General features: G+C 35.3%; 2 protein-coding genes, 2 long non-coding RNA genes and 1 other non-coding gene across 6 annotated transcripts; 3 read left to right on the forward strand and 2 right to left on the reverse strand.

Moving 5' to 3' along the window:
- The first annotated feature begins 2,283 nt into the window (after positions 1–2,283).
- LOC111910042 (acylamino-acid-releasing enzyme) lies at positions 2,284–9,384 on the forward strand. 2 transcript variants are annotated; one of them, XM_023905834.3, is made up of 17 exons: positions 2,284–2,462; positions 3,142–3,317; positions 3,755–4,064; positions 4,312–4,536; positions 5,505–5,795; positions 5,999–6,134; positions 6,362–6,513; positions 6,656–6,738; positions 6,989–7,110; positions 7,360–7,438; positions 7,610–7,784; positions 7,884–7,944; positions 8,041–8,163; positions 8,276–8,473; positions 8,637–8,705; positions 8,833–8,909; positions 9,203–9,384. In XM_023905834.3, exons 1-17 carry the CDS (start codon positions 2,323–2,325, stop codon positions 9,267–9,269), a joined length of 2,484 nt encoding a protein of 827 aa, XP_023761602.1. In that variant the 5' UTR covers positions 2,284–2,322; the 3' UTR covers positions 9,270–9,384. The 2 variants fall into 2 exon arrangements, with proteins under 2 accessions (XP_023761602.1, XP_042758573.1); XM_042902639.2 differs by having other exon boundaries at positions 2,328–2,462; positions 3,165–3,317.
- A 3,917-nt stretch (positions 9,385–13,301) lies between these two features.
- LOC111910041 (uncharacterized) lies at positions 13,302–15,544 on the reverse strand. Its single transcript, XR_002856434.3, has 3 exons — positions 14,868–15,544; positions 14,179–14,267; positions 13,302–13,517 (listed from the first exon to the last, which is right to left on the reverse strand). It is a non-coding gene; the product is annotated as an uncharacterized LOC111910041 (long non-coding RNA).
- Positions 15,543–16,664, forward strand: LOC128126446 (uncharacterized). Its single transcript, XR_008224417.1, has 2 exons — positions 15,543–15,678; positions 16,441–16,664. It is a non-coding gene; the product is annotated as an uncharacterized LOC128126446 (long non-coding RNA).
- A 1,085-nt stretch (positions 16,665–17,749) lies between these two features.
- Positions 17,750–17,822, reverse strand: TRNAK-UUU (transfer RNA lysine (anticodon UUU)). Its single transcript has one exon. It is a non-coding gene; the product is annotated as a tRNA-Lys (tRNA).
- Positions 17,823–17,911: 89 nt separating this feature from the next.
- Positions 17,912–20,839, forward strand: LOC111910039 (pentatricopeptide repeat-containing protein At3g23020). Its single transcript, XM_023905833.3, has one exon. The coding sequence runs from the start codon at positions 17,993–17,995 to the stop codon at positions 20,594–20,596; it is 2,604 nt and encodes an 867-aa protein (XP_023761601.2). The 5' UTR covers positions 17,912–17,992; the 3' UTR covers positions 20,597–20,839.
- The last annotated feature ends 51,250 nt before the right edge of the window (positions 20,840–72,089 follow it).

Consider the following 72,089-nt stretch of genomic DNA (forward strand, 5'->3'; position numbering starts at 1 on the left):
TTCCAGTATGTTTCTTGCATTGATCCATTCCTTCATCGTTTTTAATGACCATCCTTATCAACCCTTCCCTATTCCTTTGCTTCGTCAGTTACTTTCTTATGGAATTGGAATCTGATTGGTCAAAGCATAACTATTTTGTATGCTTCTGATTATGCAGAAAACCTTCTTTACCCAAGTCATTATTTCACATTTCCACATACTGTTCCAGAATAAATTTCCATCTGTCGCATTAAGAACACATCAGAATCCCATTAAGAACACATCAAAATAAATCTCATTAGCTTTCAATGTGTATCAAACACTAATCCTAGCTACAGTAAATAATTTCAAAAGTATTTAACCGAAACTACAATAAAGAAGTTCATTTCTAGCCCAAGCTATAGTGAATCTGCATTAAACAGTAACCATAGCTACAATATAAATTTCAGAAAAGTAATTCCTAAATTAGAATAAATTGTTTAACAACTTCCTAAAGCCTATTACAAGAGATGATTTAGAATCTACATTATGTAGAATCTAAATTTGAATATAATATTATCAAACTAAAACATAAATAGATGAATTCAATTATGTCAGGATAGAATAACAAATTCTAAAAATGTATTTTAGTTTTGACTTATCAGAGTAAGCAGCAACATCTGGTTAATCGATAAAATAACATCTTAAATCAAATTTATGAAGTAACACCTAACTTTACAAATCATAATACCTAGAATATTAAGTTACTAAAGACTATTTTACTAATATTTTTACTGGATCATCTAACTTATCAAACAAAGTAACGTTTGAGTCAAATTAAAAAGTACCATTTTACTTATCAAACTAGAATACTTATAATATCAAATTATCAAACAACATTTCACTAAATATTTACTAGATAATCAAAATACTTAAACAAAATAACATATAAAATCAATTTAGGAAGCAAGTTATGTTTGCATAACATTCTATCATTTTCAATAAAAATTTTATTGCAGAAAATATGAAATCAATACAGAGTGCATTATGTCGAACACATAGCGGGCGATCACTAAATTTACCAAACACCTAACTGACACTAGAAGTATGAAACTAATAAGATAAACCAAACAAACTAAGATATTAAATCAAATTATAATTCAAATTCCAAGAACATCTCTATAGATTTTGTGAATAACTTCATTTATGCATAATAACATAGCTTGGATTGTAGATTTATTAACATTGAAATTGTTAACAGCCAAAAATGAGTCAATTGAATCATTTATTACCTGATGAGAAGAATCCTTCCTCAAATATGAATCATGAGAAGAAGTAGCAGTTGAAGGATTGGCAGAAACATGATTCAAGATTAATAAAAATGTTTAAAATCAAAATGACAGTGAATCAAAATCGATTTTTAGGGTTTTATTGGGGGTTTTGGAAGATCGGTGCAAAGTAGAATCAGAATGAGAAGAAATCTCATAGAAGACACAAACTTAGCGAAATTAACTCTTTTTGAGAAACATTGAGTTGATTTGGAGAATGGCTAAAAATGTGGATACGATCTAGGGTTTTGATTTGACCGACCAGGGTTTTCCAAATTAGAATATGTAGAACAAGAATTATTCAGCAGATTAATTACACAATCTGAACTCTAAAGGTTTGAATTAATACTTGTTTTGCGAAGTGAAGTAGTGTATAATCATAATATGCTTCTGTAGAATGAGGCATTTCCTTGATTGTTTCAATGTGTTTATCATGGTGAAGTGCAAACCATATTAAAATCAAAAACAAATTGTTGAATTTAGAACGAGATGAAAGATTTATGAATCAGTTTCTAGGGTTTTGAATGCACAAATCTGAATCGAGATTAAATTTGAGTTCTTCTGTGAAGAGGGTTTTTTTTTGGAGGAAGCAAGATGTAATATGAAGAGATATTGAATGACGGTGGATTATTTTGACGGATAAAAGGTATATTGTCAAAACTACCCCTCTGTGTCCTTCCTCTAATCCTGAAGTTTGATCAAATTGCAAAATCGCCACCGCCTCTATTGTTTTAATTTGAGTTAATTCTACCCATAGATTATTATAGATTAGTGGTTCAGATTCTGTCCCCACGTCTCACAAAATATCATTGTCTCACATGAACTCAACCCTATATATATATATATATATATATATATATATATATATATATATATATATATATATATATATATATAAAATAAATTGTAACAATTATTTATTTATTTATTATTATTAGTGGGACACGATTAAATTATAAATATCTACACAGGATAAAAAAAAAAAAGTTTACGAGCTAGTGCGCTTGGGAATTTCAAGAATCCAATCTGGCGAGAGATGCTGCTGCATTATATAACCAACACTCCGATTTCAGTTCCGCATTCTTATTCTGCATTCAGCTCTCATCAATCTCCATTCCATTTCCGCAAAACTCTTCCTCAATCATCTCATCATCCTTCTCCATTAGGACAATTACAGTAAGTAATCTCTCCCTCTATGCAATTGATTTTAGATTTCTGTATGTGTTTCCCCACGTTATTTTTTCCCTTGTGACGGGTTTCACTTGTGTATGACTTGATAAACCAATTCTTTCAATCTTGGTGGTTTTGTGGTTCGATTGAACTTGAATCTTACTAGTCTTCACTTAATCACTTCTTCGATTGAATCAAAGAATCAATTTTGACTTTAGAATATACATAACAAGTAATACAAATAGATGACCACTGGAACTTAAAACTACGTTCTTCTGTATTGGTTTTGACTGGATAACTGTGTTCTTGCTTTCAGTTTGTTTCCGTTTAGTTTTGTTTTTGCTTAATTGATAGGTTGATTGATATCGTGGCATTTGTGCCTATCTCTGCAATTTGTTTTCGCTTAATCTATTTAAATAGTGTTTATACACATGATTAAAGGAAAAGCTCTACGTTTCTTTGACTCTCAATTACATAAGAAACCATAGGAAGTGGTATGGAAAATTTTGGGGAACTTGAGTCACTGATAATGATTGTCTAGAGATCAAGGAACCTATTAATCAATAAAATATTGCATCAGATTGTTGAGGATTATGGTTAAATGCAAGAAATAGCAGCTTATTTTCATTTGTTTGTTTATTATAACATCCTAATATCATTTACTATAATATCATTGATATTATAGTAAACGTCTACACGTCTGCTCAGGAATGGATGCCATTGGAGTTAGCCTCAAAAAGGAAGTTGCTGTTGGTGTAGATGCTTCCATTGAGGAAGAATATGTTTCTCTATCTAAATTGTATAAAGAGTTCACAAACATGTCAACCATTGATAAAGCATGGACCTACAAGTCCCCTAATGGTATGCTTCATATTTTCTTTGTGCTAAGGTGTTTTAAAGAACCAGTTTCTGTATACGCTATCTATTTTAGACAGAAGGGTAAAATGGTCATTTACTCTCATTCAAACAGTTCATTCAATCAAGAAAAGGAACAACATTTATTCATGTAACACTTACTTCCAACCGAAATCATTTATCCATTATGCTTTTTATCACTACAAGACTTGATAGATAAAAAAAAAATAATAATAATAATGTCAAAAGATTCTTCACTTCTTGTAACTTCAAAGTTTTACTTTTTTCTTATTAAAACATTAGGACACTGTACTTTGAAAATTATACTCATTATAGAAATGAGGTAAAAAGTACATTGCTATTTCTTGCATTTAGCCTTTCTTTTTTTATTGTATTTTATAAAAGATGGTTGTGTAACGTGTGCCTAAAAAAACACTTTGCAGGAAAAGGATCTCATGCTACATTTTCAATTGGTCAACCGAATCTTTTTGCAAACAAGAAGAAGAAACTTATGTTATCAAGTTTCATCTCTGAAGATTCTAATGGCACTTTACATGTTCAATGGTCACCATTTCCAATTGAAATCACAGGTGCATCTGTAATGGTTCCCTCTCCATCAGGGAAAAAGCTTCTTGTGATACGAAACCCTGAAAATGATTCACCCTCTCAGTTTGAAATTTGGGGCCCACTGCAATTAGAGAAGGAGATTCGTGTTCCTCAATCTGTTCATGGTTCTGTGTATGTGGATGGATGGTAAGTTATCAATTTTTAAACTGGTTATGTGATAATGAATCATATCATTAATGTATAATCAGTTGTAATAAGGGTATATTAGTTTTTTTTTTTGTCATTATTGTTGGGTGTTTGAGATATTTAACAAAGGTTTAAATGCAATAAATAGTAACATAGTTTCATTGTAGTAGGATGCTATAATACACATATAAAATTATAAATGAAAGTAAGTTGCTATTTCTTGAATTATATCTTGTGATTGGATCAGGTTTGAGGGGATTTCATGGAGCTCAGATGAAAGTCTCATTGCTTATGTTGCAGAGGAACCGAGTCTCTGCAAACCAACATTTAATGATATGGGTTACAAAAAAGATGTGGGTCCCACAGATAAGGATTGTAATAGCTGGAAAGGTCAAGGGGATTGGGAAGAGGATTGGGGAGAAACCTATGCAGGAAAAAAGCAACCTGCTCTATTTGTCCTTAATATTGACAGGTTAGAAGACAATTACCTAATTTTGTCATGATAATAAATTATAATTCTTGAAATAAAATATTATCTTGTCCCCACATTCCGGGATGAGGGTATCTTTGTAGAAAGGGTTAAATGCAATAAACAACAGCTTACTTTTGTTGATTTGTTTAGGGGTTTTGACATGAAAGTCCTTAAGTTTATCAAAATTTGTCGGTTTTATCCCTATGACGATTTTTTGTAATAGCAGGTTTCCAGGGACAAAACGGACAAAATTTGACAAACTTAAGGACTTTCATGTCAAATTTGAAAAACATACTTAGGGTAAAAACATAAAACTTTTGTACACTTAAGGTTTTCTTTTTTTGAAAATTTGTAAACTTAAGGGCAAAAATGAAAAAAAACATAGCAAACTTTGGGCATTAACGAACGAAAAATCGTCACATGGACAAAACTGACAAAATTGGACAAACTTAAGGACTTTCATGTCAAAAGTCCATTTGTTTATTACAACATCATACTTTCATTTCTTCTTATGAGAGCATTATACATTGAAAAATTGGCTAATAATACGAATTTCATCCTAATACAAAGCAATTTTCACTGCTATAATTGGGTACATTTTAAAACTATTGTCTTAATTAGGAAAATATTTGGAAGTACAATGTTATAATTGGATAGCTTTTTCAAAGTACAACGCCTTAAAATAAGAAAAAGATTAAAAGTATAATGTTGTAGTTGAACAAAATGAAAGTAGGGTGCTTCAATACACAGACAAACGAAAGTATGTTGCTATTTATTGCATTCAAGCCTTGTTATTAGCTCCATGTGGGCATTAGGCTCTTAAGCTAGCCACCTAGTGGGCCTATGTGTACCTTCTTTACATATCACATGATTCTCTGACACTGTGGCCCATCTTAGGAGAATAACCCTTTTACAGATATAAAAGGTTATCTGCTCTTTTGTACTTAGAGTTGCTTTGATATTTGTAGTGGAGATGTTCGTGCTGTAGATGGGATTGGGAGGTCATTGAGTGTGGGACAAGTTGTATGGGCTCCAACAACAAAAGGGTCCGGGTCCGGGTCCCATCAATATCTAGTTTTTGTCGGGTGGCCCTCTGACACTCGAAAGCTTGGAATGATATACTGCTTCAATAGGCCATGTGCATTGTATGCAGTAAAGGCTCCCTTATTTGGAACAGAAATCAAAGAAAATGCTATAAATGATGTTTCCGTCATCAATCTTAGTCAAAGCACAAGCAGTGCTTTCCTCCCACGGTTCACGTAAGTATGCACACAGGAACCGTTCATCAATCCAGACCAGTCTGGACTGTCACTGATGACAGTCCAGACCGGTCCGGACTGTCATCAGTCCGGACCGGTCCCAACGGTCAGAGTCTCTGATCGTTGGGACTGGTCTGGTTTAGTTTGTGGACACCACTAATTTACATAATTGGACCAATAACTTTATGTTTTTCACTTTTCAGTCCAGACGGAAAGTTTCTTGTGTTTTTATCTGCTAAAAGTGCTGTAGACACTGGAGCACATAATGCTACAAACTCTCTTCATAAAATTGAATGGAACAGTGAAGGAGAACCAAGTCCAGCCAAGATCCTTGATGTGGTGAGTTTGATATACAATGAATTTCTAAACTCTTGATTTTTTACAGGGTTAAATGCAAGAAATAGCAACATGGTTTTCATTTCTTTGTGTATTATAGCATCACACTTTTGTTTCTTTCTATTACAACATTGTACTTTTTAGTCATCATTAGGAAATTTTACATAATTATAGCAGTTGTAAGATTTGATATCATAAATGTGAAACTTACACACGATTAATTTCTCTAGGTTCCTGTGGTGATGTGTCATGAAGATGGTTGTTTCCCTGGGATCTACTCTCATAATGCTCTGAGTAAACCATGGCTTTCAGATGGATCCACAATGATTATATCCTCCATTTGGGGAAGCAAGGAAGTAATAATTTCTGTGAATGTGTTAAGGTAATAATTAATATCATCACATTGTTTCTTAGATAGTGGACCAAGTTATCTAGGGTTATTTTCAATGATGAGGGCATTTACGTCTTTTACATCTTTTATGGTGGAACTTTTCTAATTGGTAAATTCACTTGTTTATTTGCAGTGGGAAAGTTTCAAGAATCACTCCCAGCGATTCAAATCAATCATGGAGTTTACTTTCACTTGATGGAAACAACATCCTTGCTGGTAATTCATGAAGTTTATCAATGATAATTTTTTTTTTTTTCACTTTAGGACATTATACATTGAAATATTCATCCAAGTATATCAGTGAAAATTGCTTTGTATTCACATAACTTTGCTATAATTTGCCTTAACTTTATAGAAAAATTTCAGTAAAAAATGGAGAAAGTGTTTTCAATAAGTTACGAGTTTTATAATTAGAAATCTTCACTAAACTAATATATATTCGGTTTCTTGTTCCCTACTTCTGAAGTATGTAGCAGCCTAATAGACATCCCTCAGATCAAATATGGTAGTCTAGCTAAGGACGAATCAAAAGACGCCACCTGGCATTGGCAGGATGTTTCAACCCCAACATCTGAAAGTCATGAGAAAGTATGTTTGTTGTACTTCCTATTTCTTGCACCGAGACTAAGACTAATGTCAATAGGACAAAAGTTGTACTTTTTGTCCCACATCAAAAAGATGGAACATGGACTTGCTCTTAAATCTCTCATCTGTGCAAAAGACAAAAATGCCCTCCTCATCCTCATCATTAAAAATAGCCCTAGAAAGGGGAGAAGTAGATGTGTTTCTTTCTTCTACAAGCTGTTTAAGAAAGGTACTTTGATATGATGTGAACAGGTCAAATCTTTACTTTCATCTCTTCAATTTGACATACTGAAGATTCCTGTCAAGAATGTCCAAGAAAATCTCACAAAAGGTATCCTACTAAATCTTTCAATATATCAATTGCTAAAGTAAAAAAGTGTTTTTTTTTTTTTTTTTTTTTTTTTTTTTTTTGGATTCTTGAAGGTGTTTTGTATCTTTTACATTCTTGTTGAAGAATCTGCATAGATTCTAATTATTTTGTAACTTGATCCAATTTTATTAGGTGCCAATAAACCTTTTGAAGCAATATTTGTATCCTCAAAATCAAAGCATGAGGCTTGTGACCCAATGATTGTAATCCTTCATGGGGGCCCACACACTTCTTTGTTGTCAAGCTTCTCAAAGTCCTCTGGTTTTCTTGCTTCATTAGGATACAGTTTGTTGATTGTAAATTACAGGCAAGTCTTAATTTCTATATATATATATTTTCATTGATGAGGATGAGAAGGGCATTTTCGTCTTTTGGAAGCATTCCCTTAATAGCAATGTTCTTACAGAGGTTCACTTGGATTTGGTGAAGAAGCACTACAATCACTTCCAGGGAAAGCCGGATTGCAGGTACCCTTTCTTTACAACAATATCTGGAAAATAAAAATAAAAAAATAAAAAAAAATAAATTTCACATTAACTTGTTCTGCTTGTAATTGTATGAAGGATGTAAACGATGTCCTCACAGCAATAGATCATGCCATTGACATGGGGCTTGCAGACCCCTCGAAAATAACCGTGGTCGGTGGGTCCCACGGTGGTTTCTTAACATCTCACTTGATTGGTCAGGTATTATAAAAAACTTCATTTCCTTTTTTTTACTACTAATATTTATATATATATTTTTTTTTGTAGTAGACAGTGTTGAGTTTATTATTTATTTGTGCTTTGAATTGTTCAGGCACCCGATAGATTTGTTGCAGCTGCTGTGAGGAACCCTGTGTGTAATCTTGCTTTAATGGTGGGCACAACAGATATTCCTGAATGGTGTTTTGTGGAGTCGTTTGGAAGCAAAGGGCTTTCTACCTATACAGAAGCCCCATCACCTCAACTCCTCAAATTATTTCATGATAAATCCCCTATTTCACATCTTCCAAAGGTACGACTATTTTTTTATGATGAGGGCATTTACGTCTTTTTACACATGACTACAAGTGATGTGACAAAAAATTGCAAATTATGTCCCATTCACATCCGTAACAGTTTTGTTTTCCTGTCATGTCATGTCATGTCAGGTTTTACTGATAATTTGATATTTGTAGGTGAAAACTCCAACACTTTTCCTATTAGGTGCTAAAGATCTTCGTGTCCCCGTTTCAAATGGATTGCAAGTGAGTATTTGAATTTTATTCATTTATTATACACACACACACACACACACACACATATATATATATATATATATATATCATATTGTATGCCCATACTAACGTAAAAAAAATTATATTTTATGCAAAGTTTGCAAGGGCATTGAAGGAAAAAGGAGTTGAAGTGAAAGTAATTGTTTTTCCTGAAGATACACATGCTATTAGCCGGTAAATATTTCCTGACCCCTAAACCCTAAACCCTAACCTATTGCATTTTACATCAGACTGGACAAACTTTCTAAGGCTATTTTCAATGATGAGGATGAGGGACAGTCATGTCTTTTGTACACACGAGATTAATAGTGATTCCCTATCCCACCATGTTCCATATTTTTGGTGGGACAAAAAGTTGCAATTTTTGTCTCATTGACATCTGTCCTCGTGGACAGTACAATGCATGTCAAACACAATATAAGGTTGTTATGATCTGTCTGGTTTGATTTGTGTTTTGTGTGTTGCAGACCACAATCGGATTTCGAAAGCTTTGTTAATATTGGAGTTTGGTTCAAGAAGTATTGCAAGAAATAAGGTGGGGTTTCATTGGAGAACAATTGCTATGTAATGATATATTTTTGTTTTGAAAAAAAAACCATTTTAAAAATAATTTAAAGGCAAATTTGATGAAAATGATACTCATTGGAAAGTTGGGTGTTTTTTTTTGTTACACTTTTTTTATATACAGCATTAGAAATCATCACCTGTTAAGTTTGTCTAGTTTTATGCATTAGCAATGTTTTTTAGTGCATAATGATCGGTTAACACATCCAAAGCAAATACTTATTTTACTTTCATAATATAACAAGATTGGAAACTATATAACAATTGTTAATAAGACATCAAAATTTAGGCTTGTAAGGAGAATTTTTTTTTTCCTTTCAATTATTTGGTGATACAGGTTGGCAATAATCCAAGAGAGATGTTTGGTTATAACTTATTAATTTCCTCAAAAATTTAATCATAAACTTTCAAGATGGAAAGTCGAAGCGTTATATATTGGTGGGTTTCTTAGTATGTAATTTTTTACGTTTTTGGTTGTCATTGGCAATTTTGAAGGTGCTGAAAAGTGCATGTTATTGATACTTTATTTGCTTCTAATAGGGATCTACTTTTTAGTTTTTAAATGGTGTTTGACGTTTCTTATGAACAATAACGTTTTTTCGGTGAAAATCATCAAATCTATCTATGGTTATGTGGTGGGTATAAATATAATCTAAGGATGACTGAAACAGATATGATGTCTTTAAGCCAATTACTTGATGGGGCTATTCTCAATGATACAACTGACAAATAAGTTTGGGATCTTAATATCTCGGAGATTTTTTAGTTGTTTTCTTTCATCGATTTATAAACAATCCAACTTTAGGCTATACGGGTAACTTCACTTGGTGCAACAATTTTGTCCCTTTAAAGTTTATCATTTTAGTTTGGAGAACTGATTTGGATTGATTACCATTCTACTATTTGTCCAATTTAGCATTAAGTTAATGAAGCACCTTTTCATCCATTGTTCCATATCTAAGGAGATATGGGATAAAATACTTTGATGGTGGGACGTCACACTGATATCGTCATATATAGTCATATTTTATACAATATCTTAGTATTTTTAGCTACATTTAATCTTAATTGAAGATATTTGATGCTTATAATGTTTAAATTCTATTTTGCAACAACAAAGACATGTTCGAGATAAAATCATCAAAGACGTTGTGCTGGAAGTGGGATTGCTGAAAAGAGTCAACAAAAGTCGAATTATGGAGTAATCTGAAACTGGTACCGCAACGTGGTGAAGAGTCCTGAACCGATAAACTCATCCAGATGATGTATAAGTCGGATACATTGGAGGGCACATGAAGGAACCGATATTGCGACGTGGTCATAGCTTCACAACGATGTGGTGACACGATTTATGGAAACTAAAAAATATACGACATTCTTTGATTATCTTACTTATGCAACAAGTATCATTCAACTATTGACGACCAAAGAACCCTCTTAGAGTCTTTGGAGATCAAAGATCGATTGTGGAGCAAGATTCGAAGAGATCGAGAGCATGTACACGATCAATCATTCGGTTTGCTTTGTTCTAATCATGTTTAACAAAGTCTACTATGTTTGTTTTTTTTTTTTTTTTTTTTTTTTTTTTTTTTTTTTTTTTTTTGCTTTAGTTATGGAGTAAAAACCATTACTTTCGTTTAAAGTAGAGGAACCTTGAACTTATGCATTGATTTTGAGGATTTCAGATTTAATCTAGTGATTTATTTATTATGTTTGCTTGATAAAGATCTTTATGTGTTAAAGTTTCAATATTTTTATTGTTGAGTATTGTTAGGATTAAATGTTCAATCTATCTTGATGTGCTTGAATCATATGATTTTATGAACTATAGAATTATTTGACTAGAGTTTTGACAAAAAACCTATGGTTAAATAGAAAAGTTGGTAACTTTAATGTGTGAGATTATATGTGATGATCATTCATGTATAGATAATTGGAATTCATTATAATTGATATCAATTTAAAATTCAAGTCTTTCATAATTCGATATGAATACTGATTTGTAAGAATATTAGTTCAATTGATCACTGCAATTGATAATATTATTAAATCAAAGGATTAATAATTAGATCACAATACTAGTCATATTAGGAATAGGTAAACGATGAAATTGAATCTATTGCACTATCAACGAATCAACCATAAGGAATATGTGAATCGAATCTAAACGGAAGTACCCTTTAAATTTTGTCTTAAAATCGTTATCTGCTTCGTTTTTAGTTTAAATAATTGTTTGCTTTCTAGTTATTTAAAAGTTGATGATAAGAAGTTTTCTGAACTTTAAAATTAGACACCCCCTCAATCCTTTATAATTTTTTTAGTTTAATTAGTAGTAGATATTGTAATCTTAAATCATACACTGTAGCACCTGGTTCCTGGTACATAAATCTTATTTGAGTATCCTCTTTTTTTTTAGCCTTGGACTCGGCGAGTCATAGGTCCGACTTGCCGAGTAGATACGGGACCCGAGACACGTTTAAGTTGGCGACTCGGCGAGTCCATATCCTGGACTCGGCGAGTCACCGCTGTTGGATGAAACCCTAAGTTTCAGGGGTTTGCACCCTATTTAAACATCATATCCGCCCCAGGCCAGCCCCCATTCACCCTCAGAGCTCCCAACCCTCGTTCTAATCTTGTTCATTGAAAGTTTGAAGCAATTGTTGTGTGTTCTTGAAGGTTTTGAGGCAAAAGGGGAGTAGATCAAGAGGAAGGGAATCCAAGCATCTTTGTGCTCTCTCAGCAGTTCCTTTGAGGTATAACCCGTTTTCCCCCTGTTTCTATGCTTATTACTTCATTTAAGTCATTCTTGAGCCAATCCCCAAGCTTGTATGTGCAATATAAGTCGTAATAGGTTGATTGGCCTTTAGATCTAGGCGAGATTGAGCTCCAGGAGCTCAGATCTGTTACCTTTATGGACCCATGTTGCTTGTTCACCCTAGATCTACCCTTTTGAGGCATTTTGAGCCCTAAATCCCTCATTGGTGAGTATCTACACGTAAAGTTGGAAACTTTACGTGTCATTCATGCTCTAGGAACCCAGATCTGTAAATGGCATGGACTGGAATCGAGCAAAATCGCATATTCAGTGATTGCATGGCGACGACTCGGCGAGTCTGCTCGCGAGTCTTCGAGTTGTCCCCTTTTTGTAGAGTCGAGTGTGAGTAGTGGGTCACGGGGTGTGACTCAGTGAGTTGGAAGCTGAACTCATCCATGGAGGAACTCGGCGAGTCAATGCCCTGACTCGGCGAGTTCAAGGCAATCTCCTTAGATCAAGAACAGACTCGGCGAGTTGTTCATACAACTCGGCGAGTCGCAGCACAAGTGTTCATCGGATGAAGATGAATTCGACGAGTTGTTCATACAACTCAGCGAGTGGGATGAAGGACTTGAATATCAGTTTAGAAGGAGAACTCGTCGAGTCATCGCCTAACTCGACGAGTAGAAACGGGATTCAGGTCAATCGTCTGGGTAGGGACTCGGCGAGTTGGAGAGCCAACTCGGCGAGTCGAGTCAACTGAAAGTTGACTCTGACTTTGACTTATGACATGGTCAGGGGTAAAATGGTCATTTTACCCAGAGGTCAGTTAGCAGTGATTGATTGAGTATGTTGTGGAAATTGCAGCCAGAGGATTTCCGGAGCAGCAGCAGCAGCAGTAGACAGTCAGTTCCCGATCAGATCAGCAGCTACTTCGAGGTGAGTTACCTTCCAGTAGCGGTGGGTCTACGGCCACAATGCCGGCCCACCAGTAGGAGTCGTATGTTAGATGATTGTCTTTGTGATATCATCTAGGTTTACTACTACCTGATATGCTATATGCTAGCATGATATGTTATATGTGATAGAAGTAGAGATCGGTTGTTAGGACCGAAGGGTAGTTCAGACACCCCAGAAATGTCTGATAGTACGTGATGATATGTTTGCATGTTGGCTTGTTATGTTATATGCGTTAGAGGTAGTAGGAGGGGAGCAGTCCCTGAGTTTGGTTTGTAACATCCCAAAAATACAGGCCAAAATTTTCATTTTTAAATACGTCATTATAAAACCAATAGTGTAATAAAACATCCGTAATATCATGTCATGTCAAAACCAAAGTAGAAATAATCAAACGTGTTATCATAAAATAATATCAGAGTGTAATCCCAAAGATCTCATGTGCGGAAAACCATAGTGTGATGCGTTGCGATCAAGCCGGCTCCTTTCCTTTAAACACGAAGTACCTGAAACCAAAACTGAAAACCGTAAGCACGAAGCTTAGTGAGTTCCCCCATCATACTACATACCATACAATCACATATCATACATACTTCCGGGCAATTCTGGGGTGCCCGACCTACCCATGTCAAGCCATTCTGGGGTGCTGACCTACCTGTGTCAAGCCATTCTGGGGTGCTGACCTACCCATGTCAAGCCATTCTGGGGTGCTGACCTACCCATGTCAAGCCATTCTGGGGTGCTGACATACCCGTCGGTCCTAACAACCGACCCTCGGGGACTATTCCACCCCCTACTGCTACTATCACATATATCATAACATAAACATACTATTAGACATATCTGGGGTGCCTGAACTACCCTTCGGTCCTAACAACCGAACACGGGGACTGGTCCCCTCATACTACCTCTATCGCATATAACATTAACAAGCCAGCATGCAAACATATCATCACATACTGTCAGACGTATCTAGGGTGTCTGACTACCCTTCGATCCTAACAACCGAACACAACTACTATCACATACAACATTTCATGCTAGCATATAACATATCGGGTAGTAGCAAACCTATATGATATCACCAAGACAATCATCTATCATACGTCTCCTACTGGTGGGCCGACATTGTGGCCTTAGACCCACCGCTACTGGAAGGTAACTCACCTCACACTGCTGAAGTTCCGAAGACATAATCACACATTTGCTGAAGTCCCGCAGACTCGACCCCAGCTGCTGGCTGACAGATTCCCGAACTGTCAACACCAAAATAACACCCAATTAATAATTGGGTCCCAATACATAACCATAAGTACATTCTTTGGGTAATTACTACATTACCCCTAGTTTGGCTTATTCAAGCCCAAGGCCCAATCCAAATATTAGCCAATTTATCACAATGTTGGGATTTTAGGTCCATTAGGGCTTTATTGGGCCTATCAAGCCCACTAAAATATTATTATTAAATAATTCATTGACCATAACATACTTCTAAACCCCATCATAAACATTGTCATGCACAAAGCTCGTGTGACTATTAGTTAAATTAATGGTTATGTAATTTTCTCAACTCTATAAAAATATAGTTAAACCCAAAAGTATTTCAAATTAGCTTTCATGACATAAATTTGGTTGACCTTTAAAGATTCACTAAGCTCCATTTATTTTCTTCAAAATATCATTTAATCGTAGAACACGAATAAGTTTCATCAACCCATAGATTATGATCCAGATTAAATTAAGTCCAACTAATTCTTATAAGGAAGCCCAATTCATTTAAATCAGTTAGTTGCATAAGCCCATACTAGTTTACCCTAATGGATAGTAGCTCCAAAAGGGAAGTAGCTGATGAATACCTCCTACATAGATACAAGAAGGACCCCTATTCATTCGGCAATCGAAGCCCTTCTTCAATCCCGACAATTTAAGCTTCTTCGGTGACAACCCCTCTAGCGCCGTCTAATATGACGACCGCAGAATGAGAGAACCGACCTACTAGAGTTGCTTTCTCAGTTCTCTCTCCCCACTCTCCTCTCTAGCTGAAAAGGTGCTTAAACCTCGCCATTGGAGTTGCTTACAAATTGGACTGTTAACAGATCGCTAGTCACAATCGGTTATCGCATTTACTCTCCACAGATTCGCTTGAGCCTCCCTTCGACTGGAACAAAATCTCATCAAGAAACTTAGTGTGAACGCCTAGAGTGAATACGATACTCAACATAGCTTCTAAAACCCACCGAAAACCTGCTGTCGGAAGTCAAGTTCTCGTTAAACATCCTCCCAAGTTGTCGGACTTCATATCCCCTGCCACCCATTCCTAGCGATGCACTTCCTCTCTCATACCTTAATTTTATGAATGAAATAAATCACACTTGCTCACTCCACCAGAGATGATAGCAGTCATCGACTGTTAAGGGAGTGAGTCAAAGTTCACAAACACAACTACATGATGCAGCCTCTCAAGCGACACTCACTCATTCTTAACCCTAATCCTTGAAAAGTATGAATATATATGTGGAAGAAGGGTGTTGGGGTCTTTTGAAGCAATTCGGATTATTGGTCCTAAAATGAGTAAGAAATACTCCCAGCAGGAGCTACATCCGATCAGGGAGAATGAGACAAGCCAAATTCTGAAATTGGCATAATTGGTCCTGAGGGTTTGATCAGGTGGCGATTTCTACCTTGATTTAAGATTCTTATGACAAAACAAGTTTTGGAAAATACAATTTAACCCCTGGCCAGAAATCCCTTACAAATAAAGTCCAAAATTTACCAATCAGCCCCTCTTCTATAAATTGTTCTCAAATGAAGTCTATATGTTACCATTCAACGCCTAAGCTTCCAAAATCTCTTCAATTTGAGTCCCAATAATTCACCACTTAGTCCATTCCTTCAATAATACTTAAAAATTAAGTCCAGATTTTACTCTTCAATCCCCGAAACTCTAAATCATGTCATTCGACTCCCCGAAACCAACACCCCGATAAATATTATGGACTTTATGGCTATTATTCATCCATTAATTTTATCTGTTTATTTATTTAATAAACGGGGTGTTACACGGTTGCTAGGACCGAAGGGTAGTTCATACACCCCAGATATGTCTGATAATATATTATGTTATGATATGTGATAGTAATAGCAGTAGGGGGGTGAAATAGTCCCCGAGGATCGGTTGTCAGGACCGACGGGTAGTCAGCACCCCAGAATGGCTTGACACGGGTAGTCAACACCCCAGAATGGCTTGACACGGGTATGACGACACCCCAGAATGACCGCACGGGTAGTCGGCACCCCAGAATGGTCGTACCGGGTAGTCAGGCACCCCAGAATAGCCTGGCAGTATGTATGTTATGTGTTTGTATGGTATGTGGTACGATGGGGGAACTCACTAAGCTTTGTGCTAACAGTTTACAGTTTTGGTTTCAGGTACCTCTTCTTCAAAGGGGAAGGAGCCGGCGCGGTAGCGGCACATCATGCACACACACTGGTTTCCGTATTTACGAGATTTCTCTGGGATTTATACTCTGATATTTCGATTGGTTGTATGATTTGGCTTTTAGACATGGTTTACGTTGTGTTGTGGTTTGATCAAACAATGTTTTTAATTATTAATGTTTTCTAAAGTAATGTTTTAAAACGAAATTTTTGGACGTGAAAATTGGGTCGTTACATACATGTTCCCTAAGTGTTCGACAACTCATGTTTACCATCTCTATACAATCAAACAAATAGGTTCACTTGCCTAATTGTGAACAAAACACGATTAACAAAATATGATAATAATAAAATAGATTTTAATTATATTTAAAGTGATGGTAAATAATATAAAATTTTAATCTATAATAATGGTTAAGAGAGTACCTGATCGTATATTTATTGAATGCTTGGTTGATTTTGCCTTGAGATGATCTTGATGGTATGCGTTGGATTCTTGGGTGATAATTATAATATGATATTCAGAAGTTAAAAACTTCAACAAATAAATTTGAAAGTAAACTTTTTCAAAAAGTTTCGCTCTATTTTATTTCATAAGTGGAACAAGCCTTATATAGACAAATATTTTACAAACGACAATTTAGACAAACTATTGTTAACCATACTAGACATTATTATAGTCATTATTGCTTTCATGAACTAACTATTGCTAGTCCATACACACACTTATTACATATACAAGTTTCACATAACTCTAGGACACATACATATTTTACTATTTACATGACAAAACGATATCACAATAGTTATTACATTTTTAACGGATTGTAGTTGCACTTGCTCTTATCTCTTTCCATCTTTATAGAATAGGTTCACTTGCCTAATTGTGTAGCCGTTCTAGTTGATAATAAGTAGAATTTTACAAATATAAACTAATGTGAAAAATAAGCATCGCACACATTTACGATTAACCTCGATTGGGGAGAGATTTAAGATTGCGGTATATGGTCCTGGAATGTCAAGCTACTTTTTATGCAATCACATTGACGTTTTTTAGATGCTTCGGACACATTGGAATGAGATTCTTTTTGCATCTTCTAAGCCAAGGAAATATGCAATTTTTCATATCATATTATATCTATTAGAATTGAAGAAATATGATGTGTTAGTTTGGCTTACAATAGAAACCCATTCTTTAGCTTTTCAAAAAGGGTTGACTTGACTTTGTATATTTATTTTCCACTAGATTTTTTGGCTGTAATGTATCTAGTTGTTAATCAAAACCAAAAAATAACAAAGACGCCATCCGTGGGACTCGAACCCACGACCACGTGGTTAAAAGCCACGCGCTCTACCAACTGAGCTAGAACGGCTTGATGTTACATTAACATAAAATGAATATTTAATCATAATTTAATATAATTTTATATTTAGCGAGCTGGGTTTGATTCATATTAAGGTTTTTGACATCTCTCATGAACAAAGGATTGAAGTCGGCAGATGCAGATACTGATTCACCAAAACCTTTTTCAACAAAAAATCAATGTTTGTCAAGCTTCAGCATTTAGATACAAATTGTATTCCAGTTCTCCATCCAGTCAAGACCTCAAATTCCAACATCAATGGCGGAGTTTCACTTCCTCTTCCATGCCACCGTACTGAAAGAGAATTTGAACAACTCATCAAGAAACACAAAATTCCACCTCAAAAACAATTAGATTTTGACAAAAGAACTGTTTTTCGTAAACCAAAGTCGAACCCAGATGGTTTAGTTCAAAACCCAGAGAGAAAAAAGGGTACAATTGAGAAGGATAAGGTCGTGAAGAGAAGAGTATGGTCAAGAAGGGATACGCTAGAGAAGGAGAAGTTGCAGAACAAGTGTACGACGGAATTGGTGAATGGGAATGAGGCGGTGAAAAAAGTGCACGCCAACTGTTCGACGAAAGTCGTGCCTGAGAATGGGGTGGTGAAGAAAGAGCACACCAAGTGTTCGGCGAAATGGGCAAGGTACGGAGGGTGTATTCCTGCTATGTTAGACACTCTGGAAAGAGTTACCAATTTGGACGAAGCCTTTAAGCCATGGGAGCTGAGTTTGAGTAACAAAGAAAGAACCATAATCTTAAAGGAGCAAAAATCTTGGCAAAGAGCCATGGAGATTTTCAACTGGTTCAAGAAGAAAGGCTGCTACGAGTTGAATGTAATCCATTACAACATAATGATCAGAATCCTCGGCAAAGCTGAAAGATGGGAAGAACTCGAAATCTTGCTGAACGAAATGGAGAAAAACAGAATCGAACCCATCAATTCAACATACGGAACTTTAATGGACGTTTACAGTAAAGGTGGGTTTCGGGAAAAAGCAATGCAATTCTTAGATATAATGAACAAGAAAGAAATAGAATCCGATGAAGTCACCATGGGAATCGTTCTTCAAATGTACAAAACCTCTGGACAATTTGAAAAAGCCATAGAATTCTTCAAAAAATGGTCAACTGGGAAAAGTGTTTCTTTAAGCTCGTATACATACAACACCTTGATTGATATATATGGGAAAGCTGGAAGACTTGAAGATGCATCCCAGACGTTCGATGAAATGCTCAAAAGAGGTATTGTCCAAAATACTATAACCTTTAATTCAATGATTCATATGTTCGGTGACCATGGCCAATTAGATAAAGTTGAATCATTGATTCAAAAAATGGAACAATTTCAATGCCTACCCGATACTAGAACGTATAATATCCTTATCTCAATGCATACAAAGCACGATAACATCGTTGTAGCAACCAAGTATTTCAAAAAGATGAAAGATTCATCTCTTATGCCCGATATTGTGAGTTATCGTACCCTTTTATATGCTTATTCCATAAGACAAATGGTCGATGAAGCCGAAAAACTCATGAGGGAAATGGATGATAGAGGTCTTGAAATCGATGAATACACACAATCTTCGATTACTAGAATGTATATAGAGGCGGGGATGCTTAAAAGGGCATGGTTATGGTTCAAACGGTTTCATATTTCGGGGAAAATGACTCCGGATTGTTACTCGGCAATTATCGATGCTTTTGGATCACGTGGGCATGTTCCCGAAGCCGAAGAAGTTTTCAAATGTTGTCAAGAACAAAGAAACCCTAAAGTTCTTGAGTATAATGTTATGATTAAAACATATGGTGTTAACAAAAGATATGATGATGTTTATCGGTTAATTGATCGTATGGAGGACCACGGTGTGACACCGGATATTTGCAGTTATAATTCGGTTATCCAAATGTTGGCGGCCGATGACCGTCCGAAAACCGCCGCTTTCTATTTAAGAAAAATGCGCGATTCCGGATTCGTAACCGACTGCGTACCGTATTGCGCGGTGATCTCGGGATTCGTGAAATTAGGCGAAGTGGGGCCCGCTATCGAAGTATATAATGAAATGATTCGATCGGGAATCGAACCGGATGTTGTCGTGTACGGTGTTTTGATAAACACGTACGCGGATATCGGAAACGTTGATGAGGCGTTAAGGTACGTGAACGCGATGGAAAAACGCGGTTTGCAGATGAATTCAGTTATTTGTAATTCTTTGATTAAGCTCTATACAAAAGTCGGGTGTTTAAGAGAAGCAGAAGAAGCGTATTTCACGCTTCTTCTGCTTTCCTCAGATTTAGATGTTTATACATCGAATTGTATGATCGATTTGTACACGGAACGGTCGATGGTGAAACCGGCGGAGGAAATTTTCGAGAAGTTACGAAAAAACGGGAACGCGAACGAGTTTTCGTACGCGATGATGTTGTGTATGTATAAAAAGATCGGGAATTTTGAGGAGGCGTTTGAGATTGCTAAAAAGATGAGGGAATTAGGGTTTTTGAATGATTTGTTGAGTTATAATCATGTTCTTGGATTGTATGCTTTGGATGGTAGGTTTAAGGAAGCGGTGATGATTTTTAAGGAGATGATTGAATCGGATGTTGAACCGAATGATTCGAGTTTTAAATATCTTGGAGTTGTTCTTATGAAACGTGGGGTCCCAAAAAACGCGATTTTGAAGCTTGAAAGTATGCGAAAAAATGATTATCAAAGTGGTTTGGAGGCGTGGCGGGTGACTATTGATTTGGTTTTTGGTATGGTTTATCGTGATATTAGTGATTAATTATGATTTACTCGAGTTATTAGTTAAGAAATTAGATCATATCTCGTCTTTTGATCTGTCTGGATAAAGTGTTGTATGGATAAATGATGTTTAAAGTCAGATAAAATGAGAACAAAATTGTAAAAAGTTAGGACTTATTTTGTATCTTTTGACTTTTTATTTTTAGTTATTCTGTTTTCACTAAAGATGTTTCTGTTTTGTAATTTTGAAAATTCTTATCTCAATGTTCATAACGTGTTAAATGTATTTCTTGTTAACTACTAGAAAAGATGGTTGCATAAACTTTTATATAAATCAAATCTTGAATTTATAAATTAGGTTTAATAGACAACCACACATGCATTCATGAGTTCCACTTGATTGCATTGGGATCTAGTTTAGTTGATTTGGTTTTCGGATATCTCGATAGGTTGTTATGTAATGGTTATTAATAGCCACTTTACGTTTTTGTCAATGTTCTGATTTTAGCTTCTAACAAAAGTCAGGCATACAAATTAGGGATGCCAAAAATTCACGTGGACCCCGCTTTCAGTGTTATTTTCAGAAAATTTAAGTTACCATAGGCCCCTGGTATCAGCACATACTTGCTACAAGCATTTATTTTGCTACAGTCTATTTAGTTATTGAGCAACTACTGAGATTTGATTTATTCTCATTCTATTAAAATTGAGAATATATAGAGAGGATATGGTCCATGTATCAAGACTGAAATAAAATAACAATCTATTAAAAGCCTATATGTGCTAGAATGATATGCTTACAATTAACAATTAATAAGAACAATGTTAAGAATGTTAAATTTTAGTGAGTTTTTTTTTTGTCTGATATTAACTTACCTTATGGTAAATTATAATCTAGTTTTTGAATACACATCTGGGAGTTGAGTTAATGTTATTTGCTGAAACTTGGTTCATTTGAGCGTATCTAATTAATAGATGTACATATAATTTGCACCCGCTTGAGACATATTACATGATCTAACTTTGATGCATAACATGTTTTTGAATTATTGACTCATTTGACGCATAGTGAACAATTTCTAATAAATGTACATAATTTTACCCCCTTGAGACATGTTACATGATCTGACTTTGATGCATAACATATCTTTGAATTATTGACTTATCTGACTCATGTTGTCCACATGAGTTTGGACGCATATTACATCATTGAGTAGTGTATATTTATAGATATTTGACTAGATGCTGCATTTTAATGCATTTCGTTTCGTCCTCCCATGACCACCAACTACCCATACCCCCCCCCCCCCCCCCACCCCCACCCCCTCAAAACTCACTCATAGATCCACTCCATGCATTTTCTTAGGTTATCCTTCAAACTTTCGCGTTTTTTGAGTGTCTCCATCTTTTCATACAAAAGATCATCATCCCTACAAAAAAATGACCATTAGCAAATAGCAACGACAAAAAACGTCGCTAAAGCCACTATGAGTCGCCGCTAAAGGTAATAGCGGCAACAAATCACCGCTAATAACACATGTCGCCGATAATACTCTTTTTTATTTTAATTTTTTAAAACCAAATGATGCATTTGGGATCACGAAACGCATTTTTTTAAGACTTTGTTTGAAATTATAACATTTTTGGTACGAAGATGGTACTTAAATTCAGGGGTGGACACAGTATATGACACATGTTTGCCCGTGCAACCCCTGACTTTTTCGAATGCAGTGTAAAATTTTCCGAAAAGTTTCGAAATTTTTATTTTTCTACTATTGTGCAACCCCTGACCTTCCCGTAACAACCCTACTATGAAATCCTGCGTCCATCTTGCTTAAATTGACATGTCGTTATTATGGAATTATAGCAATTTTGGTACTTAAATTGATATGACGTTATGCATCAGTATTTCTGCATTTAATGTTTCTGTTTTTGATATTCCGTATTTGTTTTTCTGCGCAACATTTTTAAAAAGTTATAACTTTTTTGTATTATCGGTTTTTCTGTACAACGGTTTTAATTTTTGAGAAGTTACTAAAAGCTAGGAACATGAATGCGTTTTCTTACGCAATGATGTTGTGTGTATATAAGAAGATCAGAGTTTTGAGGATGTATTTGGGATCACGAAATGATGAGGAAATTAGGATTTTTGAATGATTTAGAGAGTTATAATTATGTTCTTGGAGTGTATGCTTTGGAATTTGGATGGTAGGTTAAAGGAAGAGGTAATGATTTTTAAGGACATTATTGAATCGGATATTGAACCTAATATGATTCGAGTTTTATATATGTTGGAGTTGTTCTTACGAAACATGTGGTCCCGAAAAAAGGCGTTTTTGAAGCTTGAAAGTATGTGGAAACATGATTATCAAAGTGCTTTGGAGGTATATATGGTGGGTGACACTCGATTCGATTGTTGGCATGGTTTATCGTGATTAATGAACTGCTATTTACTTGAGAAAAATAACTTTTTATGAAGAAACTTAGAACTATATCGAACATTGGCATGGTTTGGGAGCTATTTAGTATGTTTATAGATGTTTTGAACATTGAAGAAGATTTATATTATTACAAGATTTTTGTTTTTGACTATTACGTTATATTATTGCTCATTTCCAAACGCTCATGTGTAATTTCCTTCTAGTGAGTGGCAATGGCAATGGGTAAGTTGTAAAGATGCTAATTGTTAATCAATTGATGTTATTTTGTTGGGTTTAAAGCTTATAATACCTCTTCATTTATTGGATTGATAGATCCTACAGTCATTTTCAACTAAATTCGTGCAAAAATTGGCATTTGTTGCATGTATGTTTGAGTATACAACTGGGTGTTTGAAAAGGATATGTTGAGTGTATTTAAATGATTTGATGTACATATTTTTGCACCCTTTTGAGGCATATTACATGAATGACTTTTGAGGCATAACATATCTTTGAATTATTGACTCATTTGACGCATGTTGTCCACTTGACTTTGGACGCATATTACATTATGAAGTGTTGGACCACTTTCGTTTGTTGAAACTCGGACATACTAACGAGTTTTTAACTAAGGAATAGTGTTTTTGAAAAATAATTATCAACGAATCGTACTTTAGAAATTATTTACTTATTCATTTTTATTATTACTTAAAGGGATCGATCTTTAGTGCTAACAAAAATTGGAGTTTTAATACTAACAACTAATCGGTCATGTTGCCGTTCAAAAAAAAAAAGGAAAAAGAATATTGTTGATTACCCTTGCTTTTCTCGTATTTCTCTCACAAACATCTTCTTTGTCTTTCTCTCACGTGATCTTCTCCCTCCTTGTGCCTTTGTTGTTGCCTCACCGTTGATCATGGTTTCCTCACCGTTGATAGTGGTTGAGTGGGTGTGCTCTTTCCGTTTAATTTCGACTCGTCTATTATGTTTGTGCCTCTCAACGGAGACCAACAATAGAGCATAGAGTGAAGGGGGGGGGGGGGGGGGGGGGGGGAAGACTTGACTTCTGGCCATAACACTTGTTTGCCTTTCTCTTACGGGTAGGTGATGACATTCTCTGTTCAATGCATGCTCACATGTATGAAGCATCATGGTATATTAAAAATATTGATTTTGGGTTGTTTGAATATTTTACTCTACAAGCTTTCTCATTTAATGAGCTTCCAGAAACACTCAGATGGTTTTGAGAAAGTGAAAAACGTACATAAGGCTTGAAGGAGTGGACGCGATTAGACCGCACAAAAACCACGATGGCCAAAGGGAACACCGCCCCATGACCGCGGTTTCGACTGCGGTTTGACCGCACATGGTAGTAGATGGCCGCATTCAATTTTCAACTACTTTTCCTTTTTACCAGTTTTCAACGGTCAAAATTTTAATTTTATTTAGTACCTACATATATCACCTCATAAACATAATTTTACCATACCTTCATCAAATCATCTTTCAAATCTTTTCTTCCAAAACTTTGAAAATGTATTCTTCCAACAACCCAAACAATCAAAAAACACCTAGTACCCCAAGGCCTTCGTATGATCAACCGATTTATCGCCTCCGGTTTATCACTATGGTGGTATGCTACTGTATTATCGTCACCAATTCTCGCAACTACAATAATTCCCACCACAATATGCACAACAATACTCCCAAACACAACCATAACCGAAAGCACCAACACAACCACAAAACGATCCCGAGTTTAATTCGTTTGAATTTCTTTCCCAACCAGAATTTGTTCAACAAACTCAAATACCCATCTCTGATTTCGAACCCAAGTTTGTTTGAGAAACCCAACCCACTCAAGAACCAAATAATAGAAAAGAGAAGGTGGTGGCAAATGGATGGTTAGCCGAAGAAGTGTTATGTTTGGTATAATCATGGATCGATATTATGCGAAGAGAGGAAAAGAACAAAAACATGACCGTTTTTTGATGCGAGTTACAAAAAGGTTCCACAAAGGATTGAAGCTTTCTTAGTATCATTCAAATTTACTCAAAATGGGGGAAGACAAATAAGAAAGTCACGTTGTTTAATGATTTGTATACCGACATGAAACGTGAATGGAAAAGTAGAGAAAGCGGTGAAGTGATTTTGTCGAAAGATCTAAAAGTGTATCAAAAAGAAAACAAGAAGGCTTTCAAGTTTCTTGAAGTTTGGAATTGTAACACCCAAGTTTTCAAATAATTTTTCACATTTTAAAAACACACTTTCATTCATAATGGTTATAAAAATACCATTGTCTCACATAATCAGTTCATAACATCACATCCCAAGATCATAAAAATGTAAAAACTCCTCATGTGTGTACTGATCAAGCTGGCGCCTTCCCGCGATCCTCACTGATACCTGAAACACATAACACAACACTGTAATCATAAATGCTTAGTTAGTTCCCCAAAATACCACACACAACACATATTAGCCACTTGAGGCTATAACTCTGTTTGACCCTCCAGTCAATATGTCTTAGTGGGACCCTCTAGTCCCATAACTCTGTGGGCCCTCTAGCCCTAACTCTGTGGACCTTCCGGTCCTAACTCTGAAAACTCTGTAACATACATAACATAAAGCACATAGAAATCACATCATGCAAAAGCATACAAAATATTGTCACATAACTCTAATTACCACTCTAGGTAAAGTATAGCGAGAAGACTCACCTCGGGTAACTCGGTAAATCTCGAACTCTGTAAAATCGGGTCTAGCCTCCACCTAATCATATGAAATAAAACACTCTAAATCAATACATCTCTCAAGGCTAGACTATTCCTTCTCTTAGTACTCTCAGAAGGGTTAAAGACTATTTTACCCCTCTCATGGCTCAAAGACCCTAAAGTTGACCAAACCCTAAAAGTCAACAAAAGTCAACTCTCCGTGTTACGCTGCGTGTACCAAACATGTACGCTGGGTGTACCCGGCGTTCTCACAGAAACGGGGTGTACGACCCCTTACGCCGCGCGTACTGGGATTACCCCCCCGTGTAACTCCCAGTTTCAGACTCTAAGCTCTTGAGGTCTTAAACAGTTAAGACTCACGTCCAACTTCTAGATCCGACCAATTCTAAGCTTCTTAATCCATAAAGTTGGTGACTTTAAGCCTTTGCATGGCTGGACAAGTCACTAACACCCATAACATTCCATTTCCCAACTCTAGAAACCTCATAACTCAAGCATGACCTCATAATAACGACCAATATGGAAACTTTATGGATCTATAACACAAATATCACTGAAATGGGACAGATCTAGGTCCATGGAGTACATTACACTCATAAAGTCTCCACCTTTGGGACTTTTAACCCTAGAAATGGTCCATGCAATAATCTAACCAAATAAAGAGGAAAGTTTTGAACTTCATACCTCTAGATGAAGCTCCTTTCTCTGTAGATCTCAGATCCAAACTTGCACTTCAAGCCCTAGCCTCCACAAACTCTTCTCCTTCTTCTTCACTAACACACCAAGACACTTTTAGCTCCAAAACACACACACACACAAGCTAAGGACGATGGAAGGCTCTCTCTTAGGGTTTCACTCTATGATATGGAGGCTGAGAAATGAGCCTTAGTATCCTTTAAATAGTGCACAAGCCAAACATTTAGGGTTTGCATCTGGACCCGTTACGCCCAACGTACCCAGGCGAGTCCGCGTCCAAATTAAGCGCTTGAGTACGTGTAGCGTATTCATTTGCTACAAGAGTTCTCTCAAGGGACCAATCTTGACAACTTGATAAAATGGAAGGGTTAAATAGCTTACCTGAATTTCGGGATCTTACAGGAATCTTGTGAAAGATAACAAAAAATGGAAAAACAACAAAACATCTGAAGAGCATATCAATAGTGGTTCAAAATGCTCAAGAACATCCGAATTTGACTACACTACATCTGATGCTCGTGTTGGTTTCGACCTCAATGATGATGAACCCGTTCAACTTTAACCATCATTCGAACCAATGGGAATGGACAAAGCAAAAAACAAAGGCAAAGACAAAGCAGAAGATTCAGATGATTTGAAAGAAATGGGGGACGATGTGAAGGGTCTAAAAGAGAAAATGGCCAAGTTTTTGCAAATTGCCTCTAACAGAGAGCTTAGGAAATAAAGAGACAGTGACATGAAAATACTAACACTAGACACAAGGAACATGAGTGGGAGGAGCTTGAAATTGCTTTAGCGATGAAAACCGATCTCAAAACACATTATGCTAAGTAGATTTTGAGATTTCTAGTTTTTTTTCTAAGTTTTTAATCGTTTGATGTGTGTTTTTTTTAAGCTTCTGGGTTTAAGATTTCTAGTTTTTTTTTTTCTCTAAGTTTTTAGGATTTTTTTAAATGTCATGTTATGTTTTTTTTATTAAGTAATGCAATGTAATGGTTTTTAATTTTTAAATAATGAAGTTCATGTTTTTTTGTAATAAAAGTAAAGTTTTTATTTAAATTAAATTATAAAAAAAGTGTGGCACCATTCCTTGTGGGTGGAAAGAAATCACACTTTTACGGTAAAAACGGACATGACGCTTACATGGTAGTGAAGGGAATATGGTAAACGTGACACCACTCCCTCCATTCTGATTCATTGCTTATAGGAAACTCAATGTTGCCTAATGCTACCTGTACTACCCCGATGAGTTTTTTATTCTTATATATATATATATATATATATATATATATATATATATATATATATATATATGAAAAAGTTCAATATAGAACCGTTATTAATTATACTTTTACAATGGACACGTATACAACAGATTATATCAAAACACACTTCCTTTTTTTTAGTTTAACTTTATAGGCCATGTTTTTTATCGAAAAAATCGAATATAATATTGTTCATGATTTTTTGTCCTGTTTCCATTGAGATCTATATTGGTATATAAAAATGAAGTTTGTTTTTTTTTTTTTCAAAAAAACCTACTTCATTTTATTTGTTTTTTTGAAAAATTAAAAGTTTATTTTTTATCGAAAAAAATTAATAAATATATCAAAATTTATATTTTTTTGGTACTTTTTAAACACAGATTCATATTGACGTAAACAAAATCGAAATTTCTGTTCAGATTTATATTGCGAATCTGCTCAGATTTACAATGTGAATATAAAATTATATATATATATATATATATATATATATATATATATATATATATACATATATATATATATATATATATATATATATATATATATATATATATATATATATATATATAATCGAAACTTCTGTTCAGATTCATATTGTGAATCTGCTCATATTCACATTGTGAATAAAAGTAAGTCAGATTCACACTGTGAATTCTAAAAACTAATTTAAGAGTAATCAAAACTTATAAAATTATAAAACTATATAGAAATATATTTCGATTCATATGTAATTTCATTAAATTAATTTATGAATGATCGAAAATTTGAAATAGTAAGTCAGATTCACATATTGTGAATGTTAAAATTGAAATATTTACAGTTCAGTGATCGAGATTTGTTTTCAATATATGTTGATGTTTATTAATAAAATTAAAAAGATTTAATATTATGCTATAAAATAAAATAATAACAAAATAAAATTTATTATATAACAAATAATAATTTAAAAGTAATATTCCAATAAAAAAGAATTTATCCAAAAAAACAGGAGTTAATAAAATTTACTAAAAGAAATTAATATAATCTAATAATGTAATATTTATTACCACACACACACACACACACACACACATATATATATATATATATATAATAAATTAAAAATAAATATCATTAATATATAATAATCCAATAAAAAAGAATTACTCCAACAAACAACATTAACTAAAATAAGTTAATAATCCAATATAATAATCTTTATTAATATATAAATATTATATTTTAAAAATAATATTTATTCATATATAATAATCCAATTAAAATATCTGATAACAAAGAAATTAATAATATATAATTAAAAAAATTTAATAATCTATTAAAATAATATTTATTAATATATAAATAGTATATATTAGAAATAACATTTATTAATATATAATAAAAATTGAAAACAAGATATGTAGAAATGGTCGTTGTTGTTTGGTTGCAGAAATGATCCCTGAGGGTAAAATAGTCATTTTAAAAAAGTTAATAGTCAACTTGTTGAAAAGGACCAAATCTACAATTTTTCAAAGGTTTGGACCTTAATCACATAAAATAAAAAACCAGAGGGACAATTTTTTATAGTTTTGTCTCGATTTATAGTTTTTACTCTTTTAAGTAACATTTTCTTTTCTTGAACTTAAATTGTATTTTTTTTGTTATATCGTTTTACTTTTTAATATTATACTTTTTAGTTTTGTTATATTAACTATATAACTTTATTAACTAAAAAATATATAACTAAAATCTAAAATATTGTTTTCAATAAATTTGATCATTACAATGATTCCATCAATACTTTCAAATTGATATTAATATGGAATAGATTACAATGATAGAAAAAGACAAGTTCAACTATACATGAAATTTCAAGGAATAACGAACATAAAATTACAAAAGAAATACCAAACAAATTGAAGGGGAAATCATAAGATTGAGTAAACAACACACAGTTCACAATGCATTAAATGTTTGTTGAGAATTTGAACAACTTCTTTGGTTCTGACCAAGTTAATGACATAGTCCACATTTACGAGTTTCGTCAAGATGACAATGGTACATCTCGTTATGAATACAGTTTTGAACACCTCCGACCTCGACTAACATAAAGTTTTGAGTAATCTACTTCGATCATCTAATCATAATCCAAAAATAATCAACAAGAGAAAGTGGTGCAAAAGCAAAATTATATTGTTGTTTATATGTCGCGGTAGCGTAAACTCTATTGACAATGGAAATAGGGTTATCCCTTTTATATCGACAAACTGCAAGAACACGTGAACATGGAATTATTTCCATCTATCACTTACCGCATGTGTGCTGATGTCGAAAATAATGCACACTATGTGTATTCCCTCCATTTCCATTTATCTTAAACTTAGTGACAATTATATAGACACTTTCATTGTAGTGAAGCTCGACTATCGTATGACTTTGTTGATGGATCTCAAGTTTAAGGAAGAGGCTCCACATACATGATGGTAGAGGTGTATTACAATTCATTACAACAGAACTATGCTTCTAAAATATTTGCACAGTTCTATTAAATGTAAGATCTATCGATGCCCTAATTGGTAACTTTCTTGCTCCTCGCAACACATTATTTATACTCTCAGAGATATATGTTGTTAATAAACCCCATCGACAATTTTCAGGAATTTTTTTTTAAATACTCCCATGCTTCAAGATTGATTGCTTTTATTTCTCTTATACACTCCAAACACTTTTTTTTTGTGTCGTGCTTCCTATAACCCAACAAAATGTTTTAAGGCTCACATTATTGTACCTTTTCATGAGATTCCTTCTAGTGTGTCGAAGACAAAAGCGATGGGATGCTAATGGATCTTTCCACTCCTCTAGATTTTTCATTGCATGAAATATTCCTTTCCTGTTTGAACTAACACACAATTGTCTATGTTGAGCAACATAATGTCAAAACTTATTGAAAAACCAACACCAATTGTGTGAAGTCTCTCCATTGACAATTGAAAAAGCGACTGATGAAATGCATAAATAGAACGTCCAAACCCTTCAAATGACAACCATCAACACAAATAACAGGTCAACATAGATGAAATGCATAAATAGAACGTCCAAAATCCCAAAAAAAACATATTTTGAATGTTGCTACATCTGACTAACCATTTGTATTATGAAGCCAGTTAACAATTGCACTAGGATTGGAAGCCTGCAAAGCTGCAATGTACTTGGGAAACTCCAAAAAGTTACTCAACCAAGTTACATAGTTTTCACAATGGCTCTTCCTCTACCACATCTTGCCTTCCCATACAAAACACCAACATGCAAAAAAAATTAATATCTGCTTGTATATGTTTCACAGGATAAGAAAACATCTATTTCAATTGAGAGGATTATGTATGAGTCGATAGTTTTAAAGGTTAAAGTTTTGTTATTTTTACTTATACATGACCCAAAACAATTGTGAATGCCCACCCCACGTGCAATCTTTCACATATGATGATTTTTCATCTTAACAACATGAACATACCATGCATAATGTGGTGTATATGACGCACCGATAGAACTTTCTCCTTCACTTCCTAAAGTCCGACACTATGCTACCTATAATTTAATTTTACTTTCATACACTTTGAGCTCTCTATTTTGAGAGATCGGTTGGGATACATATTTTTATAGATGTGATGATGCAAAATATCTACATTATACTTATATAGTTTATATACTCTTTGTAGACAGTCAGCCTTATCTAAATAATTGTAAATAATATAATTAGACAAGCTGATCTGTCATAGTTTGTTTAGTTAGTTAAATATGAAGATATTTTGATGGAAGTTCATATGCCGAAGACTGAAGATCATCCCCTGATGAGCAAAAGACACTAAAGACATTATTAGCACCAAGGCACTGAAAGTATTATCAGCATGAAGATCATTCACTAAAGACATTATTAGTGTGTCCATACGTTGAAGTACTTGCAATGATAACATATTGATCATATGATACACTAATACACTAAATACTGATGTATATTGATGGTCATACACTATATGATGAAGCTAAAGCTACTTTAGCTGAAGCTGAAGCTGATCAGCATGACTCCTTGATGCTGATGCCCCTTGTAAGGTCACACCTTATGATCGGATGAGTCAACACAAAACACATCGTCCACCAGCGCCAACACCAACATCAACTTAATCAACGACAACGTGATCCCAATGACCCTATTCATCGTTTGTATATTAGGTAGATATACTATGTATATAGTGATGGGTTTTGGACATAAGAACTTCACCTATGTGCACATACAACCCTATAGCTTGGATCTAGGTTTCACTAATTGAACATGAAACATATCCAAGACTTTCATGGCTAGATCTAATGTATACTAACAATTAAAACATATGAAAACAGATCTAGAATGATACCTTGAGTTACTTTCTTGAAAACCTTATTCTTCTTGGAGCTTAGAGTCACAAATGTCACTCCTCTAATGGATTACAAACACCAACTAGCAAGAAGATGATTTGAGAGAGATGAGGAAGAGGGAAATCGGCTCTAGGGTTTCTCCAAACACAAGGGTGGCCGATTTCCTCAACCCTATGGGTCTATTTATACTGTGAGCTTCTAGGGTTTCACCCCAAAACCCTAATTGGATAACTTAGCCTCAAAGAAATCCAAATCCCTTCCTAGATAAGGCCTTGGACGATTTCTAGATGATCCATATCCCTAAAATCGTCCAACCCTATATCCATAAGGGTTATCAGCTCAAAATACAACTTTCACACATTTGACAGTTTGTACCCCTTTATTCAATTAATCTCTTTAAGTCACCAAATTAATTCCTAATTAAATTATGACTTATATTAATCAAATAATATTATTATTCTTTTAACATATTATTCTTATAATATATTAATAATAATATCTCTTCTCTCTAAATCACCCTATCAAGTTGCTATGGTGAAGGCAACCCAAAAGGACCATGCACAATCGGGTCAAGTACTTACCAAATATAGTTACAGCCTTAGACACTAATCCAACAGTCTCCCACTTGGATAAGTCTAGTAACTATAAACGCAAACACAATCCGATTAGCAATCGTAGCTCTCAAAGATGCTGTCAACTCCGATCTTATCAGTAACCTGTCTTTTAGATAAGGGATCATACAGTCCTCTGTTTTGATATCGTGCAGACGATTCCATGAGACATTGTCATACTCATTGTCCAACAACTATTTTCCCGATCTCAGATTTATTTGGCATAGAACTTAACTGAACACATCAATTCAGTCCTGACCGTGCCCGACACATAAGTCAAATCAAATCATCGAGCGGCCGTGATATCGCTTTTACCCTCTAAGGATAAAAGTAACAGATAAACTTCGACTTATATGCATTTACTTATCAACTAACCAACTATACATAACAATGCGTTTTATGACATCAATTTACTGATGCGGTTTCGCATTATCAATGTACAACCAATTAGTAAATAATAAACCATATATCTAGGTTTTAAGACCATGATATTATCGTCTTTGCGATCACTCCAATGTGATTCCAGCAAGCGCGGGTTTATTCCAATGCTCAAAACTTGTTCATAAGCACTCATGAACGTTGCAGCAACCCTTTGCTATGTCTAATACCATTTAGACAATCTACACACCAATTCATGACAATCTTCATTCATACCTACTTCCAACATATGAATGATTGTGGACTGTTTGAATAATTCGATTATTCTTAATAAAGTTAATTATTCTAGAAGTCAAAACATGCAAAGTGAAACAATAGCTAAACAATTAACATAAGACAATAACATTACTTATAAATAATACTCCTTTATTTAATCATCAGATGTCAATAACATTTATCTATTACACGTTTCTAATACAATCTAATCTAAACTAATATCATCCTTCAGCCCAATACTCCTAGCATGCTGCAAGTGCTTAACCCTACTCAGTCCCTTCGTAAGTGGATCTGCTGGGTTATCTTCTGATGATATCCTCTTAACCACGAGGTGTCCTTCTTCTACTCGATGCCTAATAAAGTGATATTTTCTGTCGATATGTCGAGATCTACCATGATCCCTTGGTTCCTTGGTCAAGGCAACCGCTCCTTCATTATCATAGAAAATTTTCATGGGCTCCTTTATGGCAGGCACAACTCCAAGATCGGCAATGAAGTTCTTCAACCATATTGCCTCCTTCGACGCTTCGCTCGCTGCAATGTACTCTGATTCGCACATTGAATCAGCTACTATTTTCTGTTTGGAACTTTTCCAAGATACTGTTCCTCCATTAAGGGTAAAGACCCATCCTGACTGCGAACGGTAGTTGTCCCTGTCGGTCTGGAAACTGGCGTCACTATACCCTCGCACCTTCAAGTCATCACTCCCTCCGAGGACTAGAAACCATTCCTTGGTCCTCCGAAGGTACTTAAGGATGTTCTTGACCGCAATCTAATGCGCTCTACCAGGATTCCCTTGATATCTACTGACCATGCTCAAAGAAAATGCCACATCAAGACGAGTACAAGTCATAGCTTACATGATCGAGCCAACTGCGGAAGCGTGCGGTACTCGGCTCATCTCAACTATCTCGGTTTTGGTACTCGGACTTTGAGTCTTACTCAACTTGGTATTACTCTGTATCGGTAGTTCTCCATTCTTCAAGTTTTCCATACTAAAACATTTTAGTACCTTATCTAAGTAAGTATTCTGACTAAGTCCTATTAGTCTCTTACTTCTTTCTCTCACTATCCTTATTCCCAAAATATAGGAAGCCTCTCCGAGGTCCTTCACAGCGAAGCACTTCCTGAGCCAGGACTTTACCTCCTGCAGAGTCGGGATGTCATTTCCTATGAGCAGTATGTCATCGACATACAAAACGAGAAAGCTAACTATGCTCCCACTGGCTTTGACACACACACATGATTCATCTTCGCTTCGTACAAATCCGAACTCTTTGACTTTCTCATCGAAGCAAAGATTCCATCTGCGAGATGCTTGCTTAAGTCCATAAATGGACTTCTCAAGCTTACAGACTCTATTCGGATGCTTCGGATCCACAAACCCCTCTGGCTGAGCCATGTAAACATCCTCAGCCAACTTCCCATTAAGGAAAGCGGTCTTGACATCCATTTGCCATATCTCATAATCATATAATGCGACAATAGCTAGCATCACTCTAATAGACTTTATCTTCGCAACTGGTGAGAAGGTATCATCATAGTCAAGTCCGGGAGTTTGAGTAAAGCCCTTCGCAACCAATCACGCCTTGTACATGTGCACATTCCCATCCATGTCTGTCTTCTTCTTGAAGATCCATTTGCACCCAACTGTCTTACGTCCGGGCACATTGTCAACCAAATTCCAAACTTGGTTGTCATACATGGACTGAATCTTGCTGTCCATTGCCTCTTTCCATTTCGCAGACTCCGGGCCTGCCTTGGCTTCCTTATAGCAATTAGGTTCATCTAGATTTATTAGTGTACTATCACTAATATACGTGTCCCCTTCGGTAGTAATATGAAAACCATACAACTGGGGTTGAACTCTAACTCTTTCGGAACGTCTAAGAGGTAATGACTCGTCAATTGGTTCAACCGGAGTTTCCTCCTCGGGTTGAGCGCCAGCGGTAGAGGTTCCTTCATTGCTCGACTCTTGAATCTCTTCAAGATCGATTTTCCTCCCACTGTCTCCTTGGCTTACGAGTACTCTCTCTCGGAAAACCCCTCTCCTCGCAACGAAGACTACATTGTCACTCGGTTTATAGAAGAGATATCCAAAGGATTTCTGCGGGTAGCCGATGAAAATACATCGCTCACTACGAGGTTCGAGCTTGTCATGAGTTTCTCGTCTTACGAAAATTTCACAACCCCAAACCTTGATATGTGCCAACGAGGGAGCTTTCCCTGTCCATATCTCGTGAGGTGTTTTGGCAAACTTCTTTGTAGGGACTCGGTTAAGGATATGGGCGGCAGTCTCTAAGGCATACCCCCAAAATGAGATAGGTAGTGAAGCACGACTCATCATAGAACGAACCATGTCCAACAGGGTTCGATTGCGCCTTTCTGCCACACCATTTAACTGCGGTGTCCTAGGTGGCGTCAATTGTGAAACTATTCCACATTCCTTGAGATAGTCGTGGAATTCAAGACTTAGGTACTCTCCTCCTCGATCGGATCGAAGCTTCTTGATTTTCCTGCCCAATTGATTCTCCACTTCATTCTTGAACTCTTTGAACTTTTCAAACGTTTCAGACTTGTGCTTGATTAAGTAAATATACCCATATCTACTATAATCATTGAAAGTCACGTAGAAGCGGTTTCCATCCTTTGTGGTGGATCTAAAGGGTCCACATACATCGGTATGTATGAGATCCAATAAACCCTCACCCCTCTCACAAGTGCCAGTGAATGGTGTCTTGGTCATCTTTCCATGTAAACAAGATTCGCACGTGTCATCTTCCCTAAGGTCGAATTACTCTAACACTCCATCCTTTTGGAGTTGGGTTATGCGCTTCTTGTTGACATGTCCAAGACGACAATGCCACAAAGATGCTTTATCCATACTATTGGAAGAATCTATACACAACACATCATTTCCTAGGTTATCTACAACCATAACAGTTTCATAATTTCCATTACAAGGCATAGCTTCAAAGTATAAAACACCATTTAGATATGCATAAATAGAACCATTCATATTATTAAACGAATATCTAAATCCTTGTCTAAACAAACCATGAAATGAAATGATGTTTCTTGCCATATCTGGCGAGCAACAACAATTGTTTAAATCTAGACCTAATCCATTACTAAGCACTAAAGAATACACTCCAATCTTGGTGACAAGCGACGATCTTCTGTTTCCCATGATTAGATTTATTCTTCCTTGCTCCACATCTCTATCTCTTCTTAGTCCCTGCAAGTCAGAACAAATGTGGTAACCACATCCTGTGTCAAGAACCCAAGAAATAGTGTGAGATGAATTACTAGATTTAATTGTGTATATATCTGCAAAAGATGGCTTGATCTTTCCATCCTTGATGGCTTGCAGATATTCCGGGCAACTTCTCTTCCAACGCCTTATTTTGTGGCAATGATGGCACTCTGCCTCCTTCGGGTTAGGGTTGGGCTTAGCAGGATCAACTTTGGTCCCACTAGAAGAGGAACCATCTTGGGACTTTCCCTTGCGGTGGCTCTTTGACGGAGCTTTCCTCTTCTTGCCCTTTCCCTGCCCTATAGCCAAAACAGGAGCAACGGTTGGTGCGGGAGATGGTGCAACAAACTTGTCCTTTAGGTTGCTCTCAGCAGTCCTAAGGAGTCCTTGGAGTTTGCTTAGGGTGACTTCTTCCTTGTTCATGTGGTAGGTCATCCTAAATTGGTTGTAGCATGAAGGCAAGGAATGAAGAACAATGTCGATGGCCAAATCCTCCCCAAAGTTAACCTTTAACTTGCGAAGACGATCAACATATCGTTGCATCTTTTGCAAGTGCAAAGTCATGATTCTCCATTTCCCATCTTAGCGGTGATCATGTTAGTGATGATCTCATAGCGCTCTTGCCTCGCGCTTTAGTGGTACCTCTCCATCAAGTCTTGATGCATTTCATACGGATACATGTCCTCATAGGACTTTTGGAATTCTTGGTTCATAGTGGCTATCATGATGCAATGTACTTTCATTGCATCATGTTCGTGTGCCTCAAAGATAGCCATCTCTTTGGGAGTAGCGATTTCCGGGTTGACCTTCTCGAGCTTTTCGTCGAGGACATACTCTTTGTCCTCGTAGCATGCAATGGTGCGAATGTATCTTATCCATTCGTTAAAGTTGGTACCATCGAAGGTCACCTTTTGGCAAAGACTCATTAACGAGTTAGCAGCATCGTTGTTTGCGTTCGACATCTACAAATAGAAAGGACAAAGTTTGATTAGAATTTGGATCCCTAATTAAACACCCAAAATGAAAAATTAGGCTAGGACCCAACAACATTATTTACATATTAGAAAAGGGATGCCGTAATCCAATCATGCAAATAATGTAGAGGTAAGTGAATGACGATTCACTAATTCTTCACCACGAAAACATAACCTTAAGTTTTATTGAGAATTCCTAGATTTTAGAGATTCATTGAACTCTCCAATGGCATGTTTAAATCTCGATATGCCCTTCTAGTTTGTGACTGGGATACCGAGGATCACAAAGCGGGTGTGAATTACCATGCAAATCTACATGGTGCCTTCATTGTTACAATCATCTATTCGATGTGCCGGTAAACCACACACGCTCCATCGAACTATGATAAATAATAAATCACTCTTTGCCACCTTTGCTTAGAACCAATTAGTGTGCCGGTAAACCACACATGCTCCACTAACTTCTTAGCAAGGGTGAAAAGTGCAATTTCATGGGATTGCATCAATTCACTTTTCCTAAAGTAACTAAGATTGGGAAATTTTATAAAATAGTTTAGTTACTTTTATAGGTTCATTATATTTATTAATGAGGAGAGAGAGTTGCCCTATCCTACCCATTCGGCTAACGACCCTCCACTGGTCAAGCAAGCGGTGGGTGTGAGTGTACACCCATTAAGCGCCATTTTATAGGCAGCAACCTTATACCCACCTTATAGACCGGCTTCGTGAATGAGGCCAACTAACGGTAAGACTAGCATTTTAATTTTACTTATATATTTATTAAGCTTTTAATAATATAATAGTATAGGGTTGAATTTTAAACTTGTAAAACTCTAGGTGTTGAAATTTAAATTCTTCTAAATTAAAATATTAATCACAAAATTTAAATTTCAAAACTTCGGGATAGAAGTTGAACTTTTCAAACAATAGGGATCAAATAACAAATAATTCAAATTAAACAGTTAATTTCATAATTATCTATATTTGACCTAATCCAATTTTAGTCATTAGATAATTACCAAAGAATCTTAAATAGTCCAATATTGATCATATAAATAATCAATATTTAAAATATTTGAAATTATGTTTATTTATGTCAAGGATAATCATTAAATTAAGTTAAAATTCGGATTTTTACATAATAAAACGATTTAGGTATCAATCCAAGACAAAACAACAACAAAATCCCGAATTATCCTCTGTCTGATGCTCAGACTCGCTGAGTCAAGCTTTGGGACTCGCCAAGTAGGTCCAACTCGTTGAGTCCAAAAACTGACTCGCCGAGTTGGGTTGACAGAGGGTACGAAAATGATTTTCAGCAAGTAAAACAGTTAAGCATCATATTCAATTGAAACCAATCATGGCTCTGATACCACTGATGGGTTTTGGACATAAGAACTTTACCTATGTGCACTTACAACCCTATAGCTTGGATCTAGGTTTCACTAATTGAACATGCAACATATACAAGACTTTCATGGCTAGATCTAATGTATACTAACAATTAAAACATATGAAAACAGATCTAGAATGATACCTTGAGTTACTTGCTTGAAAACCTTCTTCTTCTTGGAGCTTAGAGTCACAAATGTCACTCCTCTAATGGCTTACAAACACCAACTAGCAAGAAGATGATTTGAGAGAGATGAGGAAGAGGGAAATCGGCTCTAGGGTTTCTCCAAACACAAGGGTGGCCGATTTCCTCAACCCTATGGGTCTATTTATACTGTGAGCTTCTAGGGTTTCACCCCCAAAACCCTAATTGGATAACTTAGCCTCAAAGCAATCCAAATCCCTTCCTAGATAAGGCCTTGGACGATTTCTAGGTGATCCATATCCCTAAAATCGTCCAACCCTATATCCATAAGGGTTATCAGCTCGAAATACAACTTTCACACATTTGACAGTTTATACCCCTTTATTAAATTAATCTCTTTAAGTCACCAAATTAATTCCTAATTAATTTATGACTTATATTAATCAAATAATATTATTATTCTTTTAACATATTATTCTTATAATATATTAATAATAATATCTCTTCTCTCTAAATCACCTTATCAAGTTGCTATGGTGAAGGCAACCTAAAAGGACCATGCACAATCGGGTCAAGTACTTACCAAATATAGTTACAGCCTTAGACACTAATCCAACATATAGAATAGATATCAGATTCGTAATCTTAGTGATTAGGATCATACCTTTACATGGATTAGTATACATCCCAAAAATAGTGGGATATTTGTTTTCGTAATCGTATATAGTGTACTGTTAGGGTTAAACCCCATAAGAGCTTTATGCCTCGCTTTGTGCGACTGTTCTCTTTGTGAGAACCTTTTCTCAGTGAAAGTATCTTTGTGATCATCCTTGTTCTTTTGTTTTTGTTTACTCTTTGTTCTATTTGTTTGCTCTTTGTTATTCATAGTTGAGTGTATCTGATCGATACAAACCTTTAGTTGTATCATAGCGAGTTTATGATACATTCAAGTTACCATGTCTTCCTCCTATAATCCAAAGTCATCTGCTGTTAGCAAGATCCTTCCTTTTGATGAACACAACTTTGCTACATGCAAATTTAAGGCTATGGACAATCTCGAGATCATGGACTAGGATATGCTTGATGTCATTAACAAGGGTCCCATCGTCTCTATGCATCGACCTTCTAATGACAATGCATCTTTCAGTGTAATAAAGCATAAGCATGTGTATGGATACAAAAAGGAAGAGCAAAGTGTTCTAAATCTTGATGTAAAGGTAAGGATTTCTATAAGAAACTCTCTTCTATATCATGTCTACCGATTGGTTCAAAGCTACACAATTGCACAAGAGATAATGAATACGTTATCATCCACCTTTGACAGAGAAGGGTTTTCTGATGATGAGATTAGAAACGGTAAGTGTCTCATGGCTCAAATTGACGAGTCTCATACTGAAGTATCAAGGGATACCATCAATACTTTTTACGTTGACCTCTCTCAAGCTGCAAAGGACTCTAAGTCTCTGGACATCGACTCAGCCTAAATGTATCAAGTAGAAAAATTCGTCAAGTACTCTGTTGAAAAATCTGACATATTTGATTATTTACATCTTGATCTTTCAATATCTAACAAATAAAAACCCTCTATCAAAATTGAAATGAAAAACCTTAAAGAAAAACTCTATTTCACTGTTAACTCCTTTTCTCTCTTGAATAAGGAAAATTCATGTATCTCACTAACCAATAATTTTTTTCACACTTAAAAGGAAAAAGTTGTTGATCGTTCAAGAAGGATCCAACTTATCTTAAATAACTGGGCTTTTCTCACTTTAATGTCACTAGAATTATTAATTATCGAATTCTTGATCATTGTGAGAAAATTCTTGGTGGTGATATTGAAGGTGTTGTTTTCTTACTCAAAAGGTCAAGACTAAACACACTTTTTATAACGTTGATGATATCGAGAAAGATTTTAAAACTTGATTTTTTAGTACATATTACACAAATCAAATGTTGATTGATACACATTGTATTACTGACTCAAATGGTACGACTAAATGTATACTCGCTTATCTGATCTTGACCCTTCTCACCAACCTCCTCATCGTGAGTATGTTTTTCCTTCAACTAAGACCTTGCCGAAGTTTCTCATCTCCAATGGAGAAGTTCACTCCGTAAATGAAATTCTCGGCATGTTTCTTCTATGCTCTGTTAGCAACATTGAATCTGGAGGTCAATCTAAACTCTCTCTTTCTGATGATTCTTCCATCTCCTCTGAGTCCCATGACAAGTTGTCATTTGAGTACACCATTGATGACACTCCTTGGTCCAAAACTAAAACAAGAGTTCTCAAATCAAATGATCGAGATTCCTTAATTTATATTATCAAAAGAAATCAAAGTTCTAATTTTAAAAGAAACATTATGGAATCATGGTTTGTTATCGTTGTTGTGATGCTTCTCATAGAGTCGGCGAGTGTACTTTTGAAGAAAGCTCCAATCGTGCCAGCAACATCATTGCTCGAAATAAAAAACGGATTAAAAAGGGAAACTTGTTAAACTGTCTCCATGATGCTTGTTATCATATTTTCTCTTAGATGCCCCATTGCAAGATAGGTCAGTGTATACTAACTGTATATTTTAGTATTTTAGGGTAAAGAACCTATTTGTTATTTAGAAAATCGTTGCTCAAGACGTATGACAAGGTTCCAGTCTCTTCAAGATGACTTTGTGAGAAAAGATGGTCCAAATGTTACATACTGAGACAATGGGAAAGGAGCTACAAAAGGATATGGCACTATCAAATGCAATTATGTTGTGTTCAAAAATGCATCCTATATTAAAGGTCTTCAACACAATCCCATATCAATCAACCAACCATCTCACATAGAATGTCATTTATGTTCTTGACATATTTTGTAACGCCCGTAGATCCGGGCTAGTCAATTTAGAGGCAATAGGAGTCGAAAACGACATTTCGACAAAAGATTATTTATAATAAATAATCTTAACCAAGTTGTAGAATATGTAACAAGGTTTCCGTACATATAAAGAACGCCGAAATCCGAGTTATAACGAAGAAGTTATGACCCGTCGAAGTTTCGCGACAGAATCGGCACGACACCAGGAAGCGTAAATAGTGAATTTACGATAGAGTGAGATTTAGCCTTAGCGATCTAAACAAAAATCGTAAAGTATGTTAAACTAAGAACATCGATAAAAAGAACTCCCAAATCTGACTTCGTATGAAGAAGTTATGATTTTTCGAAGTTTCGGATTAGCGGTGTACAGCCCGAAATTCGAATTTTAGTTCGAGCGGTTTTTGGCTTACGCGACCTAAATGAGAGTTGAAGATCTCATTAATAGGAACTCAACAGTAAAAATACAGACGAAAACGGAGTCCGTATGAAGGAGTTACGAATTCTTCGCGGTCATTTAGTAGTCTAATCTCCTCCTACTGTTAAATTTAAGATCGGTCAAGAATTAGCCGATGGAGTCTAAATGAAAGTTGTAGATCTTGTTTTTACCTACGCGTGGAAAAAACGAATGTCAAAATCGGAGCTCGTATGTGAGAGTTATGATTTTTCTAAGTCGAGAGGCTGTTGTGCGAAATCGGGTAACGTGGCGCAATCCTGGCCGTTGCTTCCTCCCCAAGGCTAGCCACCAGATGGTGACACCTGGCCATAAAAATCGACGAGTTTGAGGTAAACTTGACGATTTTTGGTGATTTCCACCCTATAAAAAGGGTGCCGGGGCATCCTCATTTCTCACACCTTCCAACTTCTCTTTCTCTCTCTAGAATCTCTCTCTAAGCCTCCTTAAGCCCCCTAAAGTCTAGGAAAACCCCCTAGCACCCGAAGGAAGCCCCGAGGCTCCCGGAGTCCCGAGAAAAGGGGTCTTTCAACTTGGGAACGCTGCTCCAGCGAAGCCCGGTTTTCGAGAAAACCCGCTGTAAGTGAGCTACGCCTAACCTATCTTTAGTTTAGCTTATGTTTTAATATAGTAATGTTATTAGGACCTTATAATAAGTACTTGGGCTACTACTATGGGTTATATAAGTATTGTTTAACACTTATATAATAATAATAATAGCTAGACTATTAATTAATCGCGATTATCGTTAGACTAAACCCTAGTGGCAATGATACTAGGTTTTGCCAAAGGAAAAGTGTGGTAAGAGTAACAAAGTGCTGTCCAAGCGCCGAGTCACCACCTACTCAGGTGAGTGCATAGTTACTTTCAGCTTACACATAGATATGAAGTATTTTATATAAATTACGTGCAATGTGTGCATATTATCTGAATACTTGCTATCTATGCAGGATGAACATTGTTATACATGTTTTCAATGATTTAAACTGTATATGTATTTTATATCTACAAAATGTGTTGGGTAAAACATGGGTAGATGTAATAGTTGCTGTGTGACGAAATAAAATAATGAAAGGCCTCGTTATAGATGTTATTGATGAATCAGTCATCTAGCGGAGTATAGATGACGACCACAGACTATTCTAGACAGTCCAGTGGAACACTAGCAGGCTCGCAACCTGTAGGTGTTTATTCGAACTGTGTGTTTATTTGAACTGTGTGCTCACAGATGTACTCCATCCCCCACATGGTTGCCTCAAGGATATTTATTGCTGAGGAATCCCCTTAGCAGTAGTGTCCGTCCCGATGATAATCCTTAGGGTAGGTCCCTTATGATAGATGCTTAGGGACGTAATGTGAGGATAACGGGAACGGGTAATCGGGTTTGTTTAATTTAATGAAGTTAATAAACTTATTTATTGTGGGTTGAAAAACCTATGTGCTCACCAGGCTCCCAAGCCTGACCCACTCAGTTTCTTGTATTACAGGTAGTGGCGCATGAGCATAGATGTGATGTCTTGGGATGAGAGATTAATCGGATATAGGCCTGTAGATATGAAATAATGTAGTAAGGCTTATATTGTACTGTTTATGCTTTTGATCTGTATGAACATGACATCCCAAGTCTTTTAATGAAATACATTTCTATGGAAATGCTTTTGATAAATCTTTATCATATTTTGTTTTGGGACAAATCCGCAACACTTTTATTTAAAATGTTACTCTGATTATTAAACAAAGCATAAACAAACCGGTCTTTTCTGGCCGTGATTTTGGGGATGTCACAGTTGGTATCTGAGCATTAGTTTAAGTGAACTAGGAATATGGATTTATTTCTAGACTTAAACTTAGAATGCTAAGCGATGATTGTGAGGTGTGAGCACTAGATTATTTTAGGAATTATGCCTAAAATTCTTTATGTGCTAAATGCTTTGTGCCTGATATGTTATTATTTGTTTGGATCTATGGTCTGTTGCCGACCGGATCTGGAAACCTTATGTGTTTAGGATTCTAAACGTACGACTACGATATTAGAACTAGCATATAAACGTTTCGGAGTGATAAGGATGATTTAACCGTCAATCCTAAGTAAAGATCTAGATTCACCTTATTCGGTGTATAGATCAAGATGGTAAGGACCCGTAGTGGAAACGCGAATGCGAATGGGAACCGAGATCAACCCCTAGTGATTGAGCAAATACCGGTTGTGGTAGCCGCTGCTGAGCCAATAACGATGGCCGGAGTGCAAGCGATGATCCAGGCAATGTTGGATCGTCAAATGGAGGAAACCAGGCGTTTGCTCCAGCAAAATCGAGAGGAAGCGACCATTCAGATCGAACAGCCCGAGTTGAACGAAGGGCAGACTGAGGAAGGAAACTATAGTGGGACTGTTGGTCAAGTCAACCCACCAATAATTCGACAAAACCACCAAGATGACGAAGTCGAGAGGAATGGATGCAAGTACAAGGATTTTCTGACTTGAAAGCCATCGAAATTCACTGGAAATGAGGATCCGATCGGGGTCATGGATTGGATCTCGGAAATGGAGTTAGCTTTCATGACATGCGGTTGCAGAGGGAAGCTACAGACCACATTTGCAGCGCGTCAGTTTCGAGGAGGCGTTGTACGTTGGTGGAACACCTTGGGGAAGACTCTGAGCCCTAACCAGCCCCTGCAACCGACATGGGTAGAATTTCTGGTGCAATTCAAATGAAAGTACTGCTCATCTCAAAACCTGCTCGAGCTAGAGAACCAGTTTCTAACCCTGAAGAAGGAGAGCATGTCAATCGATGAATACACGAACAAATTCACATAAAAGATGGAATTTGCCTTGCGTCTTGTTCCGGATGAGCTGACGAAAATTGATAAGTACGCAAAGGGATTGCCATGGGAGTACGCGGTGCCAGTGCGTCAGGCACCTACCTTGGAGGCAGCTATCTGGGCTGCCAAGTCCGTGGAGGATATAATCAAGGGAAGAGCCGCCAACAAGACCGAGGTTGGTGAAAAGAGGAAGTTTGAGGGGTCTGCAAAGCCCGGTGAGAGAAGCAAGACCAGTACCAGGAAGTTTAGAGGATGGAGTGAAGAAAGATGGTGCGAGAAGTGCAAAAAGAAACACTCTGGAAAATGCGGTGAGGAGGTGACTTGTTTCAAGTGTGGGAAGCATGGGAATTATGCCAACGAGTGAAAATTCAACAAAAAGGTGTGTTACGAATGTAATGAGGAAGGGCCCTTCAAGCAAGACTGCCCAAAGAGAGAGTGGGGCTACAAAGCCAAATGTTCCGCCAAAACCAAAGGCAAGAGCATTTCAAATGATCCTTGATGAAGCAGATGACAATGCGAGGATTCAGGAGTGAAGGCTTGACATCCGAAGGTCGAGTTATGAAGTAGCCATAGAATCATATTATATAGCCTGTTAGAGGCATAGTCTAGGGTGAACTTGAACACCTATGTAATAGTTTCAAGGAATAATAAAAAAAACCTTCGTCTTGATATTTGATGTGTTAAGCTGGTATGTGATTTTCTTGTGTGGTGACTTGGAAAACTACGGGACAATACTTGGGACGAGTATGAGTAGGTGTGAATGGTAGTAGAGGCCTATACTACCGGAAGCACAGGACTCACACTTGGATCAGGGAAAGTCACAAGGTTACCAAGAAGCTAGTAATTGATTTCGTTTTATTCAAGTATGTCGTTACCATTGTTTCGGTAATGACTAAGAAGATTGTTGTTATCCCGACCCTAGTGGTCATATCCCATTGAGTCCGACTACGATGAGTAGGTTACGTGGTTCAGAGAACCAAGTTTGATGTAGCGTCCGACTTAAACCAAACGATTGAAATCAAAGCGATCAATAGAAGTATCGCGCTCGTTGTTAAAGAAGTTGGTAGCCAAAAAATGCCAAATGTTAAAGTGTGATTATATCACATTAGAACATGAAGGAAGGCATAGTTTGTTTTAGAATTTAACTCTAAAAGACCTGAGTCTAAGCGATGCAACATACGATAATAGGTCATTAGAATATGACACATCGATCTATAGTAGTAATAAAAGAACTCATCTCAAGTTTGTATCCAGTAAGGATCGAGATTGTGACTTAAAGGTCATAATTAGTCTAACCTGAGGTAGAGAGCAGGTGTACGATCGAGTACTGCTTACAGTCAATGAGTCTAAGAGATAGACTTGAAGGAATATAGAAGTTATAATTATTACCTAGGATGAAGAGATGACGTATGGGGTCATTATACGAGCCCTGTTTCGTTGATGATTCCGGGACGTAATCATCCTAAGGGGGAGATAGTTGTAACACCCGTAGATCCGGGCTAGTCAATTTAGAGGCAATAGGGGTCGAAAACGACTTTTCGACAAAAGATTATTTAGAATAAATAATCTTAACCAAGTTGACGAAGAAGTTATGACCCGTCGAAGTTTCGCGACAGAACCGGCACGACACCGGGAAGCGTAAATAGTGAATTTACGATAGAGCGAGATTTAGCCTTAGCGATCTAAACGAAAATCGTAGAGTATGTTAAACTAAGAACACCAATAAAAAGAACTCCCAAATCTGACTTCGTATGAAGAAGTTATGATTTTTCGAAGTTTCGGATTAGCGGTGTACAGCCCGAAATTCGAATTTTAGTTCGAGCGGTTTTTGGCTTACGTGACCTAAATGAGAGTTGAAGATCTCATTAATAGGAACTCAACGGTAAAAAGACAGACGAAAACAGAGTCCGTATGAAGGAGTTACGAATTCTTCGCGGTCATTTAGCAGTCTAATCTCCTCCTACTGTTAAATTTAAGATCGGTCAAGAATTAGCCGACGGAGTCTAAATGAAAGTTGTAGATCTTGTTTTTACCTACGCGTGGAAATAACGAACATAAAAAACGAAGCTCGTATGTGATAGTTATGATTTTTCTAAGTCGAGAGGCTGCTATGCGAAATCGGGTGACATGGCGCAATCCTGGTCGTTGCTTCCTCCCCAAGGCTAGCCACCAGATGGTGACACCTGGCCATAAAAATCGACGAGTTTGAGGTAAAATCAACGAGTTTTGGTGATTTCCAGCCTATAAAAAGGGTGTCGGGGCATCCTCATTTCTCACACCTTCCAACTTCTCTTTCTATCTCTAGAATCTCTCTCTAAGCCTCCTTAAGCCCCCTAAAGTCTAGGAAAACCCCCTAGCACCCGAAGGAAGCCCCGAGGCTCCCGGAGTCCCGAGAAAAGGGGTCTTTCAACTTGGGAACGCTGCTCCAGCGAAGCCCGGTTTTCGAGAAAACCCGCTGTAAGTGAGCTACGCCTAACCTATCTTTAGTTTAGCTTATGTTTTAATATAGTAATGTTATTAGGACCTTATAATAAGTACTTGGGCTACTACTATGGGTTATATAAGTATTGTTTAACACTTATATAATAATAATAATAGCTAGACTATTAATTAATCGCGATTATCGTTAGACTAAACCCTAGTGGCAATGATACTAGGTTTTGCCAAAGGAAAAGTGTGGTAAGAGTAACAAAGTGCTGTCCAAGCGCCGAGTCACCACCTACTCAGGTGAGTGCATAGTTACTTTCAGCTTACACATAGATATGAAGTATTTTATATAAATTACATGCTATGTGTGCATATTATCTGAATACTTGCTATCTATGCTGGATGAACATTGTTATACATGTTTTCAATGATTTAAATTGTATATGTATTTTATATCTACAAAATGTGTTGGGTAAAACATGGGTAGATGTAATAGTTGCTGTGTGACGAAATAAATTAATGAAAGGCCTCGTTATAGATGTTATTGATGAATCAGTCATCTAGCGGAGTATAGATGACGACCACATACTATTCTAGACAGTCCAGTGGAACACTAGCAGGCTCGCAACCTGTAGGTGTTTATTCGAACTGTGTGTTTATTTGAACTGTGTGCTCACAGATGTACTCCATCCCCCACATGGTTGCCTCAAGGATATTTATTGCTGAGGAATCCCCTTAGCAGTAGTGTCCGTCCCGATGATAATCCTTAGGGTAGGTCCCTTATGATAGATGCTTAGGGACGTAATGTGAGGATAACGGGAACGGGTAATCGGGTTTGTTTAATTTAATGAAGTTAATAAACTTATTTATTGTGGGTTGAAAACCCTATGTGCTCACCAGGCTCCCAAGCCTGACCCACTCAGTTTCTTGTATTACAGGTAGTGGCGCATGAGCATAGATGTGATGTCTTGGGATGAGAGATTAATCGGATATAGGCCTGTAGATATGAAATAATGTAGTAAGGCTTATATTGTACTGTTTATGCTTTTGATCTGTATGAACATGACATCCCAAGTCTTTTAATGAAATACATTTCTATGGAAATGCTTTTGATAAATCTTTATCATATTTTGTTTTGAGACAAATCCGCAACACTTTTATTTAAAATGTTACTCTGATTTTTAAACAAAGCATAAACAAACCGGTCTTTTCTGGCCGTGATTTTGGGGATGTCACGTATTTTCTGATGACAACACTCTTCGGCGTTGCTTCTTCTCTCGTGCTCAATCTCATCCAAACTGGTTTTGGTATAAGAGACTATCTCACTTGAACTTCAAGAACATCTCAAAGATTTCTGGGAATTAGTTTATATAAGGGATTCCTAAGATGCAGTTTGTTAAGGATAAATTATATTCACCGTGTGAAAAGGGAAAGAAGAATAAGTCATCCTTCAAGCTAAAGTCCTATTCCTCCATCACCAAACCCTTTCATCTCCTTCATATGGGCCTGTTTGGACCTGTCCCAATAAAGTCAAGATCTAGGAAGATCACTCTTGTCATCGTGGATGAATATTCAAGATTTACATGGGTGATTTTTCTGAGAAAGAAAAGTCATGTTGCTGATGAGAAGATCCTCTCATTAAGCAATGGGAAGTTCTTTATGAACATAAATTTAAGCAACTATGTAGTGATCATGGCACTTAATTCAGAAGTTCCTCCTTAGAAGACTTTTGCTTAATCACATGAATCTCTCAAAACTTCTATGTTGTTAGAACCCATCACCAAAATGGCATAGCTGAAAGACAAAATCGGACACTCATTGAAGCTGGGAGTACTATGGTTGTTGAGGCTGGTCTCCATTTATCCTTCTGGGATGGATCTGCCAACACAACATGTTACACTCAAACCCGTTCCATCATTGCGAAGCGTCATGGGAAAACTGCTTATGAGTTTCTTAAAGGGAGAAAACCTAACATCTCCTACTTTCATGTGTTTGAATGTGTTTACTATATTATGAATCAGAGGTATCAACGTTCAAAATTTAAAGCTAAAGATGATGAAGGAGTGTTCCTAGGATACTCTAGTGTATCTAAGGTTTTCAGGATGTTCAATATTTCAAGGCAAACTGTTGAAGAGTCTACTCATGTCACATTCAATGAAGACTTATTCATTCATATCGGATTGATCATTCTTCTTCCATTTTAAGTGAGCTCACCTTCAGTCTATCAGACCCTATATCTGAATCCTTATTAAACATCACCGAGCCTGTTGTTCCCAACATTGATCTGATTATCAATTCTCTCTCCGAAACCGAAGATTTCTCACTCTCATAGGATCATGCTATCATCTATGAAGAAACTAGGCCAATCAACCCTTCACATCCAAAAGATTATGTCCCAAATAATGTGAATGATAATGTAAATCATAGAATTCCTTATGATCATCCTTAATCTTAAATCATTGGTGATATCAATTCTAGGATTCTCACTTGTAGTAGAGTTATCAATAACTTCTGCATGTTTGTGATCTTTGTCTTAATGATCAAACCAAAGAATGTCAGTGCTACTCTCAAAGAATTTGATTGGATTAATGCTATACAAGACGAGTTGAATGAGTTTGAACAACATCGCATGTGGACTCTAGTGCCTCGACCTCAAGGAAAAACTACCATTGGTACTCTTTGGGTGTTCAGAAACAAGATGGATGAAGATATAACTGTTATTAGAAACAAGGCAAGACTTGTGGCTCAGGGTTTTTGTCAGCTGGAAGGTTTGGACTATGATGAATCATTTGCCTCTGTTGCTCGACTTGAAGCAATACGACTCTTCCTTGCCTATGATTGATTCAAGAACTTCCAAACCTATCAAATAGACGTAAAGACTGCTTTCTTACATATGGATATTCAAGAATAAGTCTTTTAGAAAACAACCTCTAGGATTTATGAGTGAAATTTCCTAATCATGTGTATCGTCTGGATAAAGCTGTCTATGGTTTAAAACAGGAACCCCGGGCATGGTACGACACATTGGCTAGTCAACGTCTGGAGATTTGATACAAACAAGGAAAAATTAACAACACATTGTACATCAAGAAATCAGGATCTCACATTATTCTTACATGGGATCTTCAAGAAGAAGTCTTTTAGAATCAACCTCCAGGATTTGAGAGTGAAGAATTTCCAGATCATGTGTATCTTCTGGATAAAGCTGTCTATGGTTCGAAACAGGCACCCTAGGCATGGTACGACACCATGGCTAGTTATCTTCCGTAGATTGGATACAAACGAGGAAAAATTGACAACACATTGTACATTAAGAAATCAGGATCTCACGTTATCCTTGGTTAAGTGTATATTGATGACATCATTTTTAGATTCATTGATGAGAAGTTGAGTTCTGGGTTTGATAAAGTAATGGCCAAGAAATTTGAAATGAGCATGATGGGTGAACTAACTCTCTTTTTAGCTTTGCAGGTTAAGCAACTCACCGATGAAATAATTTTTTGTCAAGCAAAATATATTGTAGATATACTAAAGATATATGGTTTTTCTGATAGCAAACCAACAAAGACTCCAATGTCTTCATCAGTGTCTATCTCTGCTGATCCAACTGACGCTGATGTAAATGCAACCCTGTATCGAGGAATGATAGGATCAATGCTCTATCTTACTTCCAATCACCCTGACATCATGTTCACCACCATATTGTGTGATCAATATCAAGCCTATCCAAAGGAATCCCATCTTCTTGATGTAAAAAGGATCTTTCGTTATTTGAAACATACACCAAATCTTGGGTTATGGTATCCTTGGGACTCTGAGTTCAATCTTATGGGATTCACTGACTCGTATCATGGTGGACGTGGTATTGATCGAAAAAGTACTTCATGAGGAGCTCAGCTGTTAGGAAATAGACTTATGAATCTTTGGATTCAGAATATTTGGATTCAAAATCAACTCTTAGATTATGGATTCAACCTCTCAAATACTCCCAATTGTGGTGACAACACTGATGCCATCAAGATGATTCAAAATCTGGTGCAACATTCTAAGACCACGCACATCGATATCTGTCATCACTTCATCAAGGATATAGTTTAAAAAGGAAAAGTAGAATTATTCTACATTCCATCCACTGATCAATGGGTTGATATCTTCACTAAGGCATTGGACGAGAAGACCCTGAATAAATTGATTGTTGATGTTGGCATACTTTTAATGACTTAATTTTATGTTTGTTTTTATTTGCTTTCACAAACACGAAAATAGAAAAAAAAAACAAGTACTTTATTTATTGTGCTTTTACCAAAAGATTTTACATAGCTTGCTTAACTTTTTTTATATAATGTTTACAAGTGTTTTCTTTTCTCTCTCTCTCTCTCTCTATCTCTCTCTCTTTCTCTCTCTTTCTCTCTTTCTCTCTCTCTCTCTCTCTCTCTCTCTCTCTCTTTTGTCTATCTATTTTTTTCCTACAGTCAATCCACATCTCTTCTTTCTAAAATTAGAAAGAGTTGGGGTTGTGAAGAATGTTCTGATTTCTCTGATCGTAAAGGACAAAGTTAGTATCAAGTCTTCTTCTTGTTGACAATGCCCTCTTTCTCCTCCACTCACTATCATTGATGCAAACAGTCATCATCAATACAATGAGTATTGCTTCCATCTAGTGACTCATAATATGGTAAATCCTCGAGTTCCCTCTTGTTGAGTTTGGCAACTTGATGATTACAGAGATTACATCCTATTAAGTCATTGGTTACAAGGATTGGTTCTTGTTCTTCCTTTGTTCTTGGTGAACATGAAGTTTGGAATCCATATGGGATATTACAACGATTAAGGACATTTCCCTTATTTGTATATTGTGAATTGTGTTTCATTTTGATGCATTTAGCTATGTTTGTGTATTCTTTTACATACAGTGTTGAGGGGCAGATATATTGGAGAAAGGAAAGAGATTCATGAGCCTTTAAATCAAAAGATTTCTAGTATCTGCTTTTATGATTCTCCTGAAAAAGGCTATGTTAATGTCTTTTGAAAAAGTTGTATATTCCCTCTTTTAATTAATCACCTGTTGACCATTTCTCATGTTATTATCTACATACCATTTTTGTCTTGTACCATATTAAATGAGTTGATGGTGAATTTTAAATTCTAGACTGCAAATTAACTTCATGATACAAAAGATAAACCACTTCTTGTTGATAACTTTACATTGTTTATGATTCACACTGATTTTACTTCATTGTGATTGAAACATCCAATTCTCTCCTTTAACTTCTTATCCATAAAACTTAACAACTGCCTATGATATACTACACACTAATGAAAGTTTAAAACTTTGTGCCGATGGTTAGTCTATGTATCGTAGGTTATCACACCTACTAACCCCTTCTTGCCCATAAATTCTTCTTCAAAGCCTTATGATTCAGCATAACATACGATGCACTGATGAGAGGTTGAAAAATATGTATCGATTGTTAAGCAATGTATTGTAGCTTACCACATGCACCAATCCATTCTTGACATACATTCTTCTTTAGAATTTTATGATTCAACGTATGAAACCAAACACTAATGAAAATTCAAAAAAACTATGTGTCAATGGGTATATCACGTTCTATGATATATTACATGCACATACCCATTCTCTCCCAACAAATCTTCTATTAAAGAAGTTGATGATTCACTGTATCTACCATACATTGATAAAACTTCAAAATTCTTTGTCGATGGGTACATTTAAACACCAAATGTATTACACGCCTCATACCATTCTTATTCCTTTTCTTCTAATAAAAGAAATTCATGATTCAGCATATCAAACCATACGCTAATGAGACTTCACAATACTATGTTAGTGAATGATAGTACAAACCCATGCTATCTAGAGACATCACAATCTCACTCGTTTGACAGCTACAACTTTAATCCACTGATAACACAACTCTGATACGATGATCGCTTCCGTTAATAATTCAATGTTGCTGATGTCAAAAGGGGGTGAGATCATAATATACTCTGAATGCATTCATTTCCTCTTGGGGAGATTGTTTAAAAAAACAAGAAAGAAAGTTCTTACTCTTAGGGGAGCAAAAGAAGGAAGAACTTAAACTTTCAATATTACTGTTAGGGGGAACAAATGCTGAAGAATTTGTTGAAGATTAGTTTTGACATCATTAGATAATAGGAGATTGTAAGGTTACATCTTATGATCTTATGACTCAAACACACAACACGCTGTCTACCAGGGCCAGCATCAACATCACCTTTATCAGCGACATCGTGATCCTAATGATCTTAGTGATTGTTTGTATATTAGGTAGATATACTCGGTATATATGGAATAGATATTTGATCCATAATCTTAGTGATTAGGATAAAAACTTTACATATATTAGTATACATCCTCAAAATAGTGGTATCTCTATTTCTATAATCGTATATATTATACTATTAGGGTTAGACCCTAATAGAGCTTTATGCCTCGCGTTGTGTGACTGTTCTCTTCGTGAGAACCTTTTCTTAGTGAAAGTATCTTTGTGATCATACTTGTTCTTCTATTTCAGTTTACTCTTTGTTCTTTTTGTTTGTTCTTTGTTATTCATACTTGAGTGTATCCGATCGATACAAACATTCACCCATGATAAGTGTATGACATGCTGGTGCTGATGTCCGAATCCTGGAGCAGATAAGAATTACTTGATGAGGACGTATTCTGAAGATCTGATCTGATCCATTCCTTAATATACCAGATCTATACTTATCTTAAAAGATTTAATCCCATCAAATCAGGGATCTAATATAACATAAGATTTGGAGAATCTGCGGAAATCTTATCCCTTAGGTTTAGACTAGTATTTATACTAGCCTCTCTCATTAGTTGAGAGTCAATGATTTGTATTGATTATGAGAGTTAGAGTTTCTGTAGAGATAGATCTGAGAGTTCTTGGTGAGATCTTAGATTGTACTCATTTTCTTTGTGACTTGCTTTGTGCACCCGTTCTCTTTGTGAGAACCTTTCTTAGTGAAAGATATCTTTGTGATAATTCTATTGTTATTACTTGTTTGTATCCGATCAAAAAACCTACAATATCAATAATTGTGTTATTATTTCACATTTCTTTTAGATTTATATACAAGTGTTAGGGTTTGTGACCTCACAAATGGTATTAGAGCAGGCTAGAACATTCTTTCTAGGAACTATTGAAGAGTCAGAAGTTCATTAACTATTCAAAAGGTCGAAATCAAAAGAAGAAGAAGAAGAAGAAGAAAAAGAAAAAGAAAAGAAGAAGATATCTTATACAATCATCCATATATATATGAAGAATACATCAACCATTCAGAAGAAAGAGTATGGTATGTTTTCTTATCTTTGGTACTATCTTACTGCAACATGTATGTTTGGTTCTTATAATGTCTCTCCGATCAGAGAAGAATTTATAAGTGGAAGGATCAACAAAGATACAATTGTTCTTGATGAATAAGAATACAAGGATAGTTCAAAAAGTAAAAGGGCATTTAATGCATGTTCTTTATATGTTTTCCTGAACTGATGTATGATCCAAAGGCACCATTATCCGTGTTCTTCATGGCTAAACGAGATCGGAAAGACAAAATCATTAATCAGAACCAAGAAGATATTGAAGTGTTGGAGAATGGTCTTATTGAAAGGGAGAAGGATATATCAGATCTAAAAGAGAAGATAAAAGAAAAATATGTGAAGAAGAAAGGATTTTCATCTGTAAGTGTTCAAAAAGAAGAAGTCCCTGGAGAATGTTCACCATCAAGAAACCCTAGTTTTCATCCTGATGAACATCTCAGCTGCCCTTGCACTGACAAGCCTCACACAGATAAGCTTCATGCTGAGAAACCACAAGTTGCTCATACTCGAAAGCCTCATCTCACTTTGCCAAGAAGGTTAACACTGCCACTCTAGTTCACGTCGCCAAGAAGTTTGGCACTGCCAACACATCACATGATGAAAAATTAGTTCACACTGAAAAGTTTGGTTACACTTAAAAGACCTATTGCTCTGTCAAGCTATCTCAAGCTGTGAACACTTCATCTCACCTTGGCAAGACTCAAGCTCCAGCTCCAACCGCAAACACTGGAAGATGTCATGATGGTAAGCTTCATGATGTATGTTCTTATTTTAATAGTTCTTTTACCAAGTAAAACAAACAACGAAAAGGAAGTCGAGACCTCAAACAAAGAAGACTTGGATTCCAAAGAAGACATCTCCAGAACCTAGAAAGATGAAGCAAGTTTGGTTTCCCAAGAGTACATCTCCTGAACCTAAAACAAAGCCAGTCAATGGTATTAGAAAGAAACATTGGAATTGAAAGTCTTCATGAAAGAAGAAGAGGGTTATGAAACATCAAGTTGGTTGTTCTACATCTAATCAGAAATTTTCAAAAGTAAGGTATGTTCTAAAACACAATCTTAAATGGGTTCCGAAGGTTGTTTGTTAATTTCTAAGGATACGATAGAGTCTGAACTCTTAAAAGTCCATATTAGTTATCGCTCTCACTGGAGAAAGGTGTAATGTAAAATATTGCTGTGAATTTTTCTCTTAACTTTTATTTAGTTTAAATGGTTTAATAAAAATACTTTTTTCTATTCTCTAAAGCTTTAATTTATTTTCTTTTAAGATTTATTGTTCTTTCGTATATTTTCATTTCTAATTGATAATTTTATTTAGTTTAGTCGTTCAAAATTTGTCTTTTATATTTATTTCGGTTTTGTAGTTATTTTGATAATAATAAAAAAGAATGTTTTTCAAAAAAATTTATTTCTAGATATTTTTTGTGTATTTTTGTTCATAATAGTTAAATTTATTTCACTTTATGTTGGTTAAATTTTGTCCTTTATGTTTATTTTGTTTCTCTAGTTTCTTTAAATCTAAAAACTCAAACAAAGAGTGTTGTGCTACATTGTTACTTGATCATTCTCTAAATACCATATACTCTTTAAATAATAAGGTCATACATCTAGGGGTGGGGCGGGGGCAAAACTAAGATGATGTTTATCTGAGAGGGAGCTAAATTTAAACGGGAGCAGAAATCCGATCCAATCAAGTAAATCCAAATTGATTTCGGTTTTCAAAACATGGATCCGAATTGTCCAAACTAAATTTAAATCCGATCTGATCCGATCCAATTACAATTCGGTTGGATCGGTTTTTATAATTCGGTTTTCAAAACCGAAACATTTTAAAACAACATATAATTATAATATTACCCAACTTTACACAAGAAGGAAAAACAAATAATTTAGTTGTGGTTTGAAATTTATAAACAATTACTAAGAAGATATAATATAGTTAAATATTTTATAGATACAAAACTTTCGAGAGAAAATGCATATTAATGTTTTTTTATCGGGTGAAACATTTTGAACCTATTTGAAAAAATAAATTACAAAATTAATAAATAATTATAGATATATATTATTAATAGATAAATAATAAATGTTTATTCGGTTTTTTTAGTCTATTCGGTTCTTATTTTATAAACCAAAACCATTCCGAAATTCAAAATAATAATTCGGTTTTGTTGAAAACCAATCCAAAAATCCGAATATCCGAACCAAATAGTCCAATCCAAATTATCCAATTGGATAATTCAGTTTTATCCGAATAGTGAACAACCTTATTGGTTTCGATATCATCAAATAGGGGGAGATTGTTGGGATACATATTTGTATAGATTTGTAGATGTAAAATATCTACATTATAGCTATGGTTTATTTGCTTATTGTAGATAGTCAGTGTTGTCTAAGCAAGTGTAAAGAATACACTTAGAAAAGTTGATCTGGAAGAGTTTGTATAGTTAGTTAAATATGAAGATATGCTGATGGAAGTTCATATGTCGAAGACTGAAGATCATCCCCTGATGAGAAAAAGACCATGAAGACATTATCAACACCAAGGCACTAAAAATATTATCAACGCGAAGAACATTCACTAAAGACCTGATCAATGTGTCCATATGCTGAAGTACTTAAACTGATAATGCATTGATCATATGATACGTTGATACATAGAAGACTGATGTATACTGATGTTCATACACTATCTACTGAAACTGAAGTTGGTTGAACTGAAGCGGAAGCTAATCAATGTGACTCCCTAATGTTGATGCCTCTAATCAGTGTATGACATGCTGGTGCTGATGTCCAAATCCTGAAGCGGATCTAAATTACTTGATGAAGAAGTATTTTGAAGATCTGATCTGATCCATTCCTTAATTACCATATATACACTTATCTTAGAAGATTCAATCCATCAAATTAGGGATTTGATATAACAGAAGATTTGGAGAATTTGTAAAAATCTTATCTCCTAGGTTTAGACTAGTATTTATATCAGCCTCTCTCATTAGTTGAGAGTTGATGATTTGTATTGTTTTCTGAGAGTTAGAGTTTCTATAGAGATAGATCTGAGAGTTCTTGGTGAATTCTTAGATTTTACTCGTTGTATTTGTGACCTGCTTTGTGGACCCATTCTCTTTGTGAGAACCTTTCTTAGTGAAATATATTTGTGTGGTAATTCTATTGTTCTTACTTGTTTGTATCCGATCAACGAACCTACAAGATCAATATTGGTGTTATTATTCCGCGTTTCTATTAGATTCATATACAAGTGTTAGGGTTTGGGACCTCACAACGTCGACCAAAGTGTTACTGCCTTTTTTACATCTACTCCACTTTTAAATTGCATTCCGAACGTTATTTTGTTTTCATATATTTTCCAAACATCTATATGAATGGTATCTTGAGAAGTTTCCATGTCATCATCTCTTACATTTCCAATATCATTCATAAAGTTCGCAAATGAATTTCACACACATTATCTGAATCCTCCCCAATATTGTTTTGTGATGATCCACTTACACTCTCTACCTTCACTATCTTGTGAGTTGGGTTCATTAAACCTAAAGTCACCATCTGCCTTAAATCTATCATCATTGGGCAAAGGAAATGATAGATTTGAGGAGTTGTTCACTTGTGACTATATTAGTTATGATACATCAAAATTACAATGAAGATATACAAAACCAATATGTATAAGCAACCTTGTTTGTTCATGACATATTATTTCAATTTCAACGATAACTTGCCCACAATAAATTTGGTCTTCCCCACCAAAATAATACATCACGTCTAAACTTGATTCATTTATGACTTTTAAAGTATTACATATGCCACCAAATTAGTAACATAATGAGATATTCAAGTTATAGGTTATGCTCTCACTTCAAAATGTGCATAAAACAAATCTTTAAATTCTTCATAGCCTATTTTATGTCTAACAATATTTGAAGTGGTCAAAATTGATTGATCACCCTTTATGATTCCATTTTCATATTCAATCTGGTCACCCCAATATAAATCGATCAAAAACAGAAAATCTAGACTCATAATGATAATATATATATATATATATATATATATATATATATATATATATATATATATATATATATATAAGAAATTTCAGTGCATAAAAAATCATAAGATATAATAGATGAAGGAACATTGATTGTTGAAGATGGAAAGGAGAATGAAAGACGAAGTAGCTTATAATGACGAAATAATTGAGAAAGATTTTGAAGTAGTATGAAATGAATCTACATCTAATAAGCTCTTATAATGTAAAAAATGATGAAAATTTTAAAATACGATGTGACAACTCATATATTTATTTTTCCAATCATTGAGATGCGTAGTAAACATAACTTTTGTTTATCATCTCATTTTCTTTTGAAATAACAAATCAAATTTGATTTAATAAGATATTGTTTAAAACTGGTATAAAATATTATTATATAAATTCTAAGATAATATATTATTTTTTTTTTAATTTTCAAGAATTGAAACATGTAATTTATATAGTAATTAATGATAAGAAGAAAAAAGTAAACAATATAAGTGAAAAACATGATTAAATATATAATTTCTATGGGTTAGAGCTTAAAAGTAATTCTATATTTGATAGGGTAAACCCCCCCCCCCCCCCCCCCTCTCTTTCTCTCTCTCTCTCTCTCTCTCTCTCTATATATATATATATATATATATATATATATATATATATATATATATATATATATATATATATATATTAACAAAAAAATATGATATAATTTGAAAGTACAAAATTTATTATTTTAAAGGGTTAAAACTAGAGTTTTTTTTAAAAAGAACTTCTTCTTCTTTGTGATAGGGTCAAAAAATTATGCTTTTTTTGAAAGGCAATTTGAAAGAGTCATATTTTAAAAAAGGATTTCTAAAATACATTATTTATAAATGTGTGTACAAAATGATAGTTCAAAAAGGTTTTGAAAGTATAAGTATAAATAAATTATGATATGCATATTATTAGGTCTAAAACTGGTACATGTAAATTTAACATCCATCTCTCCCATCAGGTTCGAAACTGATAAGGCGCATGAGCGGTTTCATACTAAGGTATCGTTTGTTTTTTCTGAGTAAAAATATCTACAGTCTGCAGACCATATTTTTAGAGCTTTGTAGTAAAAGAGGTGGACCAAACGTCTGCAGTCAGAAAAAAGAAGGTTGTTTGTTTTTTTTAACATATGTAGGTTACTAAAATGAACTAAAATCTAAATAGACAGATTTTTTTAAACATCAAAGTGATTTTTAATATTTTTATGCTTTTGTTATAAATAATAAATAAATCTATTTCAACTTTTATGTATTATTGTATAAATAGTGAAAAGAAAAATGGTACGAATTAATATATATATTTGATAAAAATGAACAATTTTGGTCGCAAAGTTATACCTAAACATTCTAATTAGGAATTAAAGAATTTGATACATAAATGGATTGAAATAAACTTCGATTTTTTAAATTAAATCAATTAAAAGCATACCATAAATATTTTCACGAGAAATTGAGGATACTATATTAAATAATGTTTTATAAAATTTGACACAAAAAAAAATATTAGAATATATTATATTTTTTTTTCATATTTTTATAAACAACTTCAACGACCATTATTGTAATAAATCTTTATTTATAAATTTATCATAAGTGTCATGTTTGTGTCGTAACTTTTTTTTAAAGTATTGTAACTCTTTTTTCAAATTGTTTATCATTAATAAAGTTGGAATAAATATAATTTAAAAAAAAAAACTAAAAAATAAAGATATATGTGTTTTTTTAGGCTAGAAGATGTCTGAAGATTTAGAAGAGTTTGGTCCACATTTGCACCAAGAAGAGGGCACACAGACATTTTTAGGTCTGCAGTCTTAAAAAAAACAAACAGTCTGCGAATGCTAATGTCTGCGTGTGGTTTGCACAGATAGACAAAGATGTCAAAAAGCTCTGCAGACAAAAAACAAACAACACCTAAATAGAGAAAGAGTGGTGGTCTTTAATGATATTAGCCTTGCCTTAAAATTGTCCCACCAGAAAATGATGATTATTTCTCTTTGTTTTCGCCTTTTGAATCTTCCATTGTATCATGTTGAAAGAGAAGAAAGGAAGCAAACGAGACTACAAGGATGAAAAGGGAAGTTAATCTTGAGGTTTATTGTATGCTGCCGGTAGACGGCTACTTGATGAAAAAAAAAGGATACATAGGATGAAAGAAAATGACAGTCTATTTATTTTTTATGTTTTAATAAAAAGAAGTAGGCCCACAATTCTTTTACCATGTTATTGTAAATAAGTCTTCAGCTACTACATTTTGGTAAATAAAATTTCGAAGTACCATCCTTAGGTACAAAACTCCATACTAACCTTGTCGTAGCTTATAGTATCCTAGACATGTAGGACATAGTAAGAGAACTTCAAGTTATAAGTTCATGCACAATTCAACTTATGTGATTCTACTAACCAAAGGGTTCGTGGTAGGATAGCTATCGTCAAATGTGTTGGAAATGTGTCTTTCAACCAATAGGTTTAAGATTCAAAGTAGTCACCTACCTAGTAATTGTGGTGCGAAATTCATTACGAAGTCACAATTCATCAAACACTTACACTTTCATTAACACGTTAGCTTAACAAGACGAATACTTTGAATTAGTGTATTGCAGTATATAAAAATATTTTTTAACAATTAACACTGTATAAATCTATTCATGAATCTCCACTTTAGTCTCAAGGAGGACTTTGGGAGTATGCTAAGGCTATGTTTAGCTGATTTAGTACACATTTTGTTTGTGCTTTTCTCCTGATTCTAGGTAGGTTGTTATGTAATGGCTATTAATAGTCATCTCTCTTATAATTTAATAAGACTAAGTTTTTTTTTTTTTTTTTTTTTTTTTTTTTTTTTTTTTTTTTGTCTTTTTCTCTATATTGTGTTTATAACATCCAAGAAAAGTCAACATACATGTATGTCGACTAAGAAAACAAACCATTCTCCTACGGCTAGCTCGAAAGATGATGTCAATGAATGACTTCCAAACCATATAATTTATTACAATAAAAATAACACATGGTTGTGAATCATCATATACAATGGTTGAGTATACTAATTGCTTATATTTTATTCATAAGGTTATTAAAGACACCGAGATTGATCGTCCATTGTCGTAAAAAAAGGCGTGGAAGCTTATGTCATAGAAAGTATGAATCTATCTTAACTTTTAAATTGTTGTATGCCTTCTCCAATAATTTGAAAGAAAAAATTATAGTTGGCCCAATAATTGAGAAGGTGGTTAGAGCCTAAAAGTTGTGCTATGTAGTGTTGGAAGATAGGGTTTTTTAGTAGCCATTGAAACAATTATTGTAAGAATAACAAGCTTGCACACCATTATTTCGTTTAGATATATTAGTTGTGCTTCACATAGCTTTAAATTATAAGTCATCATGATTATGAAAAAAAGTTAAAATCAACTACAACCCATCACGTAAAAAATATGACGTAAAAAATATGATTCCATTTCTAACTTATATCACTTTTTCACTAACACAAATATACTCATTAGTCTTTTACATATTTGACTCATATTTCCTAATATAATAATTTTATAATTTATATTATTAGATAATTATAAATAAAATAAATTATTCATAAATAGTTAAATTCGATTGACTATCATACCAACCAATATGAGTTGTTATTAAATAAAAACATTAACACCAAATATGGTGTTTTATATATAATAAAACAAAAAAATGACATTATACAAGGAAAATATACAAAAGTTAATATTAAGTAACACATATTGTTAGGGTGCGAAGACTTAAAACAATGTGTTCTTGGTGAGCAAAATGTGCTCTTGGTAGAGAAGGTGTTCTTAGGAAGAGAATGTGTTCTTGGAAGGATAAGGCTAATGTAATGTCTCAAAAATCACAACAAATTTAAAATTTTCAAAACAACTCATTTACTAAAAAGAAGTGTTTAAAAAACCATTGTTTCCAAAACATGATCTAAAAACAGAGCCTCCCAAGATCAACAACCTGAAACCAAGGATGTGTACGGTCACGTTGTCGCCTTGCCACGGTCCTCTGAAGTACCTGAAACTAAACCAAAACTATAAGCCAACACTTAGTGAGTTCTCGCAACGTACCACCACATAAACATAACAAACAACAACATGCATACAAAGCCTTCAACATGACCGGACCGCCTCACTGGGCCTACAGTCTATCTGGACTACTCTCCGGGACTTCATCCTGACTGGTCCGCCTTGTAGGCCTTCAGTTTATCCGGACCGCCATGGGTATCTTGGCCTTCAACACAAGGCAAGATCGCCTCAACCCGATACACCATCACATATCAACATATACCATAATAATAATTAACTAGCATATACAGGTGGTCATACAGATCTAACAGATCACTACAACATAGCAACATCCTACATACCAGGATACAAATCTCACAGATCACTACAGCATAACAACATATGGTAAAACCATGATATCAATCCAATGAGCCGACCTTGGTGCCTTCGACCCATAAGTACAGTAAGGAAAACTCACCTCACAGTCTGACGAATAGTTGATCAATACTCTGCTCCCAAATACCGGCTCAACCCAAATCGAAAATGTCAAAGCATTTCCATTCTAAATTAATATCATTTCCCCAAATATAACCTTAGTCAAAATCAACAAGTCAACCAAGTTAACATAGCCGAGTCGACTCAGGCTTCGTATGCGGGACGTACTCCAGAGGTATGCGGGACGTACTAGATGTCCGAGGCATCGGGGCCGGATCTGCGTACACGCATTGTACCCTTCGGTATGCCCAACGTACACAACAGTCCCATACTTAACCCATTAAGTGCTTATTTCTCCGACTTATCACGTCAAATTGTAGATCCAAGGCTATAATACCATCAAGAGTCATAAAGTTTCCAACTTTATGACTTTGCATGTCCATTAAGTGCTTAATACACAAAATCTCAACATATTAATGCCTTAAGACCTTTTCTAGCATGCATGGAGTAAAACTAACCATCAAGACCACATTTTTATAACTTAACACCCCCATAAGGTCTGAAAGGACGACTTATTTGGTCAAGATCATGCCATGCTCATGAATCACCATATTTAGGAAAAAAGTGTCCTAAAGGAAGAAATGGCTAGATCTACAAGATTGAGTGATCAAGTTATGAACTTTATACCTCCTAGAGGTTGCTAGCAAGTGTGGAATCCCAGATCTAAGCTGCTTCCAAGCTTCAAGGTTCTTGCACCAACTTATCCTTCTTCAAGAACACGAAAAAGGCACAAAAATGAGCTGAAAAAACTCTTCTCACTTAGGGTTTGCTAGAGGGACAAATTCTCAGATGGGGTGTGACACCCCCAAACCGAAACGGCAAAAACGTTTGGGGGTGGATGACGTCATGTACAGTATCAAAACAATTGAATAATAGTATTCAAAGCAACAACCATTACATTGATAATATAAAGTTTACATTGTGTTTATAACATTGTTGTATAACACCAAAAATGTATAGCAAAAACTATAAGACGTGACGCTATGATGCTCCATCTTCTCAAAACCTCTAAGTGTAGCTGTCTACTAGTTCATACAAGTGATTTTGAAAGTGTATCAACATTTAAGTTGGTGAGTTCATAAGCATTTTTGTATTAGAAGTCTATCTTTGTTCTTTGAAACTGTTAGTGTATTCCTCCAAAAAATCCAATATTTTCATTAGTAATGAAATGTAGTCTTAGACCTTAAGACCGAAATGTATGTTGTATTGTATTTGGAAAATAGTGTACTGTATTGTACTTGTATGAAAACCCTTTTATATGTATATTCCTAGAATCCTCCAGCTGTACTGTATAGTAGTGTAATGTAGTTCTATTATTAAAATCAAACCTTTAAATATATGTTTGTCCCGTAAACAAAATGTTTAGTTAATGGTTATTGTGAGTGATATTATAACCATGCTAAAATTACTAGTGGCCTGCACGACGTTCTTCAGGCGTCGGAATGTTATGACATTTGTCACCCCCGGCCTGCCGGCCTAACCGTCGCTAACAGTTTAGGTGCGGGATTGTCAGTCCCGTATAGATCTATATACAAATTCACGCTCCCCTCCAGGAGACTCTGGTTATAATTCAAGGCTTTAACGCGTACTTTAGTAGGTACAATGAAGTAGTGGCTCACAATCCTGTATTAACTTGTTTACGTATAGTGTGTAAATGTTCTCTTATTCTTGTAAATGTATGTATTTCCTTTTTGTAGTGTACTCGTAGTATAAAAATAATTATACTCAAATAATTATTTTAGTAATGTATCTTTGAACTTAGTAAAATAGTGTAAGTGTTCCATAAATTATACCAATTATAATTTATCATGTATGTTCTTGTACTAGCAAGGTAGTATGTATGTTTCATAAACTATACCTATTATAGTTTATATATATGTTCTGAAGGTAATGAAAATATTTATGGAAATACCCCTTTTGCTCGGCGTGTTACAAAAGGATTAAAGTTTTAATACTCATATGTATAAAACATATATATAATTGTAATTAAAAAGACATTCGGATAGGTGAATTTACCCTAAGCCCACAACCAAACAAGGAACATAAGTTAAGGCGAAAACACCAGTTCTAAGTCTGTTGTACCATACACACACACACACAAACACACACACACACACACACACACACACACACACATATATATATATATATATATATATATATATATATATATATATATATATATTTGAGTAAAACAATAGTTGAGACAATTGAAATAATTCAGATTTGCTTGAAATGGTTTGAAATTGTTTGAAAGTTAACACAAGATTCCTTGTGTTTTACTTGTATTCCCCCCTAAAAACATTGAAAAATAGGTAAAACGTAGGGGTATGAACTCACCTCGAATGTGCATTCTTGTTTAGATACGAAGTGGTAGCGATGATCCTTGGGTTGGAACCTGTGTGAGTAGTCGTATCCTAATAATAATTATACACAATATCGTATTTAAATTAATGAAATATTAATTTAAAGTGTTAGACAACACTAAATTATTTAAGAAATACTTACAAAAAGCATTTGGAATTATTTGAAGGTGTTCTTGGGTGTTCTTGGTGAAAATAAGGAGATTTGAAGATGATATGAATGTTCTTGAGGACTTTATGAAGATTTGAAGGTGTAACATACACATTAATAACCATGTATAATTATCGTGTTTGGTAAGCTTGATAGCTTAAAAGTGAATATTATTATATAATATATGATTTTGAGTGTTGAGTTCTAACAAGATAGTTTTATGAGATTTGAAGTAAAACTATGTTTAGAATCATTCGGAAAATGATGAGAAGTCGTATGAGATTCCAATCAAAAGTAAAATATTGAAATTAACAAAAATGTAAAATTTAAGTTGGAAATAAGTGAAAATAATGTTATTTAAAGTTGTAAATTATCTCGTTAGAAACATTTAGGCGAAAACCTCACTGAAATCCGAGTTATAACGAAGAAGTTATGACTTATTGAAGTTTCGCAACAGAACTGACACGACGCCATATGACGTAAAAAGTGAGTTTACGATAAACTACTTTTTTTAGCCTTGTGATCTAAATGAAAGTCATAGTATTCGTTAAACCGAAAATTTTCAAAAAAAGAATGTCCAAATCTGACTTCGTATGAGGAATTTATGATTTTTCTAAGATTCGGCATAACAGTACACAGCCCGGAACTCGAAATAAAGATCGAGTGATTTTTAGCCGACACAACTTAAACGAGAATTGAAGGTCTCGTTAATAGTAGTACAACGGTAAAAAGGCAGACTAAAACGGACGTCGGATGAAGAATTTATGAATTTTTAATGGACTTTTCCTGTCCCGGCCTGTTAAAAATATAACATTAAAAAAAATGAAATCAAAATTAGCCGACGGAGTCTAAACGAAATTTGTAGAGCAGAATTTTACCCACGCGTGGATATAAAGAACGTCCAAAACGGAGCCTGTATGCAAAATATATGAATTTTTGAAGTTTTAAATATAAAATTCGAGGCTTATCTGAACCCGTACGCCCAACGTACGAGTTTACGCCCTGCGTACTCAGACTAGGTCAGAAGTTGTCGACGTCGCCTCTTTCTTCAGATGGATAACATGTATCTCGCATGCAGTCACATACAAAGTTTGAACATGCACCACGTAGCTCCTTATGCCTTGCATACGAGGGTACGCCCTGCGTACCGTGTACGACCAGCGTACCGAAGTTACACACCGTGTAATGTGAAGCTTCAGCCCACAATAAAAGGAATGAGAGGGTCTTCGATATTAGGTTACAAATTCTCATGCTTTTTCACTCTCTACTCCTTCTATAGCTACTTTAAACCACCCCAAAGCCTAGGAAACATCCCGACACCCGAAGCAAGTCCTGACACATCGAAGACCCAAGAAAATAATATTTTCAAGTTGAAACTCTGCCCGCGCAAGGCCCGTTTTTCAACAAAAAATCCCCAGTTTCGTTAAAGAAAGTCATTTTTAGAGACGAAGTGCTGCCCAAATTACCATTTTATCATTCGATTATTTCACGGTGAGTTCAATATAGGGACAATTGTATGTTATGTGTTATATGTGCAATGTGCTTTCCTGTGTTATTATGATAATGGAGCTATACCTTTGACCATGAAGTGAATGACTAATCATCACTTTGGTACTGGTATGAAGCCTTTAACCATGAAGTGAATGACTAAGCATCACTTTGGTATTGGAAGAATGCTAGGTAGGGCTAAAAGCCTGCATATTCTAGCAAAATGATAATCCGAAATTGTATTTTCTGTGCCACTTGGGCAGAAGTCTTTTTGACGTATATCATATTGAAATTGTTGTATCTCATTGATTGTAAATCTTTGAATCAGATCATTTGTTGATATGGAAAGCATGTCATATGATACTCATCTGCCTTTGTTATTCTTTGTCCTTCTTTGCTTCTGTCATATTGATATGTATATGGCATAGCGTTCTATTGTAACTGTTATTGAACTCACTAAACGTCACCCGCTTATCCCTCTCAATGTTTAAATTACTGCAGGTGATAAGCATCCATTATAATCATGTACTGGTAGAAGATGTAGATTAGTTAATATTATCACCTTTGTAATTACGGTATAAAGCCCTGATAATATATAGAACTCTGTAAAAATCGTAATAGTTGGTTTGTGTCCAGTCTTTTGTAAAATATATTATGAATATGCATTTAGCATGTTTGGAGTAATCATGTGGTAAAGTTTAGAGAAGTAGTGGTTCTCTCAGAAGGGAATCTTGGTAAAATCTTATGAAGATATGAAGATCACGTATGAGTTTTGAGAGCAAATTTGAGGTGTTTTCAGTTTGGGAAATGAGTAATGAACTGTGCTTGCGGTTAAACACATGTATATAAGATGTGTTTTCGGTCCTAATGGGCCCAAAACATAGAGATTTTGGTCCTATTGATGGGCCTTGATAGGTTTTTCGGTCCTAAGTCAAATAGAAAAGGGTTTTTGGTCTTAGAGTCAAACAAGAAAGGTTTTCTGTTTTGGCTTTCCAAAAGTAGGGTGTTTTCGGTTTTGGTTAGGTATTTGATTCCCTAAACTGAAAACTCCAATGTAGTGTGATATTTTATTGTTTTAGCTTTAATATGTGGACTTGTGTTGACTTATAATAACTTAAATCAACATGGGTTTCAATTTACACTTATGTGTTAACATATGAACTTCTATAAACATGTATTCTTGGCATCAAAATTTCTTATTGTATTATTGTTATGATGTGAATTCACTTGTACATGGTTGTAGTTTAGACTTTTATTTGAACAAGTTTGACTTACATTGACTTGAAATAACGGGTTGTTACATGGGGGCTGATGAGAGAATGATAAATGAGGCTATAATGATGCTTATATATGGACTAAACCCTAAGAATTAGGGTTTGGAGTTTCCCCATGCATGCCTTGCGTACAAGGTGTATGCCCAACGTACACATTGTACACCCACCGTACTACCCCATAGCCCAAAATCAGCTAACTGCCACTATAGGCCGTTTTGCACTCTTTCTTATACTCAGGGACTATATTGATTCATACATAGGGTTAAAATTGAAGATACCTCAACATCAGGATGTTGCAATTCTCCCCTACTTGAACTAGACTTCGTCCTCGAAGTCAGTCGTCGCGAACAACTCAGGATAATGCTCTCGCATCTCTGCCTCCGGCTCCCAGGTCCACTCAAAGCCTTTCTAATGTTGCCACTGAACCTTTACCAAATGTATCTTCTTGTTGTGTAAAATCTTCATCTTCCTTTCCACTATTGCTACCATCTTCTCAACATAAATCAGGTGCTTATCGACCAGAATATCATCCAAAGGGACCACAACCTCATCGTCCAACACTCACTTCCGCAATTGTGAAACATGGAAAGTGTTGTGGATCTGGTTGAGCTCACTCGGAAAATCGAACCTATAGGCTACCTTGCCTACCCTGGCGATCACATAGAATAGTCCAATATAATGGGGATCCAATTTCCCCTTCTTCCTAAAGCGTATCATACCCTTCCAGGGTGAGACCTTCAATATTACCATATTGCCAACCTAAAATTTCAACTCTGATCAGCACCGGTCATCATAACTCTTATGCCGAATTTGAGTTGTTTGTAGTCTCTTCCTGATCTGTTGTATAAGCTATGTGGTCTGAAGGAATAACTTAGTCCTTCCGATGACTCCGTGACCAACCTCCCCCCAACAAACTAGGGTACGACAAATCCGACCATACAGGAGGTAGGTAGGAATCCTATCTCCCACAAGAGGTAGGTAGGAATCCTATCTCCCACTAAAATCTATAACACAATCCCGCAACATATCCTCAAGTGTTTGGATGGTCATCTCACTCTGGCCCTCGGTCTGCGGATGATAAGCAATGATGTAATGTAGCCTCGTGCCAAGTTCCTCGTGGAACTTTTGCCAGGATCAGGACGTCAACCGAACATCTCAGTCTGATGCAATGGAGACCGGAACCCTATGACGAGCAACAGTCTCCCGAACATACGCATCGGCCAACTTTTTGGCCGAATAGCTCTCTCGGTTGGACAAAAGGTGGGCACTCTTGGTCAATCGATCATCGATAACCTATATTGCATCAAAACCCTTTGTAGTCTTTGGTAACTTGGTGATAAAATCCATGGTGATTTGTTCCTACTTCCACATGGGAACCTCCAAAGGCTACAGCTTGCCATGTTGCCTCTGATGCTCGACCTTGACCATCCTATAGGTCAAGCACCTCTAAACATACCACACTATCTCCATCTCCATACACGGCCACCAGTAACTTAATCTCAAATCCTGATAAATCTTGGTGGCTCCTGGGTGTATAGAAAAGTGAGACTTATGAGCCTCCTCTAACACTATGCCTAATCTCACCATAAATTGAAACCCACAATCGACCACACCGAGTCAACAACCCCCGGCTATTGGTGATAAACCTATCGATCTCGCCCCCGATCCTCTCCTGCTTCCAATTCTCCTTCCAAACTCCCTCTTTCTGTGCCTCTCTAATCAAATCCAAAAGCGGAGAATCAACATATATCCTCATACACATATCTATTGGATTAGGTGACTAGACATGATGACTATTGAGAAGAGAGGTTGATTTATTATTAAGAATAATAAATTGGTTTATAAATGTGATTTATTAATATATTATAAGAATAATATATTAATTAGAAATCATACTGTTAATAAGTATTTAATCAGAAATTAATTTGGAATTAGTTTTGGGATTAAAGGAATGGACTGAAAGTGCAGGGGTTGTTTTGTAATTATTTGATAGTTGAGGATTTGGGCCATGGATCACCGTTATTAGGGATGGGCCGAAAATCCCTAGAAGGTTCTAGGTATTTTCGTCCAAGGCCTAAGGTAAGGAGGTCCATGGACTTCCTTAGGCCCTAATTTAAGGAATTAGGGTTTACACCTTAAAAACCTAGCTAGCCCAAGTATAAATAGACCCCTTTGGCACTAGATTTCGTCCATACCTTATGACACCTTAGGAGTGCCGAATTTTGGAGCAAGCTAACCTCTCTCCTCTCTCTCTCTCTCTCTCATATTCATCCATTCACCCTAGTGCGTTTGTAAGCAATTAAATGTACTACAATTGCGGTACTTGTTCTCAAGAGCAAAGGAACTTCAAGAATTAGTTGTTGTTACTATATAGCAACAAAAGTATGTAATATAATCTTTCATATGTGTATTTTGAAATTATTAGATGCATATTATGGTTTTCCTTTTGTGTTCATTTGTTGTATGTCTAATAGAGAAAACATAGATCCAAACTAGGGTTGCGTGCACACATATGATTGTTTGTATAAAACCCATCAGTGGTATCAGAGCTTTTGGTTGTTATTTTCAGTTAGATTTGATAAAATAGTTTAAACTTGAGAAATTAGGGTTTATGGCAATTAAACCCTAGACCTTGGATATTTTCGAAATTACGGTTTCAAAACCCTAGTTTCGAAATTTGTGTAGGGTTTTTGAACCCTTTCCTTTGGCCCCATATTTTCGATTTTAGGGTTAGTTAAGCCTAGGGTTTTTGAAAATTCCTTCCTCCACAAGATTCGATTTCGAAATTCTAGGTATTAGGATAATATTATATTTGGTAATTATCTTATTAATTGTTTAAGTGGATAATTAAAGATTTTGAAATATCCCTTCCCAAATTTTCGAAATCTAGGGGATAAAGGGATTAGGTTAAATTATTTATTTAACTTAATGGATAATCCTATGAGATTTAATAATTTAAATTACTTGTTTAATTTGGATAATTCTTAAATCAAGGTTTTTAATATTTAATATTTTAAATTAAAAAGTATTAATTTCAAAAAATTTAAATTAGATTAAAAAACCTAGTATTTTAAAAGTCTAAAATACAACCCTTATACTATTATATTATTAAAACATTAATATTTATATATGTATAAGATGAGTCAGTCTTACCGTTAGTAGGCCGCATTTACGAAGCCGATCTATAA

This window comes from Lactuca sativa, chromosome 5, assembly GCF_002870075.4.
Source record: "Lactuca sativa cultivar Salinas chromosome 5, Lsat_Salinas_v11, whole genome shotgun sequence".
Lineage (NCBI taxonomy): Eukaryota > Viridiplantae > Streptophyta > Magnoliopsida > Asterales > Asteraceae > Lactuca > Lactuca sativa.

What these genes read in the sequence shown, in the direction of transcription:
- LOC111910039 (XM_023905833.3), top strand. Translation starts at nt 17,993, where the DNA reads ATGTTTGTCAAGCTTCAGCATTTAGATACAAATTGTATTCCAGTTCTC.
- LOC111910042 (XM_023905834.3), top strand. Translation starts at nt 2,323, where the DNA reads ATGCTGCTGCATTATATAACCAACACTCCGATTTCAGTTCCGCATTCT. An exon ending in GCTTTCCTCCCACGGTTCAC is followed by an intron (nt 5,796 to 5,998) that starts GTAAGTATGCAC and finishes TTCACTTTTCAG; the next exon opens with TCCAGACGGAAAGTTTCTTG. An exon ending in TTGTTGATTGTAAATTACAG is followed by an intron (nt 7,785 to 7,883) that starts GCAAGTCTTAAT and finishes ATGTTCTTACAG; the next exon opens with AGGTTCACTTGGATTTGGTG.